Below are 72,089 nucleotides of genomic sequence, written 5' to 3' on the forward strand. Positions count from 1 at the left end.
TATAACTACTATAATACTGCCCCTATATACAAGAATATAACTACTATAATACTGCCCCTATGTACAAGAATATAACTACTATAATACTGGTCCCTATATACAAGAATATAACTACTATAATACTGCCCCCTATGTACAAGAATATAACTACTATAATACTGCCCCTATGTACAAGAATATAACTACTATAATACTGCCCCCTATATACAAGAATATAACTACTATAATACTGCCCTCTATGTACAAGAATATAACTACTAAAATACTGCCCCCTATGTACAAGAATATAACTACTATAATACTGCCCCCTATATACAAGAATATAACTACTATAATACCGACCCTATGTACAAGAATATAACTACTATAATACTGCCCCCTATGTACAAGAATATAACTACTATAATACTGCCCCCTATATACAAGAATATAACTACTATAATACTGCCCCCTATGTACAAGAATATAACTACTATAATACTGCCCCCTATGTACAAGAATATAACTACTATAATACTGCCCCCTATATACAAGAATATAACTACTATAATACTACCCTCTATGTACAAGAATATAACTAATATAATACTGCCCCCTATGTACAAGAATATAACTACTATAATACTGCTGCTATGTACAAGAATATATCTACTATAATACTGCTCCTATGTACAAGAATATAACTACTATAATACTGCTCCCTATGTACAAGAATATAACTACTATAATACTGCCCCCTATATACAAGAATATAACTACTATAATACTGCCCTCTATGTACAAGAATATAACTACTAAAATACTGCCCCCTATGTACAAGAATATAACTACTATAATACTGCCCCCTATATACAAGAATATAACTACTATAATACCGACCCTATGTACAAGAATATAACTACTATAATACTGCCCCCTATGTACAAGAATATAACTACTATAATACTGCCCCCTATATACAAGAATATAACTACTATAATACTGCCCCTTATGTACAAGAATATAACTACTATAATACTGCCCCCTATGTACAAGAATATAACTACTATAATACTGCCCCCTATATACAAGAATATAACTACTATAATACTACCCTCTATGTACAAGAATATAACTAATATAATATTGCCCCCTATGTACAAGAATATAACTACTATAATACTGCTGCTATGTACAAGAATATATCTACTATAATACTGCTCCTATGTACAAGAATATAACTACTATAATACTGCTCCCTATGTACAAGAATATAACTACTATAATACTGCTCCTATGTACAAGAATATAACTACTATAATACTGCTCCTATGTACAAGAATATAACTACTATAATACTGCTCCTATGTACAAGAGTATAACTACTATAATACTGCCCCTATGTACAAGAATATAACTACTATAATGCTGCCCCTATGTACAAGAATATAACTACTATAATACTGCTCCTATGTATAAGAATATAACTACTATAATACTGTTCCTATGTACAAGAATATAACTACTATAATACTGCCCCTATGTACAAGAATATACCTACTATAATACTGCCCCTATGTACAAGAATATAACTACTATAATACTGCTCCTATGTACAAGAGTATAACTACTATAATACTGCCCCTATGTACAAGAATATAACTACTATAATGCTGCCCCTATGTACAAGAATATAACTACTATAATACTGCCCCTATGTACAAGAATATAACTACTATAATACTGCCCCTATGTACAAGAATATAACTACTATAATACTGTTCCTATGTACAAGAATATAACTACTATAATACTGTTCCTATGTACAAGAATATAACTACTATAATACTGCCCCTATGTACAAGAATATACCTACTATAATACTGCCCCTATGTATAAGAATATAACTACTATAATACTGCTCCTATGTATAAGAATATAACTACTATAATACTGTTCCTATGTATAAGAATATAACTACTATAATACTGTTCCTATGTACAAGAATATAACTACTATAATACTGCCCCTATGTACAAGAATATACCTACTATAATACTGCCCCTATGTACAAGAATATAACTACTATAATACTGTCCCCATGTACAAGAATATAACTACTATAATACTGCTCCTATGTACAAGAATATAACTACTATAATACTGCCCCTATGTACAAGAATATATCTACTATATTACTGCTCCCTATGTACAAGAATATAACTACTATAATACTGCTCCTATGTACAAGAATATAACTACTATAATACTGCCCCTATGTACAAGAATATAACTACTATAATACTGCCCCTATGTACAAGAATATAACTACTATAATGCTGCCCCTATGTACAAGAATATAACTACTATAATACTGCCCCTATGTACAAGAGTATAACTACTATAATACTGCCCCTATGTACAAGAATATAACTACTATAATGCTGCCCCTATGTACAAGAATATAACTACTATAATACTGCTCCTATGTACAAGAATATAACTACTATAGTAGTGCCCCCTATGTACAAGAATATAACTACTATAATACTGCTCCTATGTACAAGAATATAACTACTATAATACTGCCCCCTATGTACAAGAATATAACAACTATAATACTGCCACCTATGTACAAGAATATAACTACTATAATACTGCTCCTATGTACAAGAATATAACTACTATAATACTGCTCCTATGTACAAAAATATAACTACTATAATACTGCCCCCTATGTACAAGAATATAACTACTATAATACTGCCACCTATGTAGAAGGATATAACTACTATAATACTGCCCCCTATGTACAAGAATATAACTACTATAATACTGTCCCCTATATACAAGAATATAACTACTATAATACTGCCCGCTATGTACTAGAATATAACTACTATAATACTGCTCCTATGTACATGAATATAACTATTATAATACTGCCCCTATGTACAAGAATATAACTACTATAATACTGCTCCTATGTACAAGAATATAACTACTATAATACTGCCCCTATGTACAAGAATATACCTACTATAATACTGCCCCTATGTACAAGAATATAACTACTATAATACTGTCCCCATGTACAAGAATATAACTACTATAATACTGCTCCTATGTACAAGAATATAACTACTATAATACTGCCCCTATGTACAAGAATATATCTACTATATTACTGCTCCCTATGTACAAGAATATAACTACTATAATACTGCTCCTATGTACAAGAATATAACTACTATAATACTGCCCCTATGTACAAGAATATAACTACTATAATACTGCCCCTATGTACAAGAATATAACTACTATAATGCTGCCCCTATGTACAAGAATATAACTACTATAATACTGCCCCTATGTACAAGAGTATAACTACTATAATACTGCCCCTATGTACAAGAATATAACTACTATAATGCTGCCCCTATGTACAAGAATATAACTACTATAATACTGCTCCTATGTACAAGAATATAACTACTATAGTAGTGCCCCCTATGTACAAGAATATAACTACTATAATACTGCTCCTATGTACAAGAATATAACTACTATAATACTGCCCCCTATGTACAAGAATATAACAACTATAATACTGCCACCTATGTACAAGAATATAACTACTATAATACTGCTCCTATGTACAAGAATATAACTACTATAATACTGCTCCTATGTACAAAAATATAACTACTATAATACTGCCCCCTATGTACAAGAATATAACTACTATAATACTGCCACCTATGTAGAAGGATATAACTACTATAATACTGCCCCCTATGTACAAGAATATAACTACTATAATACTGTCCCCTATATACAAGAATATAACTACTATAATACTGCCCGCTATGTACTAGAATATAACTACTATAATACTGCTCCTATGTACATGAATATAACTATTATAATACTGCCCCTATGTACAAGAATATAACTGCTATAATACTGCTCCTATGTACAAGAATATAACTACTATAATACTGCCCCTATGTACAAGAATATAACTACCATAATACTGCCCCCTATGTACAAGAATATAACTACTATTATACTGCCCCTATGTACATGAATATAACTACTATAATACTGCTCCTATGTACAAGAATATAACTACTATACTACTGCTTCTATATACAAGAATATAACTACTATAATACTGCTCCTATGTACAAGAATATAACTACTATAATACTGCCCGCTATGTACTATAATATAACTACTATAATACTTCTCCTATGTACAAGAATATAACTACTATAATACTGCCCCTATGTACAAGAATATAACTACTATAATACTGCCCCCTATGTACGAGAATATAACTACTATAATACTGCCCCTATGTACAAGAATATAACTACTATAATACTGCCCCCAATGTACATGAATATAACTACTATAATACTGCCCCCTATGTACAAGAATATAACTACTATAATACTGCCCCCTATGTGCAAGAATATAACTACTATATTACTGCCCCCTATGTACATGAATATAACTACTATAATACTGTCCCTATGTACAAGAATATAAGTACTATAATACTGCTCCTATGTACAAGAATATAACTACTATAATACTGCCCCCTATGTACAAGAATATAACTACTATAATACTGCCCCGTGTGTACATGAATATAACTACTATAATACTGCCCCTATGTACAAGAATATAACTACTATAATACTGCTCCCTATGTACAAGAATATAACTACTATAATACTGCCCCCTATGTACAAGAATATAACTGCTATAATACCGCTATACTTCCCTCTATGTACAAGAATATAACTACTATAATACTGCCCCCTATGTACAAGAATATATCTACTGTAATACTGCTCCTATGTACAAGAATATAACTACTATAATACTGCCCCCTATGTACAAGAATATAACTACTATAATACTGCTCCTATATACAAGAATATAACTACTATAATACTGCCCCCCATTGTACAAGAATATAACTACTATAATACTGCTCCTATGTACAAGAATATAACTACTATAATACTGCTCCTATGTACAAGAATATAACTACTATAATATTGCCCCCTATGTACAAGAATATAACTACTATAATATTGCCCCTATGTACAAGAAAATAACTACTATAATACTGCCCCCTATATACAAAAATATAACTACTATAATACTGCCCCCTATATACAAGAATATAACTACTATAATACTGCCCCTATGTACAAGAATATAACTACTATAATACTGCCCCCTATATACAAGAATATAACTACTATAATACTGCCCCTATGTACAAGAATATAACTACTATAATACTGCCCCCTATATACAAGAATATAACTACTATAATACTGCCCCCTATGTACAAGAATATAACTACTATAATACTGCCCCCTATGTACAAGAATATAACTACTATAATACTGCCCCCTATATACAAGAATATAACTACTATAATACTGCCCTCTATGTACAAGAATATAACTACTATAATACTGCCCCCTATGTACAAGAATATAACTACTATAATACTGCCCCTATATACAAGAATATAACTACTATAATACTGCCCCTATGTACAAGAATATAACTACTATAATACTGCTCCCTATATACAAGAATATAACTACTATAATACTGCCCCCTATGTACAAGAATATAACTACTATAATACTGCCCCTATGTACAAGAATATAACTACTATAATACTGCCCCCTATATACAAGAATATAACTACTATAATACTGCCCTCTATGTACAAGAATATAACTACTAAAATACTGCCCCCTATGTACAAGAATATAACTACTATACTACTGCTTCTATATACAAGAATATAACTACTATAATACTGCTCCTATGTACAAGAATATAACTACTATAATACTGCCCGCTATGTACTATAATATAACTACTATAATACTTCTCCTATGTACAAGAATATAACTACTATAATACTGCCCCTATGTACAAGAATATAACTACTATAATACTGCCCCCTATGTACGAGAATATAACTACTATAATACTGCCCCTATGTACAAGAATATAACTACTATAATACTGCCCCCAATGTACATGAATATAACTACTATAATACTGCCCCCTATGTACAAGAATATAACTACTATAATACTGCCCCCTATGTGCAAGAATATAACTACTATATTACTGCCCCCTATGTACATGAATATAACTACTATAATACTGTCCCTATGTACAAGAATATAAGTACTATAATACTGCTCCTATGTACAAGAATATAACTACTATAATACTGCCCCCTATGTACAAGAATATAACTACTATAATACTGCCCCGTGTGTACATGAATATAACTACTATAATACTGCCCCTATGTACAAGAATATAACTACTATAATACTGCTCCCTATGTACAAGAATATAACTACTATAATACTGCCCCCTATGTACAAGAATATAACTGCTATAATACCGCTATACTTCCCTCTATGTACAAGAATATAACTACTATAATACTGCCCCCTATGTACAAGAATATATCTACTGTAATACTGCTCCTATGTACAAGAATATAACTACTATAATACTGCCCCCTATGTACAAGAATATAACTACTATAATACTGCTCCTATATACAAGAATATAACTACTATAATACTGCCCCCCATTGTACAAGAATATAACTACTATAATACTGCTCCTATGTACAAGAATATAACTACTATAATACTGCTCCTATGTACAAGAATATAACTACTATAATACTGCTCCTATATACAAGAATATAACTACTATAATACTGCCCCCTATGTACAAGAATATAACTACTATAATACTGCCCCTATGTACAAGAAAATAACTACTATAATACTGCCCCCTATATACAAGAATATAACTACTATAATACTGCCCCCTATATACAAGAATATAACTACTATAATACTGCCCCTATGTACAAGAATATAACTACTATAATACTGCCCCCTATATACAAGAATATAACTACTATAATACTGCCCCTATGTACAAGAATATAACTACTATAATACTGCCCCCTATATACAAGAATATAACTACTATAATACTGCCCCCTATGTACAAGAATATAACTACTATAATACTGCCCCCTATGTACAAGAATATAACTACTATAATACTGCCCCCTATATACAAGAATATAACTACTATAATACTGCCCTCTATGTACAAGAATATAACTACTATAATACTGCCCCCTATGTACAAGAATATAACTACTATAATACTGCCCCTATATACAAGAATATAACTACTATAATACTGCCCCTATGTACAAGAATATAACTACTATAATACTGCTCCCTATATACAAGAATATAACTACTATAATACTGCCCCCTATGTACAAGAATATAACTACTATAATACTGCCCCTATGTACAAGAATATAACTACTATAATACTGCCCCCTATATACAAGAATATAACTACTATAATACTGCCCCCTATATACAAGAATATAACTACTATAATACTGCCCCCTATGTACAAGAATATAACTACTATAATACTGCCCCCTATGTACAAGAATATAACTACTATAATACTGCCCCTTATATACAAGAATATAACTACTATAATACTACCCTCTATGTACAAGAATATAACTAATATAATACTGCCCCCTATGTACAAGAATATAACTACTATAATACTGCTGCTATGTTCAAGAATATATCTACTATAATACTGCTCCTATGTACAAGAATATAACTACTATAATACTGCTCCCTATGTACAAGAATATAACTACTATAATACTGCTCCTATGTACAAGAATATAACTACTATAATACTGCTCCTATGTACAAGAATATAACTACTATAATACTGCTCCTATGTACAAGAGTATAACTACTATAATACTGCCCCTATGTACAAGAATATAACTACTATAATGCTGCCCCTATGTACAAGAATATAACTACTATAATACTGCTCCTATGTATAAGAATATAACTACTATAATACTGTTCCTATGTACAAGAATATAACTACTATAATACTGCCCCTATGTACAAGAATATACCTACTATAATACTGCCCCTATGTACAAGAATATAACTACTATAATACTGCTCCTATGTACAAGAGTATAACTACTATAATACTGCCCCTATGTACAAGAATATAACTACTATAATGCTGCCCCTATGTACAAGAATATAACTACTATAATACTGCCCCTATGTACAAGAATATAACTACTATAATACTGCCCCTATGTACAAGAATATAACTACTATAATACTGTTCCTATGTACAAGAATATAACTACTATAATACTGTTCCTATGTACAAGAATATAACTACTATAATACTGCCCCTATGTACAAGAATATACCTACTATAATACTGCCCCTATGTATAAGAATATAACTACTATAATACTGCTCCTATGTATAAGAATATAACTACTATAATACTGTTCCTATGTATAAGAATATAACTACTATAATACTGTTCCTATGTACAAGAATATAACTACTATAATACTGCCCCTATGTACAAGAATATACCTACTATAATACTGCCCCTATGTACAAGAATATAACTACTATAATACTGTCCCCATGTACAAGAATATAACTACTATAATACTGCTCCTATGTACAAGAATATAACTACTATAATACTGCCCCTATGTACAAGAATATATCTACTATATTACTGCTCCCTATGTACAAGAATATAACTACTATAATACTGCTCCTATGTACAAGAATATAACTACTATAATACTGCCCCTATGTACAAGAATATAACTACTATAATACTGCCCCTATGTACAAGAATATAACTACTATAATGCTGCCCCTATGTACAAGAATATAACTACTATAATACTGCCCCTATGTACAAGAGTATAACTACTATAATACTGCCCCTATGTACAAGAATATAACTACTATAATGCTGCCCCTATGTACAAGAATATAACTACTATAATACTGCCCCTATGTACAAGAATATAACTACTATAATACTGCACCTATGTACAAGAATATAACTACTATAATACTGCCCCTATGTACAAGAATATAACTACTATAATACTGCCCCTATGTACAAGAATATAACTACTATAATGCTGCCCCTATGTACAAGAATATAACTACTATAATACTGCCCCTATGTACAAGAATATAACTACTATAATACTGCCCCTATGTACAAGAATATAACTACTATAATACTGCCCCTATGTACAAGAATATAACTACTATAATACTGCCCCTATGTACAAGAATATAACTACTATAATACTGTTCCTATGTACAAGAATATAACTACTATAATACTGCTCCCTATGTACAAGAATATAACTACTATAATACAGCCCCTATGTACAAGAATATAACTACTATAATACTGCCCCCTATGTACAACAATATAACTACTATAATACTGCCCCCTATGTACAAGAATATAACTACTATAATACTGCTCCCTATGTACAAGAATATAACTACTATAACACTGCTCCCTATGTACAAGAATATAACTACTATAATACTGCCCCCTATGTACAAGAATATAACTACTATAATACTGCTCCCTATGTACAAGAATATAACTACTATAATGCTGCCCCTATGTACAAGAATATAACTACTATAATACTGCCCCTATGTACAAGAATATAACTACTATAATACTGCCCCTATGTACAAGAATATAACTACTATAATGCTGCCCCTATGTACAAGAATATAACTACTATAATACTGCCCCTATGTACAAGAGTATAACTACTATAATACTGCCCCTATGTACAAGAATATAACTACTATAATGCTGCCCCTATGTACAAGAATATAACTACTATAATACTGCCCCTATGTACAAGAATATAACTACTATAATACTGCCCCTATGTACAAGAATATAACTACTATAATACTGTTCCTATGTACAAGAATATAACTACTATAATACTGTTCCTATGTACAAGAATATAACTACTATAATACTGCTCCCTATGTACAAGAATATAACTACTATAATACAGCCCCTATGTACAAGAATATAACTACTATAATACTGCCCCTATGTACAACAATATAACTACTATAATACTGCCCCTATGTACAAGAATATAACTACTATAATACTGCACCTATGTACAAGAATATAACTACTATAATACTGCCCCTATGTACAAGAATATAACTACTATAATACTGCCCCTATGTACAAGAATATAACTACTATAATGCTGCCCCTATGTACAAGAATATAACTACTATAATACTGCCCCTATGTACAAGAATATAACTACTATAATACTGCCCCTATGTACAAGAATATAACTACTATAATACTGCCCCTATGTACAAGAATATAACTACTATAATACTGCCCCTATGTACAAGAATATAACTACTATAATACTGTTCCTATGTACAAGAATATAACTACTATAATACTGCTCCCTATGTACAAGAATATAACTACTATAATACAGCCCCTATGTACAAGAATATAACTACTATAATACTGCCCCCTATGTACAACAATATAACTACTATAATACTGCCCCCTATGTACAAGAATATAACTACTATAATACTGCTCCCTATGTACAAGAATATAACTACTATAACACTGCTCCCTATGTACAAGAATATAACTACTATAATACTGCCCCCTATGTACAAGAATATAACTACTATAATACTGCTCCCTATGTACAAGAATATAACTACTATAATGCTGCCCCTATGTACAAGAATATAACTACTATAATACTGCCCCTATGTACAAGAATATAACTACTATAATACTGCCCCTATGTACAAGAATATAACTACTATAATGCTGCCCCTATGTACAAGAATATAACTACTATAATACTGCCCCTATGTACAAGAGTATAACTACTATAATACTGCCCCTATGTACAAGAATATAACTACTATAATGCTGCCCCTATGTACAAGAATATAACTACTATAATACTGCCCCTATGTACAAGAATATAACTACTATAATACTGCCCCTATGTACAAGAATATAACTACTATAATACTGTTCCTATGTACAAGAATATAACTACTATAATACTGTTCCTATGTACAAGAATATAACTACTATAATACTGCTCCCTATGTACAAGAATATAACTACTATAATACAGCCCCTATGTACAAGAATATAACTACTATAATACTGCCCCTATGTACAACAATATAACTACTATAATACTGCCCCCTATGTACAAGAATATAACTACTATAATACTGCTCCCTATGTACAAGAATATAACTACTATAATACTGCTCCTATGTACAAGAATATAACTACTATAATACTGCCCCTATGTACAAGAATATAACTACTATAATACTGCTCCTATGTACAAGAATATAACTACTATAATACTGCTCCTATGTACAAGAATATAACTACTATAATACTGCTCCTATGTACAAGAATATAACTACTATAATACTGCCTGCTATGTACAAGAATATAACTACTATAATACTGCCCCTATGTACAAGAATATAACTACTATAATACTGCTCCTATGTACAAGAATATAACTACTATAATACTGCTCATATATACAAGAATATAACTACTATAATACTGCTCCTATGTACAAGAATATAACTACTATAATACTGCCCCTATGTACAAGAATATAACTACTATAATACTGCTCCTATGTACAAGAGTATAACCACCAAAATATTTCTCAGAACAAGACTCCATAGGATTCGATATTCGATGGATGTCGTGTGACATTACACTCTTGGATTACAGTCAGAACTTCCTGGATTTATTTTTAATGAATAAATTGGTGAACGAGTGAGTGTGGATGAGTATTTTTTACGGGTCCGGGTGGTGGAACCTCTGTGCTGCGGTGCAAGGAGGGACCCAGAGGGGCGTAACTAGGTATCAACTCAGACCGACCCTGGTCATACAGCGGCTAACGACTCCGTGACCAGGGAGGGACCGAGCAGAGGGACCAGGTGCTACTCTGGGGACGACCTTGTAAGAGAGCAGGTGGCTCCCACGGGTCAGGTGGCTGGGACTGACCGGTATGGCGGATGGGCACAACAAGCAGGCAGAAGTGTCTGGGTTAGCTGACAGGTGGTCACGGCACGTGACGGCAGAGCAGGCAGAAGTCTCTAGGTTAGCAGACAGGTGGTCACGGCAAGTGACAGCAGGAGCCTCCAGGTAGGCTAGCAGGTAACAAGCAGGTAACAGGCGAGTGCTCCCAGGTGAGCGGGCTAGCAGGCTCGACAGGTAACAGGCAGGTAACTGGCAGGTGCTTCCTGGTAAGCAGGCGGACTTGCCCATAGACAGACTGGCGGGTAGAACGGAAGACAGACTGTCGGACTGGAGAGTAGTCAGGCTGGCAACTGGACCTGAGGGCTGAAGCAGAGGTAAGTATACTGTGCAACAACTATTGCTCGGGCACCTCAATTTTGGAGGAGGTGCCTTATATATGGGAGGACCCTCGGCTATTGGCCGGGGACGCCTTAGGACGGCGCGCGCGGCCCCTTTAAGAGAGAGGGAGCGCGCGCGCCCTAAGCACAGTGCCCGGGAAGCTGCGCACGCCGGCAGCAGCAGGAAGAGGAGCGCAGCAGGACGCCACGCGGGGAGCGGGGAGGTGAGAGGGACGGCGTCTCTGCCTGGCAGGGGGCAGAGACGCCGATGCTACAGTATTTATTCAAAAAAAAGTATTTTTTTCCTATGTGTGTATTTTTTTAACTATTCAATTATCAGGTTAGTAATGGGGGTGTCTCATAGACGCCGACCCAATTCACAGCTGATATCAACCCCAAAGTATTACCTGTAAGGCAGCGCTATTCATCGTGCTGAGGGGCACTCGCTTCACCTGGTCAATCAAAGCACACATGCGACGTTTTCCAGTAACATGAAATCCAGCAGTTTATTACACTTCATAACTACTTATCACACAGTCCGTCTCAGTGGCTCACCGGCATGTTTACACACATAACACCCAAGAGCCTTTCAAGTGGCAGACAGGTCCACTTGGCTCCAGTTACAGCCTTCAGCAAAGTAACTATATCAATGTCTATATAACGCAGCGTTTTTATTTTTGCCGGGTCGTAGCTGCTTCAGTCAGCTTTGTTCTGCCACAGCTGTGGCTTTACGGCTTCCCAGATGGGGGTCTCCAGCCCTCGTACCTTCCAAGGCTACTGGCATCTCTTACACACACAGGGATCCAGCCTCTGCCTTTCAGGACTCTTGTCTTCCAAGCCTCTTGCCCTCCAAGGCTACTGGCATCTCTTACACACAAGGATCCAGCCTCAGCCTTTCAGGCTTCACCAGGCTTCACCAGGTGAGCCTCACTAAGCCTCTCCAGGCTAACGGTGTCCCACACACAGGGAACAGGCCTCACGCCTTTCTCACCCTGTTTCAAAAGCACCAGGATTTATATATCCTTCAGTGCCCACAGGACCTGTGATGATGTCACAGTCATGTGATCAGTCCTTCAGTGCACACAGGACCTGTAATGATGTCACAGTCATGTGATCAGTCCTTCTGAGGGAGAGGTACATGGTCAGCCAGAACACACCCTGGACCATTACAGTAATGCCGCAAGCCGCTGCATTACATGTCCCCCCCCTCTGTTCAAACTTGTGGTGTTGAACACATAATATACACAATCACATTATAACCCACAGTTCACACAGAGACCATGTACTTGACAATTGCGCTGCTCAGCCCCTGGAACATTAGTCATTGACATTAGCCCATTCCTTAGGGACCTACCATCTGTCATTGTCACTGACTTTGTCAAGTCACATTTCTGGGTCGTAACCTTGTCAGACCTCCCCCGCTCCCAGCGGTCAATACAGCAGTGTGACTCACATGCCCTTGTATCTAAGGTCCCGTTCGACTCCGGACTGTCCTGTACTCTATTGGGTCGTTTGTATGGGCCTCTCAGACCTGAGTTACTGGAGGTCTCACTACCTCTAAACCCACGCCCACTACTCTCAGGACATCTTGAAAGGTCCCTAACTTCAGCTGTAGCTGTTCTGTTATTTAGGGGGCCCTTTCTCTGTCTGGTCTCACTATTTCTAGACGGTTGCCACCTTCTGCTGCTCAGGCGATGCTGCCTTTCCATTCTCAGTCTGGCGAGATTCAACTATTCTACCTCTCGCAGGTAGGTCACAAGGTACTCCATCAGCATGCGTATATATGCAAGACTTTCTTCCGTTCCTACAACGGAGAATGACACCATGCCATCTTTATCTGGTATCCAGTCCTGACGATCACGTGGACTGCTTACTATCATCACACCAGACTTCTTTACCATCATCTACATGGCTCGGCCATTTCTCCCAATGAGCTTCCTCACCAGAACATGAGGCACCCGGATGACCTCTTCACGCAGACTTTGAGCTTTTCTCATCAGCTCCAGTTGTCTAACGGCTTGTTCTGTCTTCAACTGGACAAACCGCTTTGTGCGAATACATCGCCAATGCATATCACTTAGGATCGCCACCCTCTTCACTGTGACTTCGGTTGTGGACAGGACCACCAGCTGTTTAGCTTCGGAGGTCGAGTACACCTTACAGGCTCCCACAGCCTTCTTAAACTCTTCATGCACTGACTCTCTGGTGCATTCTTCTCTCAAATCTTCGGGTACATCTATGAGGCACTTGTACCGAGACGTTTCGGTCTCACCAGTGGTCTCCAAATGATCATATGGCTCAGGTTTCAGGGACGACTGACTTTCAGCTTCTTCACCCTGTATGCTTCCCCTGAGCTGACTCACAGCTACAAATTCAAGAATTTTCATCTTGACCACTTCCATTTCATACTTATCTTCTGTTAACACTCTCTTAGCTCCCCTCAGGTTCACCTTCTCATGGTATAAAGGAGTAAGTGCAACTTGTTTGCCCTTTTCCTTCTCCAAGGAGGCCTCGTTCACTGAGTGGTACTTTGCCAGGCGATCTTTGAGCTCGAAAACTTCTTCCTCTAGCTCCTCTGCAGCTCTTCCTGCTTCAACTGCTCCTTTAACAGTAGAGTTCTCTCAGACCCCTCTGTCTCCAATGCACCCACTCGGCTCTCAACAGCCAGTCTCTCAAGCTTCTCTTGCTTCAAATGGGCTTGTAGCGACTCCTTGAGCTCCTTGATCTCGGCTCTTACATCCACCGAATCATCCGAGCTCGTATTATTCGAAGAGGCATTTGCTTCATACCTCCCTTCTCCGATAGAATCTGTGCCCACAGGACCTGTGATGATGTCACAGTCATGTGATCAGTCCTTCAGTGCACACAGGATCTGTAATGATGTCACAGTCATGTGATCAGTCCTTCTGAGGGAGAGGTACATGGTCAGCCAGAACACACCCTGGACCATTACAGTAATGCCGCAAGCCGCTGCATTACATACCCCATTTGCCAACAGACTAGGACAAGCGGGAAGAGCTGGACATAGAATTTGAACATCAAATATGATGAGCCACTTCTGGGGTGGTTGCAGGATAATATTTGTAGGTTGGTAATGGCCGAATAACCATGGGCATTCCCAGCCTATTAATATAAGCCCGCAGCTGTCTACTTTCCCTTAGCTGGTTATTAAAAATAGGGGGGACTTCACGCCATTTTTTTCATTTATTTATTACTAACAAATGAAAAATACTAATAAATGAAAATAACGACGTGGGGTTCCCCGTTTTTAATAACCAGCCAACGGAAAGCAGACAGCTGTGGGCTGGTCTTATTATACTGAGAAGGGGACAATGTCCAGTGACCTTCCCAGCCTATTAATATCAGCGCCCAGCTGTCTGCTTTGCCTTCCGCTGGCCCGACCGGGATAGAACAGCTGCGACTTTGGGACTTCCAGGGCCAACTACCTCAACCAGTGGCCCCCCACAGAGAGGAGGTAGAGGCAAGCTTAGGAAGCTGACAGTCCATCGAGGTACAAGGCCAGGAGACCCGAGGGTCCCACCCTGGCCTCTCTGAGAGTTTCCATGGGGCCAGATGACCGGCTGGTCCCAATCTGGCTTCTCTGACTGTCTCCATGGGTTCCAGGTGACCAATGGGTCCCTCCTGGCAACCCCAAATAACATATCCATGGGGACAGGTGAGTTCATCGTCCCAACTTGGTCTCCCCAAATGTATCCATGGTCTCTCTGATGGTCAATGGAGCAGATGCGTATCCTTCCAGTCAGGGCTGTACCTTTAGGCCAGAATCATGTAGAATCCAAATCTGTGTCTCTTTGGGTAAAGCCATGCTACCAAGCTGATGGTGTGAAGAGAGTCTGAGTGTCATCTTGCTTCTCCTTGGTTCTCTGTCCCAAGTCAGACTGCTACAGAAGCACATGTCCCTTAAAAATAGAGTTGTCTGTGGAAGTACACATTCACAGGTAAGGTGTTAGGGAGGGCATTACTCAGGTCTCATTGTTTGAGCTAATCAATTTACATAGTTGGTATCACAGAGGGCTCTTGTAAATAAACATCTAGATGACTTAGTATAATATTTAATTAGCATAATAACAAACAACATTGTTCACCAAACCAAGAGGAGACAGCAATCAGGGTTATACAAATACTGGTCTGTCCTTTAGAAATACACAAACATTTACACAATAGTGTATTTCTCTTGGATTAACGAATCTAATCTTCTGGCTAATTAAGATTATAGGCTGTATCATCACACCCCCACTATTTTTAATAACCAGCTAAGGCAAAGCAGACAGCCGGGGGATGATATTAATAGGCTGTGAAGGGCCATGGATATTGGCACCTTCCCAGCCTAATAAGACCAGCCCTCAGCCACCCCAGAAATTGTGCATTCATTAAATGTGCCAATTCTGGCGCTTAGCCTCGGCTCTTTCCGATTGCCATGGTGCAGTGGCAAGTGGGGTAATGGGATTGCGGGGTTGATGTCAGCTATGTAATGTCTGCTGACATCAAGCCCACGGGTTAGTAATGTCAAGGCTTCTGTAAGACACCCTGATTACTTACCCAGTAATAAAAATAAACACACATACAAAAAAATATTTATGTGATAAAGACGCCCCCTCACTGGCCCTCGTTCATCAATTTATTAATCAAATGATCCCACAAAGTAATCCACGTCCATCTTCTTGGTCTGTGGATAGCAGTAAAGCGAGACTAGGCGCACGATGATGACAGTAGTAATCAGCTAATGCCTGACCGTCAGTAACCTTACCACAGCCGCTGGTTCACACGTTGTCCTCTGCGTGACAGCGTGGAAACCCGCAGCGGTCCGTAATACCCAGCGGCTGTCACTTCACTTCAGTAAGGTTACCGCCGGTCAGAGCCGCTGTTTCCACGTTGTCACACTGTTAAATATTAATTATCGATATTCATTTTATTCTGAATTATGTACCATACATTGCATAAGATTGAATCAACCATCGTGCTAGGGTTTTTAGATGACATGCGCTATTTGTGTATTTTTAATTAGTATCATAAATAGAAGAACAGCTGGTATGACCAGGCTATATAATCTCATCTTAGAGACAGGGGCGCGCTCTTGCCATTTCACAGGACACAGGACGAGAATCTATGTGTGAAGAAAACAGCTGCTGATGTAGGCCCAAGGAGACACGTCCTTTACCCGGGCACATGGTGTCATCCTGACACACTTGCTGGACACAGACAGATGCAATCTACCATCCAGGATCCCAGGGAAAGATGGATGACTCTCAACAATTAAGCTAATTATGGACAAATGGACAATCACTCTGTAACTATTTTTAACTATTTTATGTAACTATTGCAATCATTCTTTTTAATGGACAATCCCAAATTTTTTTTATAAGGCTATTGTGATATTGATACTTTGCTCAATCGCATCTGATAAGAAGTCCTCGATAGAAAGATATACTAGAAATAAGTATTTTTTTACATTGGCGAGCCTCAGCCACTCCTGATTTTTTGTGTTTTTAAGTGAATTTCCTTCTTGAACAAAGAGGGGGAGAGACGAGACGAGCTGAACAGCTGTTGTTCATGTGTCAGGAAATCCACTAACTTTGTCACAAGAATCAGAAAGAACCTACAGATTGAGGACTGATATATTCTCCAGATGGATTGACAGGCACCAGAGGTATTACAAAGATCAGACGAGCTGAATTTAATACGTGCTGATCATCAGAAGCTAAGAAATCTGAAGGTAAGCAAAATATGGATATAATTTCTTCTTTTGCTAAACAAAGTAAGATTAAATTCAAAGTTACTGACGAAACTGACTTAGATGTTTTGTGGCTTAGTTTATATAGAGTATGTGAATTTGTGAATTTACAGTTAGATTCTAAGTTGGTATCTTTTCATAGAGACAAAGAAAAATTGAGAAATATTCTACAGTTGGTAGATGTATTTTATAGTCTTGTGAAGTCTAGAGAAGTCTAAGCAGGACAATTGTGTAGAAATAGTGTCAAATGGTGATGTTGATTCTGACTGTAATGTGAAAATTGAGCAAGAAGTAAGACACGTGTCTGTAACTGAAGGTGACCTTGGATCTGAGGAAGAGACGGACATACAAAAAACTGACATGGGAGGAGACATGACTGACATACGAGAAACGGACATATTAGGTGAATTGGGAGAAGACATAAGTGACGTAGGAGGAACGGACGTACAAAGGCCACTAAAAATAGCAGAAAACTTAGGAAATACCGAGGCCCAACTTCAAATTAAAGTGAGAAAAAAATTGCCAAAATATGATGTCAAAATCCAAGTCTGTAGAAATTCAGAGACATTTGAGAGCTTTGCTGATAAGTTTGATTTATCCAATGAGGAGAGGAATGTGGATTCCAGTCACATTTGCCAGACGTTTAATTCTAATGCCCTGTGAAAATGACTCTCCTAATGAATGGGAAAATGATTCGGACAGGTTAAAATATTTGATTTATTGTGTCACAAAGGATTTTCCCAACATAGAAGATCTGCAGAAACTAAGGATTGGTAGGAAGGAATGTACATATACATTCATGTCCATATTTGAACGGTTGTACAAAGCTCTCATCAAAAATGGAAAATTACAACAAATATTTATATATATATACACACTTGTATACAGTAGAGATTGTGTATAATTGTATTTATATATATTTATAGTGATAATTAAAATATTAATTAATAAATTAGAACCTCATATATAAAGAAGCAATATTTTGAATTGCATTAGAACCAATATATGTATAAGATATTTAAATAATTCTGTTTCTGTGTGAATTTGATATTTAATATTATTTTTTATGTTTCCTAAGAGTTTTCATTCCAAAGCAGGATTTGATCAAACAAAAATATTCAAAGAAATATTAATTATATTTCTTTAGTAGTTTACAATGCATTGATAATTAGGATACAAAAATGCTGGGTTAAATATACAGTACAGGCCAAAAGTTTGGACACACCTTCTCCTTTAAAGATTTTTCTGTATTTTCATGACTTTGAAAATTGTACATTCACACTGAAGGCATCAAAACTATGAATTACCACATGTGGAATTATATACTTAACAAAAAAGTGTGAAACTACTGAAAATATGTCTTATATTCTAGGCTCTTCACAGTAGCCACCTTTTGCTTTGATGACGGCTTTGCACACTCTTGGCATTCTCTTGATGAGCTTCAAGAGGTAGTCACCGGAAATGGTCTTCCAACAATCTTGAAGGAGTTCCCAGAGATACTTAGCACTTGTTGGCCCTTTTCCCTTCACTCTGCGTTCCAGCTCACCCCAACCCATCTCGATTGGGGTCAGGTCTGGTGACTGTGGAGGCCAGGTCATCTGGCGTAGCCCCCCATCATTCTCCTTCTTGGTCAAATAGCCCTTACACAGCCTGGAGGTGTTTGGGGTCATTGTCCTGTTGAAAAATACATGATGGTCCAACTAAACGCAAACCGGATGGAATAGCATGCCGCTGCAAGATGCTGTGGTAGCCATGCTGGTTCAGTATGCCTTCAATTTTTAATAAATCCCCAACAGTGTCACCAGCAAAGCCCCCCCACACCATCACACCTCCTCCTCCATGCTTCACGGTGGGAACCAGGCATGTAGAGTCCATCTTTTCATCTTTTCTGCGTCGCACAAAGACACGGTGGTTGGAACCAAAGATCTCAAATTTGGACTCATCAGACCAAAGCACAGATTTCCACTGGTCTAATGTCCATCCCTTGTGTTCTTTAGCCCAAACAAGTCTCTTCTGCTTGTTGCCGGTCCTTAGCAGTGGTTTCCTAGCAGCTATTTTACCATGAAGGCCTGCTGCACAAAGTCTCCTCTTAACAGTTGTTGTAGAGATGTCTGCTGCTAGAACTCTGTGTGGCATTGACCTGGTCTCTAATCTGAGCTGCTGTTAACCTGCGATTTCTGAGGCTGGTGACTCGGATAAACTTATCCTCAGAAGCAGAGGTGACTCTTGGTCTTCCTTTCCTGGGGCGGTCCTCATGTGAGCCAGTTTCTTTGTAGCGCTTGATGGTTTTTGCAACTGCACTTGGGGACACTTTCAAAGTTTTCCCTATTTTTCGCACTGACTGACCTTCATTTCTTAAAGTAATGATGGCCACTCGTTTTTCTTTACTTAGCTGCTTTTTTCTTTCCATAATACAAATTCTAACAGTCTATTCAGTAGGACTATCAGCTGTGTATCCACCTGACTTCTGCACAACACAACTGATGGTCCCAACCCCATTTATAAGGCAAGAAATCCCACTTATTATACCTGACAGGGCACACTTGTGAAGTGTAAACCATTTCCGGTGACTACCTCCTGAAGCTCATCAAGAGAATGCCAAGAGTGTGCAAAGCAGTCATCAAAGCAAAAGGTGGCTACTTTGAAGACCCTAGAATATAAGACATATTTTCAGTTGTTTCACACTTTTTTGTTAAGTATATAATTCCACATGTGGTAATTCATAGTTTTGATGCCTTCAGTGTGAATGTACAATTTTCATAGTCATGAAAATACAGAAAAATCTTTAAATGAGAAGGTGTGTCCAAACTTTTGGTCTGTACTGTATATACAGTGGTGGCTAAAAGTATTGGCACCCCTGCAATTCTGTCAGATAATACTCAGTTTCTTCCTGAAAATGATTGCAATCACAAATTCTTTGGTCTTATTCTCTTCATTTAATTTTTCTTCAATGAAAAAACACAAAAAGAATTGTCCTAAAGCCAAATTGGATATAATTCCACACCAAACCTAAAAAAGGGGGTGGACAAAAGTATTGGCACTGTTTGAAGAATCCTGTGATGCTTCTGTAATTGGTGTAATTAACAGCACCTGTAACTTACCTGTGGCACCTAACAGGTGTTGGCAATAACTAAATCACACTTGCAGCCAGTTAACATGGATTAAAGTTGACTCAACCTCTGTCCTGTGTCCTTGTGTGACCACACTGAGCATGGAGAAAAGAAAGAAGACCAAAGAACTGTCTGAGGACTTGAGAAACCAAACTGTGAGGAAGCATGAGCAATCTCAAGGCTACAAGTCCATCTCCAAAGACCTGAATGTTCCTGTGTCTACCGTGCGCAGTGTCATCAAGAAGTGTAAAGCCCATGGCACTGTGGCTAACCTCCCTAGATGTGGACGGAAAAGAAAGATTGACGAGAGATTTCAACGCAAGATTGTGCGGATGGTGGATAAAGAACCTCGACTAACATCCAAACAAGTTCAAGCTGCCCTGCAGTCCGAGGATACAACAGTGTCAACCCGTACTATCCGTCGGCGTCTGAATGAAAAGGGACTGTAAGGTAGGATACCCAGGAAGACCCCACTTCTTACCCCGAGACATAAAAAAGCCAGGCTGGAGTTTGCCAAAACTTACCTGAGAAAGCCTAAAACATTTTGGAAGAATGTTCTCTGGTCAGATGAGACAAAAGTAGAGCTTTTTGGGAAAAAGCATCAACATAGAGTGTACAGGAAAAAAAGAGGCATTCAAAGAAAAGAACACGCTCCCTACAGTCAAACATGGCGGAGGCTCCCTGATGTTTTGGGGTTGCTTTGCTGCCTCTGGCACTGGACTGCTTGACCGTGTGCATGGCTTTATGAAGTCTGAAGACTACCAACAAACTTTGCAGCATAATGTAGGGCCCAGTGTGAGAAAGCTGGGTCTCCCTCAGAGGTCATGGGTCTTCCAGCAGGACAATGACCCAAAACACACTTCCAAAAGCACTATAAAATGGTTTGAGAGAAAGCACTGGAGACTTCTAAGGTGGCCAGCAATGAGTCCAGACCTGAATCCCATAGAACACCAGTGGAGAGATCTCAAAATGGCAGTTTGGAGAAGGCACCCTTCAAATATCAGGGACCTGGAGCAGTTTGCCAAAGAAGAATGGTCTACAATTCCAGCAGAGCATTGTAAGAAACTCAATGATGGTTACCGGAAGCGGTTGTTCCCAGTTATTTTGGCTAAAGGTTGTGCAACCAAGTATTAGGCTGAGGGTGCCAATACTTTTGGCCACCACTGTATATCTATAACTTCATATGTGGAATGTTTGAGTTGAACGAGTCTGTGACAGTCAGAGTGAAATGTGATGAATATATGAGCAGCTGCTTAGTGTGATTTGTGTGACAAAGTGTATGCTAGGAAAAAAAGGTGAAGGTACAAAAATATATTTAATTCTGAGAAAATTATGATACATAATTAAGTATTATCTACATAATATATATATTTCTATATTTCTTTAGTAATTATTATTTCTTGATTTAGCTAATAGTGGATAAGGGCGACCACACATCAAAATGGTTTATAAAGCAAATTTACATTTAGAATAATTTTTCCACATGATAATTTTATAGTATTCAAGGATATTATTATTTTTAATGGTTACCTAAATAGGTACACACCTCTTCGGACAAATCTATTCTACACATCGATATGAAATTTATGCAAAATATTTATAGAAGAATAATTATTTATAATTTGGCTCTAATACATAAATTCTTTTATAAAATAATATTTTTTGGCATTAAGGGGGAAAATGGGTTTTTGATCCTGATTATATAATCACATTTGATCAATACTTATTTCTCAAATAAGAATAAATATTAATAAGGTACGACGGTATAATTAAGAAGGGTATTACATGCAAAGTTGCATAATTTAATCATTTTTGGTAATACAAAGTTATGACAAATATGAAACCATCCAGATAATGGAAATATAAGGGTATTTTTATGGAGAATATAATTACTCAGCATTTGACATTAACATATAAAGGCCTTATTTTTATTATTATTATTATTATTATTATTATTTTTAGTCTTAATTTTATTTTTCATTTTTAAAAATTATTCCTCTTATTTTTCCATTTTTCATTCTCATTTTTTTTTATTTTATTTCAGTTCAATATCTCAATTGAGAAAACACATTCATATTTAATAAAGTAATGTCTAGTATTTATTTTTATTATTTTTTTATTATTTATATTTAATATTAAGTAGAATGATATGGTTCGAATATAAGAAGAAAAATGTTTCAATTTTCTGAGTAAACACCAGTCATTCATTCATTCATATATTTATTCATTTTGGTCCATGCGTATACATTCTTTGGTATTATTGGTTTAATAAAGGTATAAACACCTATAGGTTGGAAAAGGTAATTACACCTATGAAATAAAAATATTCTATCACATGAAAGGAGACACGTCCTTTACCCGGGCACATGGTGTCATCCTGACACACGTGCCGGACACAGACAGACGCAATCTACCATCCAGGATCCCAGGGAAAGATGGGTGACTCTCAACAATTAAGCTAATTATGAACAAATGGACAATCACTTTGTAACTATTTTTAACTATTTTATGTAACTATTGCAATCATTCTTTTTAATGGACAATCCAAGACTAAATCGATACATTATTTTATAAGAATATCGTGATATTGATACTTTGATCAATCGCATCTGATAAGAAGTCCTCGATAGAAAAATATACAAGAAATAAGTATTTTTTACACACACAGAGAATTGCGTGGGAACAGCTGGATGTTCTGACCCCCATTGACTTGAACGGGGTTTGGGTACCATTCTGGTACCAGAACCAAACTTTTTTTCTAAAGTTCGGTCGAACCCGACAGACCTGTACATCCATGGGTCTGCCCATCCCTAATCAGCACTAAATAGTCTAAGTTGGTGAAGTGAGAAAAATATAGGCATAAATTAAATGTATGGGATCAGATAACTAAAAATTGGCATATGCATATGTATTCATCCCTTTTGCAAAGAAGCCCCTAAACATTTCTGGTGCAAGTAATTCCCTTCATAAGTCCCATGCTTAGTGACAGGACATCCCCTGTGTGCAATCTAATGTCAGATGTCTGTCAGTATATACACTTTACCTCTTCTGAAAGGCCACAGAGGCTGCAACACCATTCACAAGAGGCACCACTAACCAAACACCACGAAGACCAAGGAGATCTCCAAAGAACACCATAGAGACCAAGGAGATCTCAAAATAACACCAGGAAGACCAAGGAGATCTCCAAATAACACCAGGAAGACCAAGGAGATCTTCAAATAACACCATGAAGACCAAGGAGATCTCCAAATAACACCATGAAGACCAAGGAGATCTCCAAATAACACCCTGAGGACCAAGGAGATCTTCAAATAACACCAGGAAGACCAAGGAGATGTCCAAACAACACCATGAAGACCAAGGAATTCTGCAAACAACACCATGAAGACCAAGGAGATCTCCAAACAACACCATGAAGACCAAGGAGATCTCCAAACAACACCATTAAGACCAAGGAGATCTAGAAAACAACACCATGAAGACCAAGGAGATGTCCAAACAACACCATGAAGACCAAGGAGATGTCCAAACAACACCATGAAGACCAAGGAGATGTCCAAACAACACCATGAAGACCAAGGAGATGTCCAAACAACACCATGAAGACCAAGGAGATGTCCAAACAACACCATGAAGACCAAGGAGATGTCCAAACAACACCATGAAGACCAAGGAGATCTCCAAACAACACCATGAAGACCAAGGAGATCTCCAAACAACACCAGGAAGACCAAGGAGATCTCCAAACAACACCCTGAAGACCAAGGAAATCTCCAAACAACACCATGAAGACCAAGGAGATCTCCAAACAACACCATAAAGACCAAGGAATTCTGCAAACAACATCATAAAGAGTCAGGGACAAAGTTGTAGAAAAGAACAAGTCATGGTTGAGTTATAAAAAAATCTCCCAATCTCTAATGATCCCAGGAGCACCATCAAATCCATTATCATCAAATGGAAAGAACGTGGTACCACAACAAACCTGCCAAGAGAGGGCGCCCACCAAAACTCTCAGACCGGGCAAGAAGGGCATTAATCAGAGAGACAGCACAGAGACCAAAAGTAATCCTGAAGGAGCTGCAGAGTTCCCAAGCAGAGACTGGGTATCTGTCCATACGACCACAATAAGCCATACGCTCCATAGAGGTGGCCTTTATGGAAGAGTGGGCAGAAAAAATCCTTTACTTACACACAAAAATTGTAAGACTCGTTTTGAGTTTACCAAACACTTGGGAGACACCCCAAAAGTACAGAGGAAGGTGCTGTGGTCAGATGAGACCAAAATTTAACTTTTTGGCCACCAAGGTAAACACTATGTCTGGCGCCAAACCAACACAGCTCAACACCCCAAGAACACCATCCCCAAAGTGAAACATGATGGTGGCAGCATCATGCTGTGGGAATGTTTTTCGGCAGCAGGGACAAGGAAAATGGTCCGAGTCAAGGGAAAGATGGATGGTGCGAAATACAGGGATTTTCTGGAGCAAAACCTGTTTGTCTGTCAGTGATTTGAGACTGGGACGGAGGTTCAGCTTCCAGCAAGACAATGACCCAAAGCTACTGCTAAAGCAACACTCGAGTGGTGTAAGGGGAAACGTGGAAATGTTCTGGAGTGGCCGAGTCACAGCCCAGACCTTAATCCAATGGAGAACCTGTGGTCAGACGTGAAGATCGCTGTTCACCAGAGGAAACCATCTAACCTGAAGGAGCTGGAGCAGTTGTTCCTTGAGGAACGGGCAAAAATCCCAGTGGTCAGAGGTGGAAAGATCATAGAGACTTATCCAAAGCGACTGCAGCTGTAATTGCCGCAAAAGGAGGCTCCACAAAGTACTGACTGTAGGGGGGTGAATAGTTATGCACACTGAAGTTTTCATTTATTTTGTCCTATTTGTTGTTTACTTCACTCATCCCATCACTAAATGCCGTAAAGAGAGAAAAACAAAGGAAAAGGCAGAATTTTGATTTTCGTTTGTAGCATCTCCCTAAAATAAGCAATAAAAGTGATGAAACGTCAGTGGAAAACGGGATCAGTAAAAACGTCCCTGCCCGCGCATCAGTGGAGCCGGACAGCAGCGCCCCCTCAGGGCAGTGTCTGTAAATTTCAGTGTCACCAGAAACACAAAACCCAAAAAAAAACAGTGAGTTTTGTGACTCGCTGGTCGATGCGACACCTACAGAGAGCGGCGCTGACTGACACAGCCCAAGAGGAAAAAAATGTCTCTGTTGCCCTTAACAGCCAATCAGAGCTCAGCTTTCATTTCTTAAACTGCTCAAGTAACAGGACACCCGCGCTGTGATTGGCTTGTGACTGCTTGTGGCTGTCGGCTTCCCGGCTCTACTACAGCTGTTTCCTGGGTGTACCAAAATGGCGCCGAAGACGGCTTCCTGGGTCTGATGACGTAAGAGGCGTGGTCTTCTATCACGTGTTGACGTCGGGGCGGGTGCACGTGTAATGACATGAGCGTGCTCGGTCACGTATGGCGCGTGCGCTGTAAAGCCCGGCGCTTGGCCTGATTTCCGGCGGCGGCTGAGCGGAAGATGGAAGAAGATGAAGTCGCGGATAGCTGGGAGGAAGCGGCCGACAGCGGGGTGAGCGGAGGCGGGGAGCGGGCGGAGGCTGTGAGACCGCGGAGTGCGCCGGGAGGAGGGCGGGCCTTGTGTGCGCGGGTGGAGCGGAGCACGCCGGCATCACTGCTCCCTGCGGACCGGCGCCCTGCTCTGTGTGCTGCTGTCCTGAGGCCGCACAGCATCCGGGGTCACCGGAGCCCCTGCGGACCAGAGCCCCGGGACGTGTCCGCCCCTGCGGGTGTGACTGTCACCAGGAGCCCTGAGCGCACAGGGCAGCCATGACTATGGCCAGCAGAGGGTCCGAGACCTGAGAGGAGAGCGCCCCCCGCAGGAACTGGACTAGTGAACGTGTGCACCACAGACCCCCCTGGTGTCCGCCTGCCCTCTTTTTTTTTCTCTCCCCCGCCCGGTGTCTGCGGTGCCGCCCGCCTGCCCTCTTTCCTCCCCCCCTCCTGTGGCCGCCCGCCTGCCCTCTTTCCTCCCCCCCTCCTGTGGCCGCCCGCCTGCCCTAACCTCCCCCCCCCCCCCCCCTGGTGTCCGCCTGCCCTCTTTTTTTCTCTCCCCCGCCCGGTGTCTGCGGTGCCGCCCACCTGCCCTCTCCCCCCCCCCCCCCTCCTGTGGCCGCCCGCCTGCCCTCTTTCCTCCCCCCCTCCTGTGGCCGCCCGCCTGCCCTAACCCCCCCCCCCCCGGTGTCCGCCTGCCCTCTTTCCTCCCCACTCCTGTGGCCGCCCGCCTGCCCTCTTTCCTCCCCCCTCCTGTGGCCGCCTGCCCTCTTTTTTTCTCTCCCCCGCCCGGTGTCTGCGGTGCCGCCTGCCTGCCCTAACCCCTCCACCCCCCCCCCCCCCCCTGGTGTCCGCCTGCCCTCTTTTTTTCTCTCCCCCGCCCGGTGTCTGCGGTGCTGCCCGCCTGCCCTCTTTCCTCCCCCCCCCCCCCCCCCCCCCCCTTCCCCGGTGGCTGCCCGCCTGCCCTCCTTTTTTTTTTTTTTTTCCCCCCGGGGGCCACACACATGCCCTCCCTCCGTTACTCCCTTTGTTTTCTGTGGGTGAGGAGTTTGCAGCATGTCGCCCGGTTTGGGGTGTGCAGCCCTTCGTATCTGCAGGCTCCGGGTGATGGCGGCTATTTATAGTGCGCCCCCTGTAGGAGCGGCCGCAGATATTTATACCTCTATGTATCTGTCACTTTATTTGGCAGAGGAGTCGCACTGAAGTCCTGAGCTGCAGCCAAGTCATGTGACCTGACACCCGAGGGTCGGCGCTGCTACCAGGGGGGGGCGCTCACCAGCCGATGCTGGGAGTTGTAGTCTAGCTTAACCCCTTCCTGATGTGTGTGGTGCTGAGGTCGCTCCGTACACAGTTGTGCCGGCTGTATAGCTGCAGCTGAACCTCTTTGTTGCCACGGCCATTAGTGACTGCAACATCCTAAGGTTTATATACAACAGGAGGCACTGAGATTCCTATAGGTCGTCGTGGCAGCTGCGGACCCTCAGCCGGCTCCTGTGATCGCAGGTTCCTGGGTGGGTGTAATAATAGGCAGAAATTCACTACAGATCGACCACTTTAATATAAGATATCCCTGAGCAAGGAAAGCGGCTGCGCTCCAGAAAGTCAGATGTGTGAGACTTGTACACTGAAACGCAGACTCTGCTCACAGCAGCATTTATCTCTTCCAGGAAATAGATCGACGGTTAGAGAAGAAGCTGCGGATAACAGAAAGGGAGAGGTAAGAGCCGAGCGTGACTGCACCAGCAGAATAGTGAGTGCAGCTCTGGAGTATAATACAGGATGTAACTCAGGATCAGTAATGTAATGTATGTACACAGTGACTGCACCAGCAGAATAGTGAGTGCAGCTCTGGAGTATAATACAGGAGGTAACTCAGGATCAGTAATGTAATGTATGTACACAGTGACTGCACCAGCAGAATAGTGAGTGCAGCTCTGGAGTATAATACAGGAGGTAACTCAGGGTCAGTAATGTAATGTATGTACACAGTGACTGCACCAGCAGAATAGTGAGTGCAGCTCTGGAGTATAATACAGGATGTAACTCAGGATCAGTAATGTAATGTATGTACACAGTGACTGCACCAGCAGAATAGTGAGTGCAGCTCTGGAGTATAATACCGGATGTAACTCAGGATCAGTAATGTAATGTATGTACACAGTGACTGCACCAGCAGAATAGTGAGTGCAGCTCTGGAGTATAATACAGGATGTAACTCAGGATCAGTAATGTAATGTATGTACACAGTGACTGCACCAGCAGAATAGTGAGTGCAGCTCTGGAGTATAATACAAGAGGTAACTCAGGATCAGTAATGTAATGTATGTACACAGTGACTGCACCAGCAGAATAGTGAGTGCAGCTCTGGAGTATAATACAGGATGTAACTCAGGATCAGTAATGTAATGTATGTACACAGTGACTGCACCAGCAGAATAGTGAGTGCAGCTCTGGGGTATAATACAGGACGTAACTCAGGATCAGTAATGTAATGTATGTACACAGTGACTGCACCAGCAGAATAGTGAGTGCAGCTCTGGAGTATAATACAGGATGTAACTCAGGATCAGTAATGTAATGTATGTACACAGTGACTGCATCTGCAGAATAGTGAGTGCAGCTCTGGAGTATAATACAGGAGGTAACTCAGGATCAGTAATGTAATGTATGTACACAGTGACTGCATCTGCAGAATAGTGAGTGCAGCTCTGGAGTATAATACAGGATGTAACTTATTGGAATCAGTGTCTTTCACTCAATAGTGCTCCTCTGTCTGCTCCTCCTGGCAGCCAGTTTGATCAGTGTTGGGTCAGGCTTCTAATGAAGTGCTGTTTTCTCCTCCAGTCTCCCTTGTCGTTGTGCTGTCAGTCGGCGGTGCCAATCCTTCATTTGTGACTTTCCTGGTTTTTATATTCTTTCTTTCTTCAGCAGGAAATCTAAGTCTCCTCAGAAAGCTCCGGTGGTTATTCAGGACGACTCTCTCCCGGCGGGCCCTCCTCCGCAAATCAGGATCCTTAAGAGGCCTACAAGCAACGGATTGTCCGGTAACCCTAATGCCAGCAGCCGGCCGGCCGTCCCTTTGAAGACCTTGGCTCAGAGGGAGGCGGAGTACGCAGAGGCCAGGAAACGTATCCTCGGCAGCGCCAGTCCGGAGGAGGAGCCGGAGAAGCCTATAGTGGACCGGTGAGTGGTTCCGAGGCAGCGCTGCCGCCATTCATGGCCTCTGCAGGGCCCTATGGCTATTACAGGGGCCCCGAAGATCGTCAGCCTCTCTGGCTGCCTCGGTGGTGGATGTGGCTCCTCACTGATGGTACAATGGACGCCGCGCTGACGCTCACTCTCTTGTCTTTCAGGCCTATCCGGATCAACCAGTCGGAGGACAGCAGACCTTCCAATGATGTGATCCGGCAGCCGCTGGGTCCCGACGGTTCACAGGGTTTCAAACAGCGCAGATAGATGTACCTGGAGAATGCCGCCATGGGCCACACCGGCCTGTCACACCAATGGACACGAGCAGAGGGAGTCGCCTCATTTACTTGCACTTTGATGACCTTTTGCTCCGCCCACTGTGACCTTAAACCCCGTGCACTGTGACCCCCTTTCCGCCACCCTTGTAGCTCCGACCACTGTGACCGGCACACCGCCACATGCTGCCCTAGGTCTTATCACAAGGGCAGGCGTGCGCGTGTGCAGAGGATGGGTGGGGAGGGAGCAGGCAGAGTTGGGGGCGCCTCGTGCCTGCAACTGCCACTTCTACGGAAGTTACCGCCAGCAATAACGTTCTGTGAGTCCTGTCTGTGGGGGGCGCGGGGCTCGTGTCCCCTCCCCTTGTCATGAGTTTCCTTTGAGTGCATGTCTGCCTCCTCGCTGCTGAGGACGTTCTCGGTGCACACCGGGGCCCCTCTCCTCAGGTGTCGTGTTCATGAGCCAGTTTTAATTAAGAGATTATTTTAGCAGAGTGTCTTTCTAGTATTATGGAGCGGCCGCCATTGCTGTGTGTTATCAGGCGCTTTTGTGTGATGACCGGTGGCGGTCCAGTGCTTAGGATCGCAGGGTCTGTTCTGAGCCCTGGTGCAGTGAGGGGGTTAATGCCTGTGCTGTCCCGAGATCAGAAGGAGATATGGAAGAGAGCGGGTGTTTTTATTTTTTCGCATGGTTTGGAAGTGATTTCCCCATAGTGACGACAGGGTGCGGTGCTGCCGCAGACACCCGGAGGCGGTGGACGGTGGGTGCGGTGCTGCAGCAGACACCCGGAGGCGGTGGACGGTGGGTGCGGTGCTGCAGCAGACACCCGGAGGCGGTGGACGGTGGGTGCGGTGCTGCAGCAGACACCCGGAGGCGGTGGACGGTGGGTGCGGTGCTGCAGCAGACACCCGGAGGCGGTGGACGATATGGAAGGTGGTGGGGTCTTTTCTGGCAGTTTTTTGGACGTTTTGTGCACTGAATTGGATGAAACTTGTAGAGTCCAGATCCAAACTGCGTTCAATGGAGCGTTAATGTCTACGTTATCTGTCACGTGACTGCACCATCTGCTCCGCCTCCCGCGGTGGCCATGTTGTACGGAGGACCCTGAATGATCTGGGTGGAGGGATGACCTATTCATGTGCACGGACCGTGCGTCCTCCGGCTCGCTGCGCTCTCTTGCTGGTTTGTGTATGTGTACATATATATATTTTTTTCATTTTATAATCATGGGTTTCATGTATAATTATCCCTGAAAGATCAGGTCCCTACGATGCCAAAATGTCCCTGCGGGCCGCTGTGTGCCCGCCGGGTGCCGGAGGTGAACAGACAAGAGGGAGGTGCCTTATATAAGACGAAGCTACTGAGCATTCCCCATAGATCACGGCCTCATCCATGTACTGGACCCGTCGCTGACAGTGGCACAGCAGGCCATCAGTGGGTTAATAGTGGTGTGGTTCTGGACGAGGTCTTCCGCAGCTCCTCACGGGACGGGCCCGCCGTTATTACACTTCCGCTCTTCTGATGTGTGAATGTTTTAGTAGCTCTTTTATATAAGTCAGAGATTTGTAACGATGAATTTCGCATCTGGAGAAACGTCGGCCTTAATAAAGAATGTAAATTGTCGCCATCCACGGGAACGTCTGCAGAGCGTCTCTACCGCGTCGGGGGGCTTCAGTCATATCCGGGCCTATCCTCCGCTCACCTCCAGAGCTGCGGTTATTCTGCTGCAGGTATTTCATTACTATGACTTGTAGTAAACTAAAGCGTGGGTGAGCTGACGGCCTCCTACGTGCAGCCACAACGGTGGCTGCTGCTCTGGATGTGACTAGAGAGACTATGGGGGTCAGTACAGTAAGTAGAGAGGAGGATCTGGTTCTGCCACGGACGGGAATGAATATCTGCTGTTCTTGCAGCACCCCCTCTGTCCGTGTATGGTACTGCAGACCACCTGACGCAGCCATGGCGCTGTCTATAGATATAGACAGCGGCTCGTCTGTTCCTGGACGTTCAGTCTACAGCACTGGTCTTGATCCGCCGCTCCGTGTAGTCACGTGTCCGCTAGGACGGCCCCTGACTGACCCGAATCTTCAGTATTAGCGGCGTCCGCTTTCCCGGGGGGAAGGGGCATTTATTGTATGTTCAGTCCTGAATCTCCCGTGTTTCTGGAGGGGCAGCGCCGCTCCCGGTTTACAGAATCCGGAAGATTAATTTCACTCTTTCTAAATAAACGAGTGTCGTGTGATTTCCACCAATGTCCTCTGCATATTGTTGTGGGGGGGGGGGGGGGTCTGTTGCACGCTTTTGTCTGTCCCCTCTCCCCCTGCTGCGCGCTCTTGTCCGTGCCCCCGCCCCGCCCTGGAGACTGGGGTGTTAAAGAGCTGCACATCGCCTGCACCTCTCACCCCTAGGACCTGGGCTGGGGGCAGAGACCACCAAGTCAGACCCCACGTCCTCATGGCACTAATCTGTCGATGTGAAGGGGTCCGATTCAATACGAGCCGTCGTCTCGTTCCTCACCCGCGGGCGGGGGCTCCGCTCCTGGTTTTGCAGCACAGCGGGTTCTGGAGCCGTTGGACGATGCGCTGACGTCTTGGCACAGATTCAGACGCTGCGGTTTTGGCGGCGCGGACACTGATGTCTACAAGCCTCGTCGATGAACAGCGCAGGCAGAGAAACCGCTAATAATGGTGATGGCGCTACGCCCGGACCGTCCCTCCTCACCTGGCGCCAGGTGTCCAGATTCTCCTCCATAGCGGATACAAGTAATGATGTAAATCACGGACCGTCATCCTCATCCACAGCGTTCAGGGAAGCAGGGAGTGTTGCCATAGGGACAGATTCCAGGGGTCTGGCTGCAGAGCTCACTGCTGCCCCCTGGAGCGGACTATGTGCTTGTGCAGGAGCCTTTGCTGCTTCTCACCCAGTGATGTAGGCGGGGATGTCCCTGCAGTTACCTGAGGCGCCCGCCTGGCGGTGTCAGCTGCTGTGACGACGCTCTGACTTCCCGGTGACCATAGAGCTGGCGGAAGTCCGGGTGTAGTGAGATGGCGGACGGCGAATACGAGTCGGTGTTGTGTGTGAAGCCGGAAGTTCACGTTTACCGGATTCCTCCCCGATCGTCCAACCGGGGCTACAGGTGAGTGCGGGGCGGGGACTCCGGGGAGGAGCCGCTGTTACCGGGTAACCCGTGTCCTCTCCACAGAGCGGCGGAATGGCAGCTGGACCAACCGGCCTGGAGCGGCCGCCTCCGCATCACCGCCCGGGGGAAGATGGCGTACATCAAGCTGGAGGACCGGAGCTCCGGTGAGGAGGGGAAACCGGGGAGCGTAATAACGGGACAGGAGCCTAATAACGGGATGATGAGGGAAGAGGAGCCCGACAGCAAACGGCAGGGGGAGAGGAGCAGGATAACGAGGGGAGAGGAGCGGGATAACGAGGGGAGAGGAGCAGGATAGCGGGATAACGAGGGGAGAGGAGCAGGATGGTGAGGGGAGAGGAGCAGGATAGCGGGATAACGAGGGGAGAGGAGCAGGATAGCAGGATGGTGAGGGGAGAGGAGCAGGATAGCGGGATAACGAGGGGAGAGGAGCAGGATAGTGGGATGGTGAGGGGAGAGGAGCAGGATAGTGGGATAACGAGGGGAGAGGAGCGCGACGGCGGGATAACGAGGGGAGAGGAGCAGGATAGTGGGATAACGAGGGGAGAGGAGCAGGATAGTGGGATGGTGAGGGGAGAGGAGCAGGATAGCGGGATAACGAGGGGAGAGGAGCAGGATAGCAGGATGGTGAGGGGAGAGGAGCAGGATAGCAGGATGGTGAGGGGAGAGGAGCAGGATAGCGGGATAACGAGGGGAGAGGAGCAGGATAGTGGGATGGTGAGGGGAGAGGAGCAGGATAGTGGGATAACGAGGGGAGAGGAGCAGGATAGCAGGATGGTGAGGGGAGAGGAGCAGGATAGTGGGATAACGAGGGGAGAGGAGCAGGATAGTGGGATGGTGAGGGGAGAGGAGCAGGATAGCGGGATAACGAGGGGAGAGGAGCAGGATAGCAGGATGGTGAGGGGAGAGGAGCAGGATAGCAGGATGGTGAGGGGAGAGGAGCAGGATAGTGGGATAACGAGGGGAGAGGAGCAGGATAGTGGGATGGTGAGGGGAGAGGAGCAGGATAGTGGGATGGTGAGGGGAGAGGAGCAGGATAGTGGGATGGTGAGGGGAGAGGAGCAGGATAGCGGGATAACGAGGGGAGAGGAGCGCGACAGCGGGATATCGAGGGGAGAGGAGCAGGATAGCAGGATGGTGAGGGGAGAGGAGCAGGATAGCAGGATGGTGAGGGGAGAGGAGCAGGATAGCAGGATGGTGAGGGGAGAGGAGCAGGATAGCAGGATGGTGAGGGGAGAGGAGCAGGATAGCAGGATGGTGAGGGGAGAGGAGCAGGATAGCGGGATGGTGAGGGGAGAGGAGCAGGATAGCGGGATGGTGAGGGGAGAGGAGCAGGATAGTGGGATGGTGAGGGGAGAGGAGCGCGACGGCGGGATAACGAGGGGAGAGGAGCGCGACAGCGGGATAACGAGGGGAGAGGAGCAGGATAGCGGGATAACGAGGGGAGAGGAGCAGGATAGCAGGATGGTGAGGGGAGAGGAGCAGGATAGCGGGATAACGAGGGGAGAGGAGCAGGATAGTGGGATGGTGAGGGGAGAGGAGCAGGATAGTGGGATAACGAGGGGAGAGGAGCAGGATAGTGGGATGGTGAGGGGAGAGGAGCAGGATAGTGGGATGGTGAGGGGAGAGGAGCAGGATAGTGGGATGGTGAGGGGAGAGGAGCAGGATAGCGGGATAACGAGGGGAGAGGAGCGCGACAGCGGGATATCGAGGGGAGAGGAGCAGGATAGCAGGATGGTGAGGGGAGAGGAGCAGGATAGCAGGATGGTGAGGGGAGAGGAGCAGGATAGCAGGATGGTGAGGGGAGAGGAGCAGGATAGCAGGATGGTGAGGGGAGAGGAGCAGGATAGCAGGATGGTGAGGGGAGAGGAGCAGGATAGCAGGATGGTGAGGGGAGAGGAGCAGGATAGCGGGATGGTGAGGGGAGAGGAGCAGGATAGTGGGATGGTGAGGGGAGAGGAGCGCGACGGCGGGATAACGAGGGGAGAGGAGCAGGATAGCGTGATGGTGAGGGGAGAGGAGCGCAACAGCGGGATAACGAGGGGAGAGGAGCAGGATAAGCGGGATGGTGAGGGGAGAGGAGCGCGGCAGCGGGATAACGAGGGGAGTGGAGCGCGACGGCGGGATAACGAGGGGAGAGGAGCAGGATAGTGGGATAACGAGGGGAGAGGAGCAGGATAGCAGGATGGTGAGGGGAGAGGAGCGCGACGGCGGGATAACGAGGGGAGAGGAGCGCGACGGCGGGATAACGAGGGGAGAGGAGCGCGACGGCGGGATAACGAGGGGAGAGGAGCGCGACGGCGGGATAACGAGGGGAGAGGAGCGCGACGGCGGGATAACGAGGGGAGAGGAGCGCGACGGCGGGATAACGAGGGGAGAGGAGCAGGATAGCAGGATGGTGGGATGGTGAGGGGAGAGGAGCAGGATAGTGGGATAACGAGGGGAGAGGAGCGTAATAACGGGATAATGAGGGAAGAGGAGCAGGACGGCAGGGGGAGAGGAGCAGGATAGCAGGATGGTGAGGGGAGAGGAGCAGGATAGCGGGATAACGAGGGGAGAGGAGCGCGACAGCGGGATAACGAGGGGAGAGGAGCAGGATAGCAGGATGGTGAGGGGAGAGGAGCAGGATAGTGGGATGGTGAGGGGAGAGGAGCAGGATAGTGGGATGGTGAGGGGAGAGGAGCAGGATAGCGGGATAACGAGGGGAGAGGAGCGCGACAGCGGGATATCGAGGGGAGAGGAGCAGGATAGCAGGATGGTGAGGGGAGAGGAGCAGGATAGTGGGATAACGAGGGGAGAGGAGGAGGATAGCAGGATAACGAGGGGAGAGGAGCGCGACGGCGGGATAACGAGGGGAGAGGAGCGCGACGGCGGGATAACGAGGGGAGAGGAGCAGGATAGTGGGATAACGAGGGGAGAGGAGCGCGACGGCGGGATAACGAGGGGAGAGGAGCAGGATAGCGGGATAACGAGGGGAGAGGAGCAGGATAGCGGGATAACGAGGGGAGAGGAGCGCGACGGCGGGATAACGAGGGGAGAGGAGCGCGACAGCGGGATAACGAGGGGAGAGGAGCAGGATAGCGGGATGGTGAGGGGAGAGGAGCGCGACAGCGGGATAACGAGGGGAGAGGAGCAGGATAGCGGGATAACGAGGGGAGAGAAGCAGGATAGCGGGATGGTGAGGGGAGAGGAGCGCGACGGCGGGATAACGAGGAGAGAGGAGCGCGACAGCGGGATAACGAGGGGAGAGGAGCAGGATAGCGTGATGGTGAGGGGAGAGGAGCGCAACAGCGGGATAACGAGGGGAGAGGAGCAGGATAAGCGGGATGGTGAGGGGAGAGGAGCAGGATAAGCGGGATGGTGAGGGGAGAGGAGCAGGATAAGCGGGATGGTGAGGGGAGAGGAGCGCGGCAGCGGGATAACAAGGAGAGAGGAGCGCGACGGCGGGATAACGAGGGGAGAGGAGCAGGATAGTGGGATAACGAGGGGAGAGGAGCAGGATAGCAGGATGGAGAGGGGAGAGGAGCGCGACGGCGGGATAACGAGGGGAGAGGAGCGCGACGGCGGGATAACGAGGGGAGAGGAGCGCGACGGCGGGATAACGAGGGGAGAGGAGCGCGACGGCGGGATAACGAGGGGAGAGGAGCAGGATAGCGGGATAACGAGGGGAGAGGAGCAGGATAGCGGGATAACGAGGGGAGAGGAGCAGGATAGCGGGATAACGAGGGGAGAGGAGCAGGATAGCGGGATAACGAGGGGAAAGGAGCAGGATAGCGGGATAACGAGGGGAGAGGAGCAGGATAGCGGGATAACGAGGGGAGAGGAGCAGGATAGCGGGATAACGAGGGGAGAGGAGCAGGATAGCGGGATAACGAGGGGAGAGGAGCGCGACGGCGGGATAACGAGGGGAGAGGAGCGCGACGGCGGGATAACGAGGGGAGAGGAGCGCGACGGCGGGATAACGAGGGGAGAGGAGCGCGACGGCGGGATAACGAGGGGAGAGGAGCGCGACGGCGGGATAACGAGGGGAGAGGAGCGCGACGGCGGGATAACGAGGGGAGAGGAGCGCGACGGCGGGATAACGAGGGGAGAGGAGCGCGACGGCGGGATAACGAGGGGAGAGGAGCGCGACGGCGGGATAACGAGGGGAGAGGAGCGCGACGGCGGGATAACGAGGGGAGAGGAGCGCGACGGCGGGATAACGAGGGGAGAGGAGCAGGATAGCAGGATGGTGGGATGGTGAGGGGAGAGGAGCAGGATAGTGGGATAACGAGGGGAGAGGAGCAGGATAGCGGGATAACGAGGGGAGAGGAGCGCGACGGCGGGATAACGAGGGGAGAGGAGCGCGACGGCGGGATAACGAGGGGAGAGGAGCGCGACGGCGGGATAACGAGGGGAGAGGAGCGCGACGGCGGGATAACGAGGGGAGAGGAGCGCGACGGCGGGATAACGAGGGGAGAGGAGCGCGACGGCGGGATGCCGAGGGGAGAGGAGCGCGACGGCGGGATGCCGAGGGGAGAGGAGCGCGACGGCGGGATGCCGAGGGGAGAGGAGCGCGACGGCGGGATGCCGAGGGGAGAGGAGCGCGACGGCGGGATGGTGAGGGGAGAGGAGCAGGATAGTGGGATGGTGAGGGGAGAGGAGCGCGACGGCGGGATAACGAGGGGAGAGGAGCGCGACAGCGGGATAACGAGGGGAGAGGAGCAGGATAGCGGGATAACGAGGGGAGAGGAGCAGGATGGTGAGGGGAGAGGAGCAGGATAGCGGGATAACGAGGGGAGAGGAGCAGGATAGTGGGATGGTGAGGGGAGAGGAGCAGGATAGTGGGATAACGAGGGGAGAGGAGCAGGATAGTGGGATGGTGAGGGGAGAGGAGCAGGATAGTGGGATGGTGAGGGGAGAGGAGCAGGATAGTGGGATGGTGAGGGGAGAGGAGCAGGATAGCGGGATAACGAGGGGAGAGGAGCGCGACAGCGGGATATCGAGGGGAGAGGAGCAGGATAGCAGGATGGTGAGGGGAGAGGAGCAGGATAGCAGGATGGTGAGGGGAGAGGAGCAGGATAGCAGGATGGTGAGGGGAGAGGAGCAGGATAGCAGGATGGTGAGGGGAGAGGAGCAGGATAGCAGGATGGTGAGGGGAGAGGAGCAGGATAGCGGGATGGTGAGGGGAGAGGAGCAGGATAGCGGGATGGTGAGGGGAGAGGAGCAGGATAGCGGGATGGTGAGGGGAGAGGAGCAGGATAGTGGGATGGTGAGGGGAGAGGAGCGCGACGGCGGGATAACGAGGGGAGAGGAGCGCGACGGCAGGATAACGAGGGGAGAGGAGCGCGACGGCGGGATGCCGAGGGGAGAGGAGCGCGACGGCGGGATGCCGAGGGGAGAGGAGCGCGACGGCGGGATGCCGAGGGGAGAGGAGCGCGACGGCGGGATGCCGAGGGGAGAGGAGCGCGACGGCGGGATGCCGAGGGGAGAGGAGCAGGATAGCGGGATGGTGAGGGGAGAGGAGCAGGATAGTGGGATGGTGAGGGGAGAGGAGCGCGACGGCGGGATAACGAGGGGAGAGGAGCGCGACAGCGGGATAACGAGGGGAGAGGAGCAGGATAGCGGGATAACGAGGGGAGAGGAGCAGGATGGTGAGGGGAGAGGAGCAGGATAGCGGGATAACGAGGGGAGAGGAGCAGGATAGCGGGATGGTGAGGGGAGAGGAGCAGGATAGTGGGATAACGAGGGGAGAGGAGCAGGATAGCAGGATGGTGAGGGGAGAGGAGCAGGATAGCAGGATGGTGAGGGGAGAGGAGCAGGATAGCAGGATGGTGAGGGGAGAGGAGCAGGATAGCAGGATGGTGAGGGGAGAGGAGCAGGATAGCAGGATGGTGAGGGGAGAGGAGCAGGATAGCAGGATGGTGAGGGGAGAGGAGCAGGATAGCGGGATGGTGAGGGGAGAGGAGCAGGATAGTGGGATGGTGAGGGGAGAGGAGCGCGACGGCGGGATAACGAGGGGAGAGGAGCGCGACAGCGGGATAACGAGGGGAGAGGAGCAGGATAGCGTGATGGTGAGGGGAGAGGAGCGCAACAGCGGGATAACGAGGGGAGAGGAGCAGGATAAGCGGGATAACGAGGGGAGTGGAGCGCGACGGCGGGATAACGAGGGGAGAGGAGCAGGATAGTGGGATAACGAGGGGAGAGGAGCAGGATAGCAGGATGGTGAGGGGAGAGGAGCGCGACGGCGGGATAACGAGGGGAGAGGAGCGCGACGGCGGGATAACGAGGGGAGAGGAGCGCGACGGCGGGATAACGAGGGGAGAGGAGCGCGACGGCGGGATAACGAGGGGAGAGGAGCGCGACGGCGGGATAACGAGGGGAGAGGAGCAGGATAGCAGGATGGTGGGATGGTGAGGGGAGAGGAGCAGGATAGTGGGATAACGAGGGGAGAGGAGCGTAATAACGGGATAATGAGGGAAGAGGAGCAGGACGGCAGGGGGAGAGGAGCAGGATAACGAGGGGAGAGGAGCAGGATAGCAGGATGGTGAGGGGAGAGGAGCAGGATAGCGGGATAACGAGGGGAGAGGAGCGCGACAGCGGGATAACGAGGGGAGAGGAGCAGGATAGCAGGATGGTGAGGGGAGAGGAGCAGGATAGTGGGATGGTGAGGGGAGAGGAGCAGGATAGTGGGATGGTGAGGGGAGAGGAGCAGGATAGCGGGATAACGAGGGGAGAGGAGCGCGACAGCGGGATATCGAGGGGAGAGGAGCAGGATAGCAGGATGGTGAGGGGAGAGGAGCAGGATAGTGGGATAACGAGGGGAGAGGAGGAGGATAGCAGGATAACGAGGGGAGAGGAGCGCGACGGCGGGATAACGAGGGGAGAGGAGCGCGACGGCGGGATAACGAGGGGAGAGGAGCAGGATAGTGGGATAACGAGGGGAGAGGAGCGCGACGGCGGGATAACGAGGGGAGAGGAGCAGGATAGCGGGATAACGAGGGGAGAGGAGCAGGATAGCGGGATAACGAGGGGAGAGGAGCGCGACGGCGGGATAACGAGGGGAGAGGAGCGCGACAGCGGGATAACGAGGGGAGAGGAGCAGGATAGCGGGATGGTGAGGGGAGAGGAGCGCGACAGCGGGATAACGGGAGAGGAGCAGGATAGCGGGATAACGAGGGGAGAGAAGCAGGATAGCGGGATGGTGAGGGGAGAGGAGCGCGACGGCGGGATAACGAGGGGAGAGGAGCGCGACAGCGGGATAACGAGGGGAGAGGAGCAGGATAGCGTGATGGTGAGGGGAGAGGAGCGCAACAGCGGGATAACGAGGGGAGAGGAGCAGGATAAGCGGGATGGTGAGGGGAGAGGAGCAGGATAAGCGGGATGGTGAGGGGAGAGGAGCAGGATAAGCGGGATGGTGAGGGGAGAGGAGCGCGGCAGCGGGATAACAAGGAGAGAGGAGCGCGACGGCGGGATAACGAGGGGAGAGGAGCAGGATAGTGGGATAACGAGGGGAGAGGAGCAGGATAGCAGGATGGAGAGGGGAGAGGAGCGCGACGGCGGGATAACGAGGGGAGAGGAGCGCGACGGCGGGATAACGAGGGGAGAGGAGCGCGACGGCGGGATAACGAGGGGAGAGGAGCGCGACGGCGGGATAACGAGGGGAGAGGAGCGCGACGGCGGGATAACGAGGGGAGAGGAGCAGGATAGCGGGATAACGAGGGGAGAGGAGCAGGATAGCGGGATAACGAGGGGAGAGGAGCAGGATAGCGGGATAACGAGGGGAGAGGAGCAGGATAGCGGGATAACGAGGGGAGAGGAGCGCGACGGCGGGATAACGAGGGGAGAGGAGCGCGACGGCGGGATAACGAGGGGAGAGGAGCGCGACGGCGGGATAACGAGGGGAGAGGAGCGCGACGGCGGGATAACGAGGGGAGAGGAGCGCGACGGCGGGATGCCGAGGGGAGAGGAGCGCGACGGCGGGATGCCGAGGGGAGAGGAGCGCGACGGCGGGATGCCGAGGGGAGAGGAGCGCGACGGCGGGATGCCGAGGGGAGAGGAGCGCGACGGCGGGATGCCGAGGGGAGAGGAGCGCGACGGCGGGATGCCGAGGGGAGAGGAGCGCGACGGCGGGATGCCGAGGGGAGAGGAGCGCGACGGCGGGATGCCGAGGGGAGAGGAGCGCGACGGCGGGATGCCGAGGGGAGAGGAGCGCGACGGCGGGATGCCGAGGGGAGAGGAGCGCGACGGCGGGATGCCGAGGGGAGAGGAGCGCGACGGCGGGATGCCGAGGGGAGAGGAGCGCGACGGCGGGATGCCGAGGGGAGAGGAGCGCGACGGCGGGATGCCGAGGGGAGAGGAGCGCGACGGCGGGATAACGAGGGGAGAGGAGCGCGACGGCAGGATAACGAGGGGAGAGGAGTAGGATAGCGGGATGCCGAGGGGAGAGGAGCGCGACGGCGGGATGCCGAGGGGAGAGGAGCGCGACGGCGGGATGCCGAGGGGAGAGGAGCGCGACGGCGGGATGCCGAGGGGAGAGGAGCGCGACGGCGGGATGCCGAGGGGAGAGGAGCGCGACGGCGGGATGCCGAGGGGAGAGGAGCGCGACGGCGGGATAACGAGGGGAGAGGAGCGCGACGGCAGGATAACGAGGGGAGAGGAGTAGGATAGCGGGATGCCGAGGGGAGAGGAGCGCGACGGCGGGATGCCGAGGGGAGAGGAGCGCGACGGCGGGATGCCGAGGGGAGAGGAGCGCGACGGCGGGATGCCGAGGGGAGAGGAGCGCGACGGCGGGATGCCGAGGGGAGAGGAGCGCGACGGCGGGATAACGAGGGGAGAGGAGCGCGACGGCGGGATAACGAGGGGAGAGGAGCAGGATAGCGGGATAACGAGGGGAGAGGAGCAGGATAGCGGGATAACGAGGGGAGAGGAGCGCGACGGCGGGATAACGAGGGGAGAGGAGCGCGACGGCGGGATAACGAGGGGAGAGGAGCGCGACGGCGGGATAACGAGGGGAGAGGAGCGCGACGGCGGGATAACGAGGGGAGAGGAGCGCGACGGCGGGATAACGAGGGGAGAGGAGCGCGACGGCGGGATAACGAGGGGAGAGGAGCGCGACGGCGGGATAACGAGGGGAGAGGAGCAGGATAGCGGGATGCCGAGGGGAGAGGAGCGCGACGGCGGGATGCCGAGGGGAGAGGAGCGCGACGGCGGGATGCCGAGGGGAGAGGAGCGCGACGGCGGGATGCCGAGGGGAGAGGAGCGCGACGGCGGGATGCCGAGGGGAGAGGAGCGCGACGGCGGGATGCCGAGGGGAGAGGAGCGCGACGGCGGGATGCCGAGGGGAGAGGAGCGCGACGGCGGGATGCCGAGGGGAGAGGAGCAGGATAGCGGGATGGTGAGGGGAGAGGAGCAGGATAGTGGGATGGTGAGGGGAGAGGAGCGCGACGGCGGGATAACGAGGGGAGAGGAGCGCGACAGCGGGATAACGAGGGGAGAGGAGCAGGATAGCGGGATAACGAGGGGAGAGGAGCAGGATGGTGAGGGGAGAGGAGCAGGATAGCGGGATAACGAGGGGAGAGGAGCAGGATAGCGGGATGGTGAGGGGAGAGGAGCAGGATAGTGGGATAACGAGGGGAGAGGAGCAGGATAGTGGGATGGTGAGGGGAGAGGAGCAGGATAGTGGGATGGTGAGGGGAGAGGAGCAGGATAGTGGGATGGTGAGGGGAGAGGAGCAGGATAGCGGGATAACGAGGGGAGAGGAGCGCGACAGCGGGATATCGAGGGGAGAGGAGCAGGATAGCAGGATGGTGAGGGGAGAGGAGCAGGATAGCAGGATGGTGAGGGGAGAGGAGCAGGATAGCAGGATGGTGAGGGGAGAGGAGCAGGATAGCAGGATGGTGAGGGGAGAGGAGCAGGATAGCAGGATGGTGAGGGGAGAGGAGCAGGATAGCAGGATGGTGAGGGGAGAGGAGCAGGATAGCAGGATGGTGAGGGGAGAGGAGCAGGATAGCAGGATGGTGAGGGGAGAGGAGCAGGATAGCAGGATGGTGAGGGGAGAGGAGCAGGATAGCGGGATGGTGAGGGGAGAGGAGCAGGATAGTGGGATGGTGAGGGGAGAGGAGCGCGACGGCGGGATAACGAGGGGAGAGGAGCGCGACAGCGGGATAACGAGGGGAGAGGAGCAGGATAGCGGGATAACGAGGGGAGAGGAGCAGGATGGTGAGGGGAGAGGAGCAGGATAGCGGGATAACGAGGGGAGAGGAGCAGGATAGCGGGATGGTGAGGGGAGAGGAGCAGGATAGTGGGATAACGAGGGGAGAGGAGCAGGATAGTGGGATGGTGAGGGGAGAGGAGCAGGATAGTGGGATGGTGAGGGGAGAGGAGCAGGATAGTGGGATGGTGAGGGGAGAGGAGCAGGATAGCGGGATAACGAGGGGAGAGGAGCGCGACAGCGGGATATCGAGGGGAGAGGAGCAGGATAGCAGGATGGTGAGGGGAGAGGAGCAGGATAGCAGGATGGTGAGGGGAGAGGAGCAGGATAGCAGGATGGTGAGGGGAGAGGAGCAGGATAGCAGGATGGTGAGGGGAGAGGAGCAGGATAGCAGGATGGTGAGGGGAGAGGAGCAGGATAGCAGGATGGTGAGGGGAGAGGAGCAGGATAGCAGGATGGTGAGGGGAGAGGAGCAGGATAGCAGGATGGTGAGGGGAGAGGAGCAGGATAGCAGGATGGTGAGGGGAGAGGAGCAGGATAGCGGGATGGTGAGGGGAGAGGAGCAGGATAGTGGGATGGTGAGGGGAGAGGAGCGCGACGGCGGGATAACGAGGGGAGAGGAGCGCGACGGCGGGATAACGAGGGGAGAGGAGCAGGATAGCGGGATGCCGAGGGGAGAGGAGCGCGACGGCGGGATGCCGAGGGGAGAGGAGCGCGACGGCGGGATGCCGAGGGGAGAGGAGCGCGACGGCGGGATGCCGAGGGGAGAGGAGCGCGACGGCGGGATGCCGAGGGGAGAGGAGCGCGACGGCGGGATGCCGAGGGGAGAGGAGCGCGACGGCGGGATGCCGAGGGGAGAGGAGCAGGATAGTGGGATGGTGAGGGGAGAGGAGCGCGACGGCGGGATAACGAGGGGAGAGGAGCGCGACAGCGGGATAACGAGGGGAGAGGAGCAGGATAGCGGGATAACGAGGGGAGAGGAGCAGGATGGTGAGGGGAGAGGAGCAGGATAGCGGGATAACGAGGGGAGAGGAGCAGGATAGCGGGATGGTGAGGGGAGAGGAGCAGGATAGTGGGATAACGAGGGGAGAGGAGCAGGATAGTGGGATGGTGAGGGGAGAGGAGCAGGATAGTGGGATGGTGAGGGGAGAGGAGCAGGATAGTGGGATGGTGAGGGGAGAGGAGCAGGATAGCGGGATAACGAGGGGAGAGGAGCGCGACAGCGGGATATCGAGGGGAGAGGAGCAGGATAGCAGGATGGTGAGGGGAGAGGAGCAGGATAGCAGGATGGTGAGGGGAGAGGAGCAGGATAGCAGGATGGTGAGGGGAGAGGAGCAGGATAGCAGGATGGTGAGGGGAGAGGAGCAGGATAGCGGGATGGTGAGGGGAGAGGAGCAGGATAGCGGGATGGTGAGGGGAGAGGAGCAGGATAGCGGGATGGTGAGGGGAGAGGAGCAGGATAGCGGGATGGTGAGGGGAGAGGAGCAGGATAGCGGGATGGTGAGGGGAGAGGAGCAGGATAGTGGGATGGTGAGGGGAGAGGAGCGCGACGGCGGGATAACGAGGGGAGAGGAGCGCGACGGCGGGATAACGAGGGGAGAGGAGCAGGATAGCGTGATGGTGAGGGGAGAGGAGCGCAACAGCGGGATAACGAGGGGAGAGGAGCAGGATAAGCGGGATAACGAGGGGAGTGGAGCGCGACGGCGGGATAACGAGGGGAGAGGAGCAGGATAGTGGGATAACGAGGGGAGAGGAGCAGGATAGCAGGATGGTGAGGGGAGAGGAGCGCGACGGCGGGATAACGAGGGGAGAGGAGCGCGACGGCGGGATAACGAGGGGAGAGGAGCGCGACGGCGGGATAACGAGGGGAGAGGAGCGCGACGGCGGGATAACGAGGGGAGAGGAGCAGGATAGCGGGATGGTGAGGGGAGAGGAGCAGGATAGTGGGATAACGAGGGGAGAGGAGCGTAATAACGGGATAATGAGGGAAGAGGAGCAGGACGGCAGGGGGAGAGGAGCAGGATAACGAGGGGAGAGGAGCAGGATAGCAGGATGGTGAGGGGAGAGGAGCAGGATAGCGGGATAACGAGGGGAGAGGAGCGCGACAGCGGGATAACGAGGGGAGAGGAGCAGGATAGCAGGATGGTGAGGGGAGAGGAGCAGGATAGTGGGATGGTGAGGGGAGAGGAGCAGGATAGTGGGATGGTGAGGGGAGAGGAGCAGGATAGCGGGATAACGAGGGGAGAGGAGCGCGACAGCGGGATATCGAGGGGAGAGGAGCAGGATAGCAGGATGGTGAGGGGAGAGGAGCAGGATAGTGGGATAACGAGGGGAGAGGAGGAGGATAGCAGGATAACGAGGGGAGAGGAGCGCGACGGCGGGATAACGAGGGGAGAGGAGCGCGACGGCGGGATAACGAGGGGAGAGGAGCAGGATAGTGGGATAACGAGGGGAGAGGAGCGCGACGGCGGGATAACGAGGGGAGAGGAGCAGGATAGCGGGATAACGAGGGGAGAGGAGCAGGATAGCGGGATAACGAGGGGAGAGGAGCGCGACGGCGGGATAACGAGGGGAGAGGAGCGCGACAGCGGGATAACGAGGGGAGAGGAGCAGGATAGCGGGATGGTGAGGGGAGAGGAGCGCGACAGCGGGATAACGGGAGAGGAGCAGGATAGCGGGATAACGAGGGGAGAGAAGCAGGATAGCGGGATGGTGAGGGGAGAGGAGCGCGACGGCGGGATAACGAGGGGAGAGGAGCGCGACAGCGGGATAACGAGGGGAGAGGAGCAGGATAGCGTGATGGTGAGGGGAGAGGAGCGCAACAGCGGGATAACGAGGGGAGAGGAGCAGGATAAGCGGGATGGTGAGGGGAGAGGAGCAGGATAAGCGGGATGGTGAGGGGAGAGGAGCAGGATAAGCGGGATGGTGAGGGGAGAGGAGCGCGGCAGCGGGATAACAAGGAGAGAGGAGCGCGACGGCGGGATAACGAGGGGAGAGGAGCAGGATAGTGGGATAACGAGGGGAGAGGAGCAGGATAGCAGGATGGAGAGGGGAGAGGAGCGCGACGGCGGGATAACGAGGGGAGAGGAGCGCGACGGCGGGATAACGAGGGGAGAGGAGCGCGACGGCGGGATAACGAGGGGAGAGGAGCAGGATAGCGGGATAACGAGGGGAGAGGAGCAGGATAGCGGGATAACGAGGGGAGAGGAGCAGGATAGCGGGATAACGAGGGGAGAGGAGCAGGATAGCGGGATAACGAGGGGAGAGGAGCAGGATAGCGGGATAACGAGGGGAGAGGAGCGCGACGGCGGGATAACGAGGGGAGAGGAGCGCGACGGCGGGATAACGAGGGGAGAGGAGCGCGACGGCGGGATAACGAGGGGAGAGGAGCGCGACGGCGGGATAACGAGGGGAGAGGAGCGCGACGGCGGGATAACGAGGGGAGAGGAGCGCGACGGCGGGATAACGAGGGGAGAGGAGCAGGATAGCGGGATGCCGAGGGGAGAGGAGCGCGACGGCGGGATGCCGAGGGGAGAGGAGCGCGACGGCGGGATGCCGAGGGGAGAGGAGCGCGACGGCGGGATGCCGAGGGGAGAGGAGCGCGACGGCGGGATGCCGAGGGGAGAGGAGCGCGACGGCGGGATGCCGAGGGGAGAGGAGCGCGACGGCGGGATGCCGAGGGGAGAGGAGCGCGACGGCGGGATGCCGAGGGGAGAGGAGCAGGATAGCGGGATGGTGAGGGGAGAGGAGCGCGACGGCGGGATAACGAGGGGAGAGGAGCGCGACGGCGGGATAACGAGGGGAGAGGAGTAGGATAGCGGGATGCCGAGGGGAGAGGAGCGCGACGGCGGGATGCCGAGGGGAGAGGAGCGCGACGGCGGGATGCCGAGGGGAGAGGAGCGCGACGGCGGGATGCCGAGGGGAGAGGAGCGCGACGGCGGGATGCCGAGGGGAGAGGAGCGCGACGGCGAGGGGAGAGGAGCAGGATAGCGGGATGCTGAGCGGAGAGGAGCGCGACGGCGGGATAACGAGGGGAGAGGAGCCCGACGGCGAGGGGAGAGGAGCCCGACAGCGGGACGGCGAGAGGAGCCCGACGGCGATGGGGAGAGGAGCCCGACAGCGGGACGGCGATGGGGAGAGGAGCCCGACAGCGGGACGGCGATGGGGAGAGGAGCCCGACAGCGGGACGGCGATGGGGAGAGGAGCCCGACAGTGGGACGGCGAGGGGGAGAGGAGCGGGACGGCGTGATATATACTTGGGCAGTAATATATCGGCAGACTGAGCGTCCTGTAGTTCGGGCGACGTCTCAGAATCTCACGTGGTAACGAGGCGTTGGCTGCAGACGCCCCGATATCATCTGTAGTGTTAGATGATGGCAGCTGCAGATCTGCGCCCCTTATTAACCCATCACGTCGTCTCTCTGCCGCGCCGTCTCTTATATCGATCGTTAACATGCTATAATACACTGTGTGCAGAATTATTAGGCAAATGAGTATTTTGCTCACATGATGCTTTTTATGTCGTCCTACTCCAAGCTGCATAGACTTGAGAACTTGATTAATGACATCAACACCCTATATAAGGTGCGCTTAATTATTAGGCAACTTCCTTTCCTTTTGGCAAAATGGGTCAGAAGAGAGATTTGACGGCTCTGAAAAGTCCAAAATTGTGAGATGTCTTGCAGAGGGAGGCAGCAGTCTTGAAATTTCCAAACGTTTGAAGCGTGATCACCGAACAATCAAGCGTTTCATGGCAAATAGCCAACAGGGTCGCAAGAAGCGTGTTGGCCAAAAAAGGCGCAAAATAACTGCCCATGAATTGAGGAAAATCAAGCGTGAAGCTGCCAAGATGCCATTCGCCACCAGTTTTGCCATATTTCAGAGCTGCAACGTTACTGGAGTATCAAAAAGCACAAGGTGTGCGATACTCAGGGACATGGCCAAGGTAAGGAAGGCGGAAAAACCACCACCTCTGAACAAGAAACATAAGATAAAACGTCAAGAATGGGCCAAGAAATATCTGAAGACTGATTTTTCAAAGGTTTTATGGACTGATGAAATGAGAGTGACTCTTGCTGGGCCAGATGGATGGGCCAGAGGCTGGATCAGTAAAGGGTAGAGAGCGCCACTCCGACTCAGACGCCAGCAAGGTGGAGGTGGGGTACTGGTATGGGCTGGGATCATCAAAGATGAACTTGTGGGACCTTTTTGGGTTGAGGATGGAGTGAAGCTCAACTCCCAGACCTACTGCCAGTTTCTGGAAGACAACTTCTTCAAGCAGTGGTAAGTAAGAAGTCGGTATCGTTCAAGAAAAACATGATTTTCATGCAGGACAATGCTCCATCACATGCATCCAACTACTCCACAGCGTGGCTGGCCAGTAAAGGTCTAAAAGAAAAAAAAATAATGACATGGCCCCCTTGTTCACCTGATCTGAACCCCATAGAGAACCTGTGGTCCATCATAAAATGTGAGATCTGCAGGGAGGGAAAACAGTACACCTCTCGGAGCAATGTCTGGGAGGCTGTGGTGAGATCTACAGGGAGGGAAAACAGTACACCTCTCGGAGCAATGTCTGGGAGACTGTGGTGAGATCTACAGGGAGGGAAAACAGTACACCTCTCGGAGCAATGTCTGGGAGACTGTGGTGAGATCTACAGGGAGGGAAAACAGTACACCTCTCGGAGCAATGTCTGGGAGGCTGTGGTGAGATCTACAGGGAGGGAAAACAGTACACCTCTCGGAGCAGTGTCTGGGAGGCTGTGACGAGATCTACAGGGAGGGAAAACAGTACACCTCTCGGAGCAGTGTCTGGGAGGCTGTGGTGGCTGCTGCACGCAATGGTGATCGAAAACAGATCAAGCAACTGACAGAATCTATGCATGGAGGCTGCTGAGCGTCATCATAAAGAAAGGGGGCTATATTCATCACTAATTTTTTTTGTTTTTGCATGTCAGAAATGTTTATTTCTAAATTTTGTGCACTGATATTGGTTTACCTGGTGAAAATAAACACGTGAGATGGGATTATATTTGGTTTTTATTAAGTTGCCTAATAATTCTGCACAGTAATAGTTACCTGCACAAACAGATATCCTCCTAAGATAGCCAAATCGAAAAAAAAAACACTCCAACTTCCAAAAATATTAAGCTTGGATATTTATGAGTCTTTTGGGTTGATTGAGAACAGAGTTGTTGATCAATAATAAAAATAATCCTCTAAAATACAACTTGCCTAATAATTCTGCACACAGTGTATGTGTAAGTCTTGTTATTAGGCTGTGTGCCCCCTATTAGGCTGTGTGCCCCCGATGTGTTTTTTTTTAATTGTTTCCACAGCGGCAATTCCTCTGCAGAAACGCTTAAACGCATGGTAGAAGGCCTGCCATGTCCCCCAATGATAATCCGCTGTGCTGTGCACATGCTGCAGAAACTTCCGCTGCGGATTATCATTGCGGAAAAAAATGCAGCACTACCAATTATTTTGCAGAAGCGCAGCGTTGCATTGGAACGCATGGATTACGCATCACTGTATCTGTACATGCAGAATCCATGCGTTTCAATGTGCGGATGGTACCCGGGTGTGGAGGACAGGAGACTCTCCTCCAGACCCGGGTACCATAGAACCTGTAAAAAAAGAATAAAATAATAAATATACATTATACTCACCTTCTGATGGCCCCCGGTGTCCTTGTCTCAGCTTGCCGGCAGATCGTGGTGGATTAAAGGACCTTCGCTGACATCATTTAGTCATGTGACGGCAGGTCCTTCAGTCCACCGCGAGCTGCCGGCAAGCGAAGACAAGCACACCGGGGGCCATCAGAAGGTGAGTATAGATTTGTTTTTTTTATTTTTTACCATTCTTTTGGTCACTATATAAATCCATGCCGGTTGAAAGTGATAAGTGATTGATTGCACTAATCACTTTAATGTTCTAATTATTATTATATGAGGACCTTGATTGTGTAAATTATATAATTGGCAATACAACATTTTTGTTAATTTTTTAATATCAGAGATTAATGCCCTACTTTATCTGGTATTTTTTTTGGATGGTATGAAAATATTGACTATCGATTCCAGCACTTTCTTTCTACGTTTTGTGAATTTTAAATATTTAGTAATAAAGATTAATTATGGTTTAAGTATATTCTGGGTGTTGGGCTTTTCTCGTGGCCGTATTTGTGTCACTGCTGCGCCGTCTCTTGTATTCCGCGCCGTTCTCACCCGCCTCTCTCCGCAGGCGAGCTCTTCGCTCAGGCGTCGGTGGAGCAGTTCCCAGGAATCGCTGTAGAAAATGTCGTTGATTCGAGTCGTTATTTTGTGATTTGCATTGAGGACGGGACTGGTGAGTGCCCGCGGGGTGCCCCATAGGGGCATGCCTCCCACCCACATGTCCTACCTGTTCTTCTCCTCCTGCAGGACGGCGGGCGTTCATCGGGGTGGGATTTGCTGACCGCGGGGATGCTTTTGACTTCAATGTGGCTCTGCAGGATCACTTCAAGTAAGTCTCACCGAGGAGGCGCCTGTGTGTGTATCAGGGCTGTGGAGTCCGTAAGTTAAACCTCCGACTCAGACTCCTCAATTTCCACGACTCTGATTCCACAGCCCTGGTGTGTACAGCGTCTAATGTCTCTGTGTATGCGCCATGGTTTCCGGCCCGCCGGTGGCGGCCTCGGCTGCTGGCTTCCGGCCCGCCGGTGGCGGCCTCGGCTGCTGGCTTCCGGCCCGCCGGTGGCGGCCTCGGCTTCCGGCCCGCCGGTGGCGGCCTCGGCTGCTGGCTTCCGGCCCGCCGGTGGCGGTCTCCTTTTTGTGACTCCCCGTCTTTGTCTTTCCGCCTCCAGATGGGTGAAGCAACAGTCAGAATTTGCAAAACAAGCTCAGAACCCGGATCCGGGACCGAAACTGGACCTCGGCTTCAAGGAGGGACAGACTATCAAGATCAACATAGCTGTAGGTGTAGGGCGCTCGCACCCGCTGGCACCGGAGATCTCTGCTGACGGGTTGGGTTTATCTCGTGTCTTGTGTGTGGTTAATGGGCCCCATTGATCTCCAGAACGGAGGCCCGCGAGCTGCAGGCGGTTGTGCGCCGCCGCCTCCACAAGGTTGCAGAAGGAGACTAGTTCCATCAGCTGAGTATCCATGTTACGGTATCGGTGCCGCCCCTGCGCACAGGCCGTGTCTGGCACTGCAGGTCAGCCGCACTCACTTCTGTAGGGCTGGGCTACAATTTCAGACACGACCCTTGGGGCGCTGTGTTACTGATCTGGGAATTGAGCAGCCATGGTCTCTGATCCCGGAGAGCCCCTTTAAAGCCTTCTGTACGGACTTGTCTCCATAGTCTGCAGACGCCTTCATCGTTTCATTGTCTCGGCCCAGGAACCCTCGGAGTGCCGCTCTGCTTCAACATGTCCCTTCTCTCCCCACAGAACATGAAGAAAAAAGAGGGCGCCCCTACAGGTGCTAAACCGCGACCACTGAGCTCTGGCCCCAGCCTGCTTCCCCCACCGCCGGGCACCAGGACCACCACTCAGCAGAGCGCCCCCCAGCCGGCCTCAGCAGGTGAGGGTATGATTCCTGTGTGGTCAGGCTGTGGATCCCCCCGGCCCCTGTCAGTCACTTCTCTCTCCCCTCCAGGGCTGCTCTTGGATATCGGAAGCTTTTCCTCCAGCGCAGAACCAGCGGCTCCTACCGACGCGTGGGGCGACTTCACGAAGGCTGCGGGGTGAGTTGGGGTCACAGTGGGTTCTCCTTGCTCTGGGTGGGGGGCTCGTTCATTGTTACACGTTCTCTCCTGTTTTGCCCCTCACAGTTCAGCCTCTGAACAGCCGAGCTCCGGGTGGGTGCAGTTCTGAGGGTCCGGCCTGCTGTGCCCCGCGGGGGTCCCTATCTGATGGACCAGAGCAGCACTGGACACTCTTGGATCTTGCAGACAATGATGGTGGTTCTGTTGTTGCTCCTCTGACGGCGTCTGATGAAGGTTTCCTGTTCACCTCTTGGGTCGGGGGTCTCCCATACGGAGCTGCTGTCTTCTGCTGCTGAGATAAGGTTGTTCAGAACCTCACGGAACTTTCTGGAACGATGGCGGATTGTGGTGGGCCGAGCCACGGTTGTCTGATGCCGCCCGGAAAACTGTTTACTGAAAAATGGTGCCACCCCGACCCCTCCTGTGACCGGACTTGTCACCGACTAAACCTGTCACCAAAGAGCTAATCCCAAAACGTGACCTCTGGTGACATGTGAGGCTACCAGTCTGCATCAGGAAAGCTGGGTGCCCCCAATATTATCTCCAAGACCCCCTAGCCTTGTCCTCAGGTTAACATCCTGGGCCGCTGCGTGACTGGTGATGGCGCCGTGGTGGCAGTGCCCGGCTTTTCCTGAGGATCGGCCGTCGCTCTCTGTCCCTGCGACGGGTTTAGATGTGTGCCCCCCTCACCTAAGTGCCTGATGCTGAAGCCCCCATTGGTGTCCTGCCCCGAGTGAATGTAGATTGAAAGCTTCTGCCGTCCCCTCCGCCCCGTGCCCCCTTCATGTTTCTAGATTTTCTTTCCTGTCAGATTTTGGTGCAATGAAAATTTCCAAAGATTTTAAATGATTTTATACAAGAAGCCGAATGTGAAGAGGAAGACGGAGCGAGAGACGCTGGGAATCTGCCCCTGCACAGGCTCCATACACCAGCACAGGGTATCCTACACTCCAGTCACCTCCGGAGCTGCGCTCACCTCACGTCTCCTCCTCCAGTCACCTCCGGAGCTGCGCTCACCTCACGTCTCCTCCTCCAGTCACCTCCGGAGCTGCGCTCACCTCACGTCTCCTCCTCCAGTCACCTCCGGAGCTGCGCTCACCTCACGTCTCCTCCTCCAGTCACCTCCGGAGCTGCGCTCACCTCACGTCTCCTCCTTCAGTCACCTCCGGAGCTGCGCTCACCTCACGTCTCCTCCTTCAGTCACCTCCGGAGCTGCGCTCACCTCACGTCTCCTACTCCAGTCACAGCCAGAGCTGCCGGCATCATTTTATAGTTTTCCTTTGGCTCTCAGTGCTGCCCCCCCGGTGGTGACTGTGTGAGCCCTGTGGGGACAAGGTGCAGGACAGCGAGTCTGGGCTCATTATCAATGAGTGCAGCTCTGGATGTGACTGCAGCATACATGGAGTGCACATGACGTCACTCGAGAAGTAATGGTGACTTGGTTGCAGCTTTACCTGTGATTGGAGCTCAGAAGCGCGGCTGCCTTGGCTGCGGAGCTGACAATCCGCCCCGTTCTGTAACATTCCCGCCTGGACCATTATTTCTCTGACCAATCGGCCTCTTTCCTCTTGCCGCGATCGCTATCTTCGGCTTTTACTAATAACCGCGTGATTTTCTGATTTTTGGGCTTTTTGTCTTAAATATTTGTGAAATTCTATGAAGATTTCTAACAGTGGAATAAAGATTTATTTCAGTAAATAGACGTCGTCGTTCTTCGATCTCCGCCATCTTGGTCCTGCCGGGTGACGCCATTACAGCGCGACCACCCTGCCCGGCACGGCCGCTGTCTGTCCTTACCACCGTCTGCATGAAGCAGAAAGCTCCGGATGAGCAGCTCTCCCCACATGTCTGGTACTGCGGAGCAGGGAATGGTGTGTATGATGATGGGGGTTGTAGGCCGCCACCTCCTCCTCGATATCTCCAGGCCTCCTGTATCTACCACACGACTCGCTGCTGTATAAAGGGGTCCGTGGCCGTGTGGGGTCCGTACACTGACTGTAGCGGGAGGTGAGGGATTGGGCACCGCTCCAGTACGAGGGCCGGGGCCTCATTCACCAGGTGTCGGCCGGGTACAGATGGGCAGGATCCTGGGTGACGCGGATAGAAGTGCAGCTCTGGTGTATGGTGCACACAGCGCCTGAAGCCTGGGGTCATCCTGTGCCCCCGGGGGACATTGTCAGTGCCAGCTGTGCCACCTCCAGGGTGCATGTGTTGATTATGCTGTTGCCACAGAGTGTGCGGGAGTCCTGATTGGCTCTTAGAAATATGTGCGCCGGCCACACTGTGCCCGCAGGATGAGTGTGCCCCCCTATGTGACCATGTGAGCTGTTACCTGCCACCCCCACTTTGTGCTTGTATGACTCAGGCAGTGCCCGTCTGTCGGGCCATGCCCCCCGTCTTGTGTCCTTGTGTTAGTCAGGCCGGTCCCCCACCTCCCAGCGTGTGAGTCGGGCCCTGGGGCAGGTGCGTGCTTGTGCCTGGCGCTCGCTGAGTTGAGCAGTCGCCTCTCGGCTGTAATGGAGATGATGGAGCCGTGTGACCGAAGCGGAGTCACTGAATTCAGGCCGTTCTCCCCTGACAACCCCTCCACCCTGACAACCACACAGGTTGTGTTTACCAGCCGCACACATGCTAATAAGATTAGGATTACTGCCGCTCTTTCCCGGCTTCACTACCTGGTAACCAGGGCGCAGAACAAAAGCCCTTTAAATTGATTGATTGTGTGCGGGGCGGGGATGGCGGCTGCTGCATCCAGGGAGAGCGACCCAGAGACCACAGAAGCCACCGAGCAGCAGCCAGGAGCACACAGGTGAGGCCGCCGCTCAGAGGGGAGGCACACGGGGGAGGCCGCCGCTCACAGGGGAGCACACAGGGGAGGCCGCCGCTCACAGGGGAGGCACACGGGGGAGGCTGCCGCTCACAGGTGAGGCCGCCGCTCACAGGGGGGAACATGGGGGGAGGCTGCTGCTCACAGGGGGGAACATGGGGGGAGGCTGCCGCTCACAGGGGAGCACACAGGTGAGGCCGCCGCTCACAGGGGAGCACACGGGGGAGGCCGCCGCTCACAGGGGAGCACACGGGGGAGGCCGCCGCTCACAGGGGGGAACACGGGGGAGGCCGCCGCTCACAGGGGGGAACACGGGGGAGGCCGCCGCTCACAGGGGAGCACACAGGTGAGGCCGCCGCTCACAGGGGGGAACACAGGGGAGGAGGCCGCCGCTCACAGGGGGGCACACGGGGGAGGCCGCCGCTCACAGGGGGGCACACGGGGGAGGAGGCCGCCGCTCACAGGGGGGAACACGGGGGAGGCCGCCGCTCACAGGGGAGCACACAGGTGAGGCCGCCGCTCACAGGGGGGGGCCGCCGCTCACAGGGGGGAACACAGGGGAGGCCGCCGCTCACAGGGGGGCACACGGGGGAGGCCGCCGCTCACAGGGAGCACGCGGGGGACGCCGCCGCTCACAGGGGAGCACACAGGTGAGGCCGCCGCTCACAGGGGGGAACACGGGGGAGGCCGCCGCTCACAGGGGGGAACACGGGGGAGGCCGCCGCTCACAGGGGGGAACACGGGGGAGGCCGCCGCTCACAGGGGGCACGCGGGGGAGGCTGCCGCTCACAGGGGGTCACACAGGTGAGGCCGCCGCTCACAGGGGAGCACACGGGGGAGGCCGCCGCTCACAGGGGGGAACACGGGGGAGGCCGCCGCTCACAGGGGGGAACACAGGGGGAGGCCGCTCACAGGGGAGGCCGCCGCTCACAAGGAGGGCCGCCGCTCACAGGGGGTCACATGGGTGAGGCCGCTGCTCACTGGGGGGCACACGGGGGAGGCCGCCGCTCACAGGGGGGCACACGGGGGAGGCCGCCGCTCACAGGGGGGAACACGGGTGAGGCCGCCGCTCACAGGGGGGAACACAGGGGGAGGCCGCTCACAGGGGAGGCCGCCGCTCACAAGGAGGGCCGCCGCTCACAGGGGGTCACATGGGTGAGGCCGCTGCTCACTGGGGGGCACACGGGGAGACCGCTGCTCACTGGGGGGCACACGGGGGAGGCCGCTGCTCACTGGGGGGCACACGGGGGAGGCTGCTGCTCACTGGGGGACACATGGGGGAGGCCGCTGCTCACTGGGGGACACACGGGGGAGGCCGCCGCTCACAGGGGGGACACACGGGGGAGGCCGCCGCTCACAGGGGGGAACATGAGGGAGGCCGCCACTCTCAGGGGAGCACACAGGTGAGGCCGCCACTCTCAGGGGAGCACACAGGTGAGGCCGCCACTCTCAGGGGAGCACACAGGTGAGGCCGCCACTCTCAGGGGAGCACACAGGTGAGGCCGCCGCTCACAGGGGGGATACACGGGGGAGGCCGCCACTCACAGGGGGGAACATGAGGGAGGCCGCCACTCTCAGGGGAGCACACAGGTGAGGCCACCGCTCACAGGGGAGCACACAGGTGAGGCCGCCACTCTCAGGGGAGCACACAGGTGAGGCCGCCACTCTCAGGGGAGCACACAGGTGAGGCCGCCACTCTCAGGGGAGCACACAGGTGAGGCCGCCGCTCACAGGGGGGATACACGGGGGAGGCCGCCGCTCACAGGGGGGAACATGAGGGAGGCCGCCACTCTCAGGGGAGCACACAGGGGAGGCCACCGCTCACAGGGGGGAACACGGGGGAGGCCGCCGCTCACAGGGGGGAACACGGGGGAGGCCAATGCTCACAGGGGGGCCCGTGGGGGAGGCCGCCGCTCACAGGGGGGCCTGCGGGGGGAGGTCGCCGCTCCCAGACGCTTCCAAAATAAATCCCTGCAAGTGATGGAGCAATGCTGGGGGCCTCTGCCGCTGGGGCCGCGCTTCATGTGTCCTGTCAGAGGTGGGCAAAGCATTGGTGCAGCCGCAGGGCGGCCCCGGGGTCAGGGGCCACATCCATTGCCAGGCTGCACTATGAGCTACCGGCAGTGCGGAGCCCCTCTCCTGTCCGGCCCCCATGTATCTGCTTTACGGCCCGGTCCGCTGGGGCGACCAGAGGATGATCCTCCTGTCCAGGGGCACTGCAGACCCCTCATGGCCTTCGCTGCCCCCTGGATCTCACATTTACCCGACGCCCGTTCTGCCGTCTCTATCACCACCATAGACCCCAGTGCTGCTGAGACTTCTGGTTCTCCGTGTTGGTCTGCAGCGGTTCTCTCTAGGCTGCAGGTGACGGGCGCGGGCCGCGGCGCTGGATTTTGGAGCTTTTCATTCTGTGCCAGGGCTAATAGAAAGGTGGCGGGAGGACGACGTCTGCGGGGGTGAAGGGAAACCGTCAGCAGGCAGGCGCAGCGAGCTGTGGTGTGCGGCCTCTTCCACGTGGAGTTCTGATCCCCAGAGATCAAGTGCAGGAGCCGTATGCAAATCAGGCAGGAGGTGCACTGGGGGCGGGCCCTTCTGATAATTTGTGAGTGCACTGCCCGCCCCCAGTGCACCTCCTGCCTGCTGACGGTTTCCCTGTGATGAGGAGCCTGGGCCTCGTTCACACTGCAGGACATGATATCCTGAGGGTGGCCGGGGCCAACGGTTACGGTGTGTTGCGTGCGACACTGGAGAAAACCGCCGGCCCCAGTGTCCCAGTCCTCCGGCATCTGATAATCCGGAGCATCTGATAATCCGGAGCATCTGGTAATCCGGAGCATCTGATAATCCGGAGCATCTGATAATCCGGAGCATCTGATCGTCCGGCGAGCGCTACTGCGAGGGGCGAAAACCATCCAGAACGGATCCCTTTGGCCGCGGAATAGTCCGGTGCTGGTGACCGGCGGCGCCTGTGTCAGGGAATCGCCATCAGCGGTTTTCGGTCGCCGTTTTCCGCTGCGGTCGCACGGCTGCAGTGTGTGAACTCGTCCTGACAGGAGGTGGATTTTGTGGTGATTATTTTGGAGCTTCTGCAGGAAAATGACAATACAAAAAAGGACGAACAAACCGAGAATCTCCCTCCACGTGAGGATGGCCGCCTCCGCACAAACCGCGGGGAAGAGCGGCCGCTCCGTGTGAATAGCGGGGATCGTTACCACATGACCCGGGCTGTTAGACGTTTCCATGGCTACAGGCGCTTGCTGGTTACTGTGTCCTCCGGTGGCGCTGGGTCCTAGCCTCCGCCCTCCGCTGTGATGTCTCCATTCATTGTGAGCCGGGGCTGGCGGGCTCTAGGGCCCGGGAGGAGGAGGAGGAGGATGAGGAGGATGGGCCTGAGCAGATTGGCCGCTAATCCGCGGAGTCCCGGGGCCGCCAGCAGCGCCGTCCTCAGCCGGGAGTTGTGTCCCCGATGAACGCAGCGGAGCAGACGCTGGAGGCGGTGATACAGGTCGGCCGAGTGTAGGCCGCGGAGGGAAGGGATGTGACCGCCGCAGCCACTCAGCCCCGCCGCCGCCGCCGATCACTTCCCCTCTTCTCTCCCGCTGCAGGCGCTCTCCGCCCATGTGATCGGATCCCGGGAAGACAAGACCCTCACAGTCCGCGGAGACTCTGCAGACCCCCGACCTGCCCGTCTGCCGGCGAGAATCCGAGAGATCGTCACCCGGAACCTGAGCCCCCCGCCCGGCGCTGGTGAGGACCCTGAGCCCAGGCCCCCTGTACCTCTATACCACCCCCGACCCGAGCCCCCCCCCCCCCTGTTCCTCCATATCCCCCCCTCAACCCGAGCCCGGTGGCCCCCTGTACCTCTATACACCCCCAAGCCCTGTGCCCCCCTGTACCTCTATACCCCCCGAGCCGTGTGCCCCCCTGTACCTCTATACACCCCCCCGACCCGAGCCCTGTGCCCCCCTGTGGATTAGCGGCCAATCTGCTCAGGCCCATCCTCATCATCCTCCTCCTCCTCCCGGGCCCCCCTGTACCTCTATACACCCCCCCGACCCGAGCCCGGTGCCCCCCGTACCTCTATACACCCCCCCCCGACCCGAGCCCTGTGCCCCCCTGTACCTCTATACCCACCCGAGCCTTGTGCCCCCCCTGTACCTGTATACACCCCCCCGACCCGAGCCCGGTGCCCCCCTGTACCTCTATACACCCCCCCCGACCTGAGCCCTGTGCCCCCCCCTGTACCTCTATACCCCCTCCGACCCAAGCCCTGTGCCCCCCCCCCTGTACCTCTATACACCCCCCCGACCCGAGCCCTGTGCCCCTCCCCCTGTACCTCTATACACCCCCCCCCCCGACCCGAGCCTGGTGCCCCCCTGCACTCTGTACCCCCCCCCCCGACCTGAGCCCGCTGCCCCCCTGTACCTCTATACACCCCCGAGCCCTGTGCCCCCCCGTACCTCTATACACCCCCCGAGCCCTGTGCCCCCCTGTACCTCTATACACCCCCCTGACCCGAGCCCGGTGCCCCCCCCTGTACCTCTATACCCCCCCCCCGACCCGAGCCCGGTGCGCCCCCCCCCTTGTACCTCTATACCCACCCGAGCCCGGTGCCCCCCTGTACCTCTATACCCCCCCGACCAGAGCCCAGTGCCCCCTGTACCTCTATACCCCCCCGACCCTAGCCCGGTGCCCCCCTGTACCTCTATACACCCCCAGAGCCCTATGCCCCCCTGTACCTCTATACACCCCCAGAGCCCTATGCCCCCCTGTACCTCTATACCCCCCGACCCGAGCTCTGTGCCCTCCTGTACTTCTATACCCCCCCCAACCCGAGCCCGGGGCCCCCCTGTACCTCTATACTCCCCCCGAGCCCGGGGCCCCCCCTATACCTCTATACACCCCCGACCCGAGCCCTGTGCCCCCCCCCTGTACCTCTATACCCCCCCCGACCCGAGCCTGGTGCCCACCTGTACCTCTATACCCCCCCCGACCCGAGCCTGGTGCCCCCCTGTACCTCTATACCCCCCCCGACCCGAGCCTGGTGCCCCCCTGTACCTCTATACACCCCCCGACCAGAGCCTCTTGTTCCTCTGTCACTCACCCCCCCCCTCTTGTTCCTCTGTCACTCGCCCCCCCCTCTTGTTCCTCTGTCACTCACCCCCCCCTCTTGTTCCTCTGTCACTCACCCCCCCCTCTTGTTCCTCTGTCACTCACCCCCCCCTCTTGTTCCTCTGTCACTCACCCCCCCTCTTGTTCCTCTGTCACTCACCCCCCCTCTTGTTCCTCTGTCACTCACCCCCCCTCTTGTTCCTCTGTGACTCACCCCCCCCTCTTGTTCCTCTGTGACTCACCCCCCCCTCTTGTTCCTCTGTGACTCACCCCCCCCTCTTGTTCCTCTGTCACTCACCCCCCCTCTTGTTCCTCTGTCACTCACCCCCCCCCTCTTGTTCCTCTGTCACTCACCCCCCCCCTCTTGTTCCTCTGTCACTCACCCCCCCCCTCTTGTTCCTCTGTCACTCACCCCCCCCCTCTTGTTCCTCTGTCACTCACCCCCCCCCCTCTTGTTCCTCTGTCACTCACCCCCCCCCTCTTGTTCCTCTGTCACTCACCCCCCCCCTCTTGTTCCTCTGTCACTCACCCCCCCCCTCTTGTTCCTCTGTCACTCACCCCCCCCTCTTGTTCCTCTGTCACTCACCCCCCCCCTCTTGTTCCTCTGTCACTCACCCCCCCCCTCTTGTTCCTCTGTCACTCACCCCCCCCCTCTTGTTCCTCTGTGTCCCCCCCCTCTTGTTCCTCTGTCACTCACCCCCCCCTCTTGTTCCTCTGTCACTCACCCCCCCCCTCTTGTTCCTCTGTCACTCACCCCCCCCTCTTGTTCCTCTGTCACTCACCCCCCCCTCTTGTTCCTCTGTCACTCACCCCCCCCCTCTTGTTCCTCTGTGTCCCCCCCCTCTTGTTCCTCTGTCACTCACCCCCCCCTCTTGTTCCTCTGTCACTCACCCCCCCCTCTTGTTCCTCTGTCACTCACCCCCCCCTCTTGTTCCTCTGTCACTCACCCCCCCCTCTTGTTCCTCTGTCACTCACCCCCCCCTCTTGTTCCTCTGTCACTCACCCCCCCCCTCTTGTTCCTCTGTCACTCACCCCCCCCCTCTTGTTCCTCTGTCACTCACCCCCCCCTCTTGTTCCTCTGTCACTCACCCCCCCCCCTCTTGTTCCTCTGTGTCCCCCCCCTCTTGTTCCTCTGTCACTCACCCCCCCCCCTCTTGTTCCTCTGTGTCCCCCCCCTCTTGTTCCTCTGTGTCCCCCCCCTCTTGTTCCTCTGTCACTCACCCCCCCCTCTTGTTCCTCTGTCACTCCCCCCCCTCTTGTTCCTCTGTCACTCACCCCCCCCTCTTGTTCCTCTGTCACTCGCCCCCCCCTCTTGTTCCTCTGTCACTCGCCCCCCCCTCTTGTTCCTCTGTCACTCACCCCCCCCTCTTGTTCCTCTGTCACTCCCCCCCCCCTCTTGTTCCTCTGTCACTCCCCCCCCCCTCTTGTTCCTCTGTCACTCGCCCCCCCCTCTTGTTCCTCTGTCACTCGCCCCCCCCTCTTGTTCCTCTGTCACTCGCCCCCCCCTCTTGTTCCTCTGTCACTCGCCCCCCCCTCTTGTTCCTCTGTCACTCGCCCCCCCCTCTTGTTCCTCTGTCACTCGCCCCCCCCTCTTGTTCCTCTGTCACTCGCCCCCCCCTCTTGTTCCTCTGTCACTCGCCCCCCCCTCTTGTTCCTCTGTCACTCACCCCCCCCTCTTGTTCCTCTGTCACTCACCCCCCCCTCTTGTTCCTCTGTCACTCACCCCCCCCTCTTGTTCCTCTGTCACTCACCCCCCCCTCTTGTTCCTCTGTCACTCACCCCCCCCCTCTTGTTCCTCTGTCACTCGCCCCCCCCTCTTGTTCCTCTGTCACTCACCCCCCCCTCTTGTTCCTCTGTCACTCACCCCCCCCCTCTTGTTCCTCTGTCACTCACCCCCCCCTCTTGTTCCTCTGTCACTCACCCCCCCCTCTTGTTCCTCTGTCACTCACCCCCCCCTCTTGTTCCTCTGTCACTCACTCCCCCCTCTTGTTCCTCTGTCACTCACTCCCCCCTCTTGTTCCTCTGTCACTCACCCCCCCCTCTTGTTCCTCTGTCACTCACCCCCCCCTCTTGTTCCTCTGTCACTCACCCCCCCCTCTTGTTCCTCTGTCACTCACCCCCCCTCTTGTTCCTCTGTCACTCACCCCCCCCTCTTGTTCCTCTGTCACTCGCCCCCCCCTCTTGTTCCTCTGTCACTCACCCCCCCCTCTTGTTCCTCTGTCACTCGCCCCCCCCTCTTGTTCCTCTGTCACTCGCCCCCCCTCTTGTTCCTCTGTCACTCGCCCCCCCCTCTTGTTCCTCTGTCACTCGCCCCCCCCTCTTGTTCCTCTGTCACTCGCCCCCCCCTCTTGTTCCTCTGTCACTCACTCCCCCCTCTTGTTCCTCTGTCACTCACTCCCCCCTCTTGTTCCTCTGTCACTCACCCCCCCCTCTTGTTCCTCTGTCACTCGCCCCCCCCTCTTGTTCCTCTGTCACTCGCCCCCCCTCTTGTTCCTCTGTCACTCGCCCCCCCCTCTTGTTCCTCTGTCACTCACTCCCCCCTCTTGTTCCTCTGTCACTCACCCCCCCCTCTTGTTCCTCTGTCACTCGCCCCCCCTCTTGTTCCTCTGTCACTCGCCCCCCCCTCTTGTTCCTCTGTCACTCACCCCCCCCTCTTGTTCCTCTGTCACTCACCCCCCCCTCTTGTTCCTCTGTCACTCACTCCCCCCTCTTGTTCCTCTGTCACTCACTCCCCCCTCTTGTTCCTCTGTCACTCACCCCCCCCTCTTGTTCCTCTGTCACTCACCCCCCCCTCTTGTTCCTCTGTCACTCACCCCCCCCTCTTGTTCCTCTGTGTCCCCCCCCTCTTGTTCCTCTGTCACTCGCCCCCCCCTCTTGTTCCTCTGTCACTCACCCCCCCTCTTGTTCCTCTGTCACTCACCCCCCCCTCTTGTTCCTCTGTCACTCGCCCCCCCCTCTTGTTCCTCTGTCACTCACCCCCCCCTCTTGTTCCTCTGTCACTCACCCCCCCCTCTTGTTCCTCTGTCACTCACCCCCCCCTCTTGTTCCTCTGTCACTCACCCCCCCCCTCTTGTTCCTCTGTCACTCGCCCCCCCCTCTTGTTCCTCTGTCACTCGCCCCCCCCTCTTGTTCCTCTGTCACTCGCCCCCCCCTCTTGTTCCTCTGTCACTCACCCCCCCCCTCTTGTTCCTCTGTGTCCCCCCCCTCTTGTTCCTCTGTCACTCGCCCCCCCCTCTTGTTCCTCTGTCACTCGCCCCCCCCTCTTGTTCCTCTGTCACTCGCCCCCCCCTCTTGTTCCTCTGTCACTCGCCCCCCCCTCTTGTTCCTCTGTCACTCACCCCCCCCTCTTGTTCCTCTGTGTCCCCCCCCTCTTGTTCCTCTGTCACTCACCCCCCCCTCTTGTTCCTCTGTCACTCACCCCCCCTCTTGTTCCTCTGTCACTCACCCCCCCCTCTTGTTCCTCTGTCACTCGCCCCCCCCTCTTGTTCCTCTGTCACTCACCCCCCCCTCTTGTTCCTCTGTCACTCACCCCCCCCTCTTGTTCCTCTGTCACTCACCCCCCCCTCTTGTTCCTCTGTCACTCACCCCCCCCCTCTTGTTCCTCTGTCACTCGCCCCCCCCTCTTGTTCCTCTGTCACTCGCCCCCCCCTCTTGTTCCTCTGTCACTCGCCCCCCCCTCTTGTTCCTCTGTCACTCGCCCCCCCCTCTTGTTCCTCTGTCACTCACCCCCCCCCTCTTGTTCCTCTGTGTCCCCCCCCTCTTGTTCCTCTGTCACTCGCCCCCCCCTCTTGTTCCTCTGTCACTCGCCCCCCCCTCTTGTTCCTCTGTCACTCGCCCCCCCCTCTTGTTCCTCTGTCACTCGCCCCCCCCTCTTGTTCCTCTGTCACTCGCCCCCCCCTCTTGTTCCTCTGTCACTCGCCCCCCCCTCTTGTTCCTCTGTCACTCACCCCCCCCCTCTTGTTCCTCTGTCACTCGCCCCCCCCTCTTGTTCCTCTGTCACTCGCCCCCCCCTCTTGTTCCTCTGTCACTCACCCCCCCCTCTTGTTCCTCTGTCACTCACCCCCCCCTCTTGTTCCTCTGTCACTCACCCCCCCCCTCTTGTTCCTCTGTCACTCGCCCCCCCCTCTTGTTCCTCTGTCACTCGCCCCCCCCTCTTGTTCCTCTGTCACTCGCCCCCCCCTCTTGTTCCTCTGTCACTCGCCCCCCCCTCTTGTTCCTCTGTCACTCGCCCCCCCCTCTTGTTCCTCTGTCACTCGCCCCCCCCTCTTGTTCCTCTGTCACTCGCCCCCCCGTCGTGTTCCTCTGTGTCCCCCGTCGTGTTCCTCTGTCCCCCCCTGTCTGTCACCCTCTGTGCCTCCTCTTTTGCCCCCTGCCGGCTCCGCCCCTGTAGTTTCGGGGTGATGTCGGCCCCTCGCTCCCTCTATATCTGGGTTCTGATCAGTTGCTGGTAGATCGCAGCCTCTGCGGCCGCTGTAGCACTACAACTCCCAGCATGCTCACAGTGGACGTTGGCTTCGGGCTACCAGTGTTCCAGGTGCCTCCTCCTACAGGGCGGCTCTTCTGACCGACTGCTGAGCCCCACTGGAGGGTGTTGGGGGTCCCGATGTCTGTGGTTCCCATCCCCCGCTGTGGCCCTTTACCCGGTGGTGCGGTGGGTGCGGGGGCCGCTCCCGCCGTTGCCTCAGCGCTGTGTTCTCGCCCCGTCCAGGTCTTGCTGCCGACATGTCATCACTTCTGTCTCTACAAGAGGAGAACCGCCTCCTGCAGCAGGAGCTGTCGCGGGTGGAGGACCTGCTGGCGCAGAGCCGGGCGGAGCGGGACGAGCTGGCCATCAAATACAACGCCATCAGCGAGCGGGTAATAATATAATAATAATTATATGTACAGCTGGTATAACCTGGGCATCTCCTGTATATAATTATATATGTACAGCTGGTATAACCTGGGCATCTCCTGTATATAATTATATATGTGCAGCTGGTATAACCTGGTATCTCCTGTATATAATTATATATGTACAGCCGGTATAACCTGGGCATCTCCTCTATATAATTATATGTGTACAGCCGGTATAACCTGGTATCTCCTGTATATAATTATATATGTACAGCTGGTATAACCTGGGCATCTCCTGTATATAATTATATATGTACAGCTGGTATAACCTGGGCATCTCCTGTATATAATTATATATGTACAGCTGGTATAACCTGGGCATCTCCTGTATATAATTATATATGTACAGCTGGTATAACCTGGGCATCTCCTGTATATAATGATATATGTACAGCTGGTATAACTTGGGCATCTCCTGTATATAATGATATATGTACAGCCGGTATAACCTGGGCATCTCCTCTATATAATTATATGTGTACAGCCGGTATAACATGGGCATCTCCTGTATATAATTATATGTGTACAGCCGGTATAACCTGGGCATCTCCTGTATATAATTATATATGTACAGCTGGTATAACCTGGGCATCTCCTGTATATAATTATATATGTACAGCTGGTATAACCTGGGCATCTCCTGTATATAATTATATATGTACAGCTGGTATAACCTGGGCATCCCCTGTATATAATTATATATGTGCAGCTGGTATAACCTGGGCATCTCCTGTATATAATTATATATGTACAGCCGGTATAACCTGGGCATCTCCTCTATATAATTATATGTGTACAGCCGGTATAACCTGGTATCTCCTGTATATAATTATATATGTACAGCTGGTATAACCTGGGCATCTCCTGTATATAATGATATATGTACAGCTGGTATAACTTGGGCATCTCCTGTATATAATTATATATGTACAGCCGGTATAACCTGGGCATCTCCTCTATATAATTATATGTGTACAGCCGGTATAACATGGGCATCTCCTGTATATAATTATATGTGTACAGCCGGTATAACCTGGGCATCTCCTGTATATAATTATATGTGTACAGCCGGTATAACCTGGGCATCTCCTGTATATAATTATATATGTACAGCTGGTATAACCTGGACATCTCCTGTATATTATTATATATGTACAGCCGCTATAACCTGGGCATCTCCTGTATATAATTATATATGTGCGGCTGGTATAACCTGGGCATCTCCTGTATATAATTATATATGTGCGGCTGGTATAACCTGGGCATCTCCTGTATATAATTATATATGTACGGCTGGTATAACCTGGGCATCTCCTGTATATAATTATATATGTACGGCTGGTATAACCTGGGCATCTCCTGTATATAATTATGTATGTACGGCTGGTATAACCTGGGCATCTCCTGTATATAATTATATATGTACGGCTGGTATAACCTGGGCATCTCCTGTATATAATTATATATGTACGGCTGGTATAACCTGGGCATCTCCTGTATATAATTATATATGTACAGCTGGTATAACCTGGGCATCTCCTGTATATAATTATATATGTACAGCCGGTATAACCTGGGCATCTCCTGTATATAATTATATATGTACAGCCGGTATAACCTGGGCATCTCCTGTATATAATTATATATGTATAGCTGATATAACCTGGGCATCTCCTGTATATAATTATATGTGTACAGCCGGTATAACCTGGGCATCTCCTGTATATAATTATATATGTACAGCTGGTATAACCTGGGCATCTCCTGTATATAATTATATATGTACAGCCGGTATAACCTGGGCATCTTCTGTATATAATTATATATGTACAGCTGGTATAACCTGAGTATCTCCTGTATATAATTATATATGTATAGCTGGTATAACCTGGGCATCTCCTGTATATAATTATATATGTACAGCTGGTATAACCCGGGCATCTCCTGTATATAATTATATATGTACAGCTGGTATAACCTGGGCATCTCCTGTATATAATTATATATGTACAGCTGGTATAACCCGGGCATCTCCTGTATATAATTATATATGTACAGCTGGTATAACCTGGGCATCTTCTGTATATAATTATATATGTACAGCTGGTATAACCTGGGCATCTCCTGTATATAATTATATATGTACAGCTGGTATAACCTGGGCATCTCCTGTATATAATTATATATGTATAGCTGGTATAACCTGGGCATCTCCTGTATATAATTATATATGTACAGCTGGTATAACCCGGGCATCTCCTGTATATAATTATATATGTACAGCTGGTATAACCTGGGCATCTCCTGTATATAATTATATATGTACAGCTGCTATAACCTGGACATCTCCTGTATATTATTATATATGTACAGCTGGTATAACCTGGGCATCTCCTGTATATAATTATATATGTACAGCCGGTATAACCTGGGCATCTCCTGTATATAATTATATATGTATAGCTGATATAACCTGGGCATCTCCTGTATATAATTATATATGTATAGCTGATATAACCTGGGCATCTCCTGTATATAATTATATATGTATAGCTGATATAACCTGGGCATCTCCTGTATATAATTATATATGTACAGCTGGTATAACCTGGGCATCTCCTGTATATAATTATATATGTACAGCCGGTATAACCTGGGCATCTCCTGTATATAATTATATATGTATAGCTGATATAACCCGGGCATCTCCTGTATATAATGATATATGTACAGCCGGTATAACCTGGGCATCTCCTGTATATAATTATATATGTATAGCTGATATAACCTGGGCATCTCCTGTATATAATTATATATGTACAGCTGGTATAACCTGGGCATCTCCTGTATATAATTATATATGTATAGCTGATATAACCTGGGCATCTCCTGTATATAATTATATATGTATAGCTGATATAACCTGGGCATCTCCTGTATATTATTATATATGTACAGCCGGTATAACCTGGGCATCTCCTGTATATAATTATATATGTATAGCTGATATAACCTGGGCATCTCCTGTATATAATTATATATGTACAGCTGGTATAACCTGGGCATCTCCTGTATATAATTGTATATGTACAGCTGGTATAACCTGGGTATCTACTGTATATAATTATATATGTACAGCTGGTATAACCTGGGCATCTCCTGTATATAATTATATATGTACAGCTGGTATAACCTGGGCATCTCCTGTATATAATTATATATGTATAGCTGATATAACCTGGGCATCTCCTGTATATAATTATATATGTATAGCTGATATAACCTGGGCATCTCCTGTATATAATTATATATGTACAGCCGGTATAACCTGGGCATCTCCTCTATATAATTATATGTGTACAGCCGGTATAACCTGGGCATCTCCTGTATATAATTATATATGTACAGCTGGTATAACCCGGGTATCTCCTGTATATAATTATATATGTACAGCTGGTATAACCTGGACATCTCCTGTATATAATTATATGTGTACAGCCGGTATAACCTGGGCATGCTGTATATAATTATATATGTACAGCCGGTATCACCCGGGCATCTCCTGTATATAATTATATATGTACAGCTGGTATAACCTGGACATCTCCTGTATATTATTATATATGTACAGCTGGTATAACCTGGGCATCTCCTCTATATAATTATATGTGTACAGCTGGTATAACCTGGGCATCTCCTGTATATAATTATATATGTACAGCTGGTATAACCTGGGCATCTCCTGTATATAATTATATATGTACAGCTGGTATAACCTGGGCATCTCCTGTATATAATTATATATGTATAGCTGATATAACCTGGGCATCTCCTGTATATAATTATATATGTACAGCTGGTATAACCCGGGCATCTCCTGTATATAATTATATATGTACAGCTGGTATAACCTGGGCTTCTCTGTATATAATGATATATGCACAGCTGGTATAACCTGGACATCTCCTGTATATTATTATATATGTACAGCTGGTATAACCCGGGCATCTCCTGTATATAATTATATGTGTACAGCTGGTATAACCTGGGCATCTCCTGTATATAATTATATATGTACAGCTGGTATAACCTGGGCATCTCCTGTATATAATTATATATGTACAGCTGGTATAACCTGGGCATCTCCTGTATATAATTATATATGTATAGCTGATATAACCTGGGCATCTCCTGTATATAATTATATATGTACAGCTGGTATAACCCGGGCATCTCCTGTATATAATTATATATGTACAGCTGGTATAACCTGGGCTTCTCTGTATATAATGATATATGCACAGCTGGTATAACCTGGACATCTCCTGTATATTATTATATATGTACAGCTGGTATAACCCGGGCATCTCCTCTATATAATTATATGTGTACAGCTGGTATAACCTGGGCATCTCCTGTATATAATTATATATGTACAGCTGGTATAACCTGGGCATCTCCTGTATATAATTATATATGTACAGCTGGTATAACCTGGGCATCTCCTGTATATAATTATATATGTATAGCTGATATAACCTGGGCATCTCCTGTATATAATTATATATGTACAGCTGGTATAACCCGGGCATCTCCTGTATATAATTATATATGTACAGCTGGTATAACCTGGGCTTCTCTGTATATAATGATATATGCACAGCTGGTATAACCTGGACATCTCCTGTATATTATTATATATGTACAGCTGGTATAACCCGGGCATCTCCTGTATATAATTATATATGTACAGCTGGTATAACCTGGGCTTCTCTGTATATAATGATATATGCACAGCTGGTATAACCTGGGCATATCCTGTATATACACTGTCTTGAAAAGTCTTCACACCCCGTGACCTTTTTCCTGTTACACCACAAACATAAATGTATTTTATTGGGATTTTCTGTGATAGAAAGTAACGAGTATTAGTGACGAGTGAGGAAATGATACGAGGTCACTGATTATTATATAAACCTGACCATTGTGAGGGGCGTTATATTCAGCCCCTGAGTCAGTGCATTATAGGACCACCTCTCGCTGCAGTCTTTTGCGGTCTGTCTCTCCCACCTCTCGCTGCAGTCTTTTGCGGTCTGTCTCTCCCACCTCTCGCTGCAGTCTTTTGGGGTCTGTCACTCCCACCTCTCGCTGCAGTCTTTTGGGGTCTGTCACTCCCACCTCTCGCTGCAGTCTTTTGGGGTCTGTCACTCCCACCTCTCGCTGCAGTCTTTTGGGGTCTGTCTCTCCCACCTTTCTCTGCAGTCTTTTGGGGTCTGTCTCTCCAGCTTTCTCTGCAGTCTTTTGGGGTCTGTCTCTCCAGCTTTCTCTGCAGTCTTTTGGGGTCTGTCTCTCCAGCTTTCTCTGCAGTCTTTTGGGGTCTGTCTCTCCAGCTTTCTCTGCACTCTTTTGGAGTCTGTCTCTCCAGCTTTCTCTGCAGTCTTTTGGGGTCTGTCTCTCCAGCTTTCTCTGCAGTCTTTTGGGGTCTGTCTCTCCAGCTTTCTCTGCAGTCTTTTGGGGTCTGTCTCTCCAGCTTTCTCTGCAGTCTTTTGGGGTCTGTCTCTCCAGCTTTCTCTGCAGTCTTTTGGGGTCTGTCTCTCCAGCTTTCCCTGCAGTCTTTTGGGGTCTGTCTCTCCACCTTTCCCTGCAGTCTTTTGGGGTCTGTCTCTCCACCTTTCTCTGCAGTCTTTTGGGGTCTGTCTCTCCACCTTTCCCTGCAGTCTTTTGGGGTCTGTCTCTCCACCTTTCTCTGCAGTCTTTTGGGGTCTGTCTCTCCACCTTTCTCTGCAGTCTTTTGGGGTCTGTCTCTCCACCTTTCTCTGCAGTCTTTTGGGGTCTGTCTCTCCACCTTTCCCTGCAGTCTTTTGGGGTCTGTCTCTCCAGCTTTCGCTGCAGTCTTTTGGGGTCTGTCTCTCCACCTTTCCCTGCAGTCTTTTGGGGTCTGTCTCTCCAGCTTTCTCTGCAGTCTCTGGGGTCTGTCTCTCCAGCTTTCCCTGCAGTCTCTTGGGACCTGTCTCTCCAGCTTTCTCTGCAGTCTCTGGGGTCTGTCTCTCCAGCTTTCTCTGCAGTCTCTGGGGTCTGTCTCTCCAGCTTTCTCTGCAGTCTCTGGGGTCTGTCTCTCCAGCTTTCTCTGCAGTCTCTGGGGTCTGTCTCTCCAGCTTTGCCCCTCGCTCTCGCTCAGTGATTGGATGGAGACGTCTGTGATCAGTGATTTTCGCGTATTGTCACAGATTCTCTGGGATTTGGGTCTGGACTGTGACTGCGCCGTTCACACACAGGAATATGCTCTGATCTAAACCCTCCATTGTAGCTCTGCAGGATGTTGAGGGTTGTTGTCCTGCTGGAACGTGAACCTACGCCCCGGTCTCAGGTCTTCTGCAGCCTCTGACAGGTTTTCCTCCAGGATTATCCTGTATTTAGCTCCATCCATCTTCCCATCACCTCTGACCAGCTTCCCTGCCCCTGCTGAAGAAAAGCCTCCCCACAGCAGGATGCTGCCTCCACCATGTGTGACGATGGGGATGGTGTTTTCGGGGTCATGTGCAGGGTTAGTTTTCCACCACACATAGAGTTTTACATTTAGCCTAAAAAGTTCTCCTTTGGCCTCATCTGACTAGAGCTCCTGCTTCCACATGCTCACTGTGTTCTTTACATGGGACTTCTTATGGCTTTTTCTTGCTCCTCTTCCATAAAGACCAGATTTGTGGAGTTCACGACTAATAGTCGCCCTGGAACAGATTCTCCTCCTGAGTTGTAGATCTGCAGCTCCTCAGTGACCATGGATCTCTCAGCTGCTTCTCTCATTAGCGCTCTCCTTGCTGGGATGTCAGGTTAGGTGACGGCCATG

General features: G+C 50.6%; 3 protein-coding genes across 5 annotated transcripts in view; all 3 read left to right on the forward strand.

The window, feature by feature from the left end:
- The first annotated feature begins 26,690 nt into the window (after positions 1–26,690).
- SZRD1 (SUZ RNA binding domain containing 1) lies at positions 26,691–31,947 on the forward strand. 2 transcript variants are annotated; one of them, XM_073656142.1, is made up of 4 exons: positions 26,691–26,870; positions 28,519–28,568; positions 29,783–30,034; positions 30,205–31,947. In XM_073656142.1, exons 1-4 carry the CDS (start codon positions 26,820–26,822, stop codon positions 30,305–30,307), a joined length of 456 nt encoding a protein of 151 aa, XP_073512243.1. In that variant the 5' UTR covers positions 26,691–26,819; the 3' UTR covers positions 30,308–31,947. The 2 variants fall into 2 exon arrangements, with proteins under 2 accessions (XP_073512243.1, XP_073512242.1); XM_073656141.1 differs by having other exon boundaries at positions 26,693–26,870; positions 29,780–30,034.
- Positions 31,948–33,196: 1,249 nt separating this feature from the next.
- On the forward strand, positions 33,197–54,108 carry NECAP2 (NECAP endocytosis associated 2). Of its 2 annotated transcripts, XM_073656140.1 has the most exons (8): positions 33,220–33,452; positions 33,519–33,619; positions 50,908–51,012; positions 51,087–51,168; positions 51,509–51,617; positions 52,094–52,226; positions 52,302–52,389; positions 52,477–54,108. In XM_073656140.1, exons 1-8 carry the CDS (start codon positions 33,361–33,363, stop codon positions 52,517–52,519), a joined length of 753 nt encoding a protein of 250 aa, XP_073512241.1. In that variant the 5' UTR covers positions 33,220–33,360; the 3' UTR covers positions 52,520–54,108. The 2 variants fall into 2 exon arrangements, with proteins under 2 accessions (XP_073512240.1, XP_073512241.1); XM_073656139.1 differs by having other exon boundaries at positions 33,197–33,452; positions 52,094–52,389.
- Positions 54,109–58,585: 4,477 nt separating this feature from the next.
- Positions 58,586–72,089, forward strand: part of CROCC (ciliary rootlet coiled-coil, rootletin) — a 50,290-nt gene continuing 36,786 nt past the window's right edge. Inside the window, 3 exon segments of the mRNA XM_073655362.1 lie at positions 58,586–58,742; positions 58,843–58,984; positions 65,058–65,206. Of these exon segments, the coding sequence (XP_073511463.1) occupies positions 58,704–58,742; positions 58,843–58,984; positions 65,058–65,206 (330 nt within the window). The 5' untranslated portion in view covers positions 58,586–58,703.

This window comes from Phyllobates terribilis, unplaced genomic scaffold (assembly GCF_046119375.1).
Source record: "Phyllobates terribilis strain yellow unplaced genomic scaffold, ASM4611937v1 Scaffold_12__6_contigs__length_324123572, whole genome shotgun sequence".
Lineage (NCBI taxonomy): Eukaryota > Metazoa > Chordata > Amphibia > Anura > Dendrobatidae > Phyllobates > Phyllobates terribilis.

Coding starts and splice junctions, on each gene's coding strand:
- SZRD1 (XM_073656141.1), top strand. CDS start 26,820: ATGGAAGAAGATGAAGTCGCGGATAGCTGGGAGGAAGCGGCCGACAGC. Junction 26,871..28,518: donor AGGAAGCGGCCGACAGCGGG/GTGAGCGGAGGC, acceptor TATCTCTTCCAG/GAAATAGATCGACGGTTAGA. Junction 28,569..29,779: donor CGGATAACAGAAAGGGAGAG/GTAAGAGCCGAG, acceptor TTCTTTCTTCAG/CAGGAAATCTAAGTCTCCTC.
- NECAP2 (XM_073656139.1), top strand. CDS start 33,361: ATGGCGGACGGCGAATACGAGTCGGTGTTGTGTGTGAAGCCGGAAGTT. Junction 33,620..50,907: donor GCTGGAGGACCGGAGCTCCG/GTGAGGAGGGGA, acceptor CTCTCTCCGCAG/GCGAGCTCTTCGCTCAGGCG. Junction 51,013..51,086: donor TTGCATTGAGGACGGGACTG/GTGAGTGCCCGC, acceptor CTCCTCCTGCAG/GACGGCGGGCGTTCATCGGG.